Source organism: Vigna umbellata, chromosome 5, assembly GCF_029865625.1.
Source record: "Vigna umbellata cultivar VRB3 chromosome 5, Vumbellata_1.0, whole genome shotgun sequence".
NCBI classification, from domain to species: Eukaryota; Viridiplantae; Streptophyta; class Magnoliopsida; order Fabales; family Fabaceae; genus Vigna; species Vigna umbellata.
Window position 1 is genome coordinate 6801645 of NC_142169.1, and position 72089 is coordinate 6873733.

Genomic DNA, 72089 nt, shown 5'->3' on the forward strand with positions numbered 1-72089 from the left:
CTTTGGTTCAATAGTTAAATATTTTAAACACTATAAACATATCATTGCTAAGACTAAGCATAAATAATTAAACTATATATATTTTTAATAAACTAAAAATAACATAATATTATATATAAAGGTTTAAACTCTCAGGTGGTCCTCATATTTGTATGGAAATCTCAGTTGGATATTCATATTTGAAACTGTCTCAATTGGATCATAATATTTGTAAAAATGAGTCAATTTTACCCTATTCGTTAAGTTGTCCCAGACGGCGTTAACTTGAGCTTACGTGTTGAACAGATAATGTGCTGATGTGTATTATATGTTTATGTGGATTTTTTTATTTAAATAAATAGTGTTTGACGTGGCACAATGCTTATTATTTGCTTTAATTGAATTAGGGATTTCATATTGGAATTAGGGATTTCATTTGCTCAGTGTGAGACGAAGACGAAGAGGAACTGCAATCTTGGACAAGACGAAGAAAATTGAACCAATAGTTGACGATAGTTAAGGTTAGTTAGTTTTGTTTCGTGTTTGGTTTTCTGTTTGGACGTATAAATGGTTCATGGGTTTTTGGTTTTACGAACATGTGTGTCTTCGTTTTAGGGATGGGTTTTTGGTTGTTGTGTGACTATTTATAATGCTTTGTGGTCCCCATTATGCATGTTCAATTGTGTTTTGTGTAGACATTGTGGTCCCGATTTATCATTTTTTGTTTACAAAGTAGTGGTCCCCTGTTTGTGAGTGTTTCCTTAGTGGGGATGTTACTTTGTTTCCCTGTCCCCTGTCTGTGTCTGTGTGAGTGTTTGGTTAGTGAGTGAGTGTATTAATAATCATTTCCACCCCCCATAATGTATAGGAATTAAAAGCAACTTCTTGATCTAGATTATGAACGTATTAAAGTTGTGGTCCACCATACTGGACATTTTATTAGTGATGATAAGGATGGGAAGTTAAAATTTGATGGAGAGAGAATAGAATGGTCTTGTGATCCAGACCTGTGGAGCTATTTTGGCATAGTAGCTTCAGTGAAAGACTTAGGTCATATAGACGTAAAATAACTTTGGTACAGTAGAGAGGTCAGTCTGTGGACCCCAATAGGTTAGAATTATTAACTAATGATAGGGGTGCCATGCATATGTTGAACATTGCAAGGTTAAATGATGAAGTTCATCTCTTTATGGTTCATAATACCATGGAACCAGAAATAATAGAAATGATTGATTGGGTTGATGCTCATGTTCATGATGAAGGTGATGTTGCAACACAAGTGGAGGAGGGTCAGGTTGTTAGTGATGTGAAGTTGAAAGAGAAATGGTGGAGGGTCAGGTTGTTGGTGATGGTGAAGTTGAAAGAGAAATGGTAGAGGGTCAAGTTGTTGGTGATGGTGAAGTTGAAATAGAAATGATGGAGGGTCAGGTTGTTGGTGATGGTGAAGTTGAAAGAGAAAGGGTGGAGGGTCTGGGTGATGGTCAGATCCATACTGAAGTTTGAACAAAAATGGTGGAGGGTGAGGGTGAGGGTCATACTGAAGTTGGAACAGAAATGGGATATGGTGAGGGTGAGGACCAAGGTCATACTGAAGTTGGAACAAAAGTGGTGGATGGTCAGGGTGATGCCCATGATGTACAGGAGGTTGAGGTCCATGATGTAGAGGATGTTGAGGTCCATGATGTAGAGGAGGCTGAGGAACATGAGGTACATGATTTTGAGCTAGAGGATTTAGGAGAGGATGATGATGTAGACGAGAGTGAGGATGAGGATGTACATGAGGTTGAGGATATAGATGTAGATGATGATGAAGAAGTAGATGAGGATCTTGATGAGGATGTGAGTGAAGAAAGTCTAGTTGATGTTAGCATTCAGTGTGACATTGGGACTTCTAAAGGAAATGTGAGAGAAGAACCTTCCACTCCAGTAAGTGAGTGTTCACGAACAACTGATAATGATTCCATTGATGATGTCTATGGCTTGTATGACATTGAGTGACTGTCAGAGGAGTTGAATAGTGGACCAGATAGTGAGGACGATGATGATTCCATTAAGATAAGTTTTCCCACTTTTAGTATGCCTAAAAGTTTGAGGGATTATAAATGGGAAGTAGGAACCTATTTCGCTGAGAAAAAGGAATTCACAGACGCGATAAGGACTTATGCACTGAGTAATGGGAGAAATTTAAATTTTATTAATAATGACAAGAAGAGGGTTTCTGTAAAGTGTTTGGGTGGAAAAGTGAATTGCAAATGGTATGCGTATTGCTCCTGCAAGTGTGGTGTGAATGCATGGTAGCTAAGAAAAGTGATTGATGATCACAACTGTAGTAGAGATTTCAGTGTAAAGTTGATGACTTCAAAATGGTTGAGCGAAAGGATGGAAAAAACTATCAGAGAAAACCCTACTATGAAGGTGATGGATATTAGGAAGAAAGTGAGTAGGAAATGGAATGTAGGAATTTCTAGAAATATGACTTTTAGGGCAAGAGCCATTGCAAAGGATACTATTGAAAGGTCATTCAAGGAACAATTTAAAAGAATTTGTGATTATAGTCATGCGCTGCTGAGAACAAATACAGGTTCAATAGTAAAAATCAAAGTTGAAAATACTAATGGTGAAGTAATATTCAAGAGATTTTATGCATGCTTGAAGGAATACAAGGATAGCTTCATTTGGTGTAGACCCATCATTGGGTTACATGGATGCTTTTTAAGAGGCAAGTATGGAGGGGAGTTACTAACAGCAGTGGGAAGAGATGGAAACAAACAAATTTTGTCCATAACATATGTTGTTGTTGAGGTAGAAAACAAAGAGTCCTGGACTTGGTTTTTGGACCTTCTCATTCAGGACCTTGGTGGGGAAGTTGCTTATGCATCATGCACATTTATTTCAGACCAACAAAAGGTCAGTCAAAACAATCTTAATTACACAAATCATATGTTAAGTACAATATATTTTACATATTACTCAACTAACTTCAATATTTTAAAATCCCGGGGTCTTTTGCCAGCTATTTAAGATCTTCTACTTAGGGTAGAACAAAGATTTTGTCTTAGGCATTTGTATTCAAACTTCAGAAAAAAAATATCCTGGAAAAAACCTTAAACGTCTCATGTGGATGGTAGCAACAGCCACATATCCACAATAATAAGAGGCTTAAATGAGGAATATTAAAGAGATCGATGTAGAGGCTTTTAAATACTTGATTGTCATTCCACCTAGGTATGTATTTAGTCTTATAAATACTTTATATACTCACATTTGACATTTAAATAGTTGACAACTTATATTGACTGACATTTACTTCTCCTAGGTTTTGATCCAGATCTAGATTCACTCCTATATCACAATGTGACACTCTTGTGAACAACATGTGTGAGGGCTTCAATAATGTGCTAGTTCATACTAGGTCTAAGCCAATTATTAGTATGTTAAAAGACATTAAGGTTTACATTATGAAGAGATGGGCTACCAACAAGACAAAGATGACATCACATCAAGGTTTTATTTGCCCTAAGGTTCTGAATAGATATCAAAAGGAGTCATGGTTAACCAGATATTGGTTACCAAGGTAACTTTAATCAATAAATTAAAGTTTGTTTCCATTGATGACTACTTTGTTGCTAACTGTGTTGTCAATTTCTATTCATCACAGGTGGTCAAGAGAAAATTTTTTTGAAGTCAAACACATTTCACAATTTGGGGAGCAATTTGTTGTCAATGTTGACAAGATGGACTGCACATGTAGACACTAGTACAAAAATCGCGTACAACGTCAAAAATTTTGGGCTCTTAACGGCGAATTCGCGAACGATGTCATATCATGAGACGTTAAATTGACGTCGAATTTAAAAGATTTGACGTTAAATTAACGTCGAATTTTCTCAATATATGACGTTAACTTAACGTCGAATTTTGTCAATATTCAACGTTAATCAATTTTTTTTTGTTTTTTTTAATTAATTGTTATCCTTTTTTACAACTCTACGAAACCTAAAAAACAGAAAAACAACAAATTTCAGTTTTTTGGTATTTTATAAAGCATGAACTATGAACATGTAATGTATGAACAACAAACAATAATAATCAACAACAAACAAGTTCAATCAAACAACAACAACAAACAAGTTCAACCAAACAACAACAACAAACAAGTTCAACAAAAAACAACAAACAAGTTCAACACATAAGTTCTTCAAAACGAAAACAAAAACTAACCTTCAAAAGGTGGGTTCATCAGAATAAAGTTTTGTCACCAGTGACAGAAAAAGCAGAATGTGCCTATGAAGGACAAGAGCACGAAAATAATCAGTTAAAACAAACAAAAATCATACATAAAGTAGTTAATTAACATGCATTTGTATCAAATGAAAGAAAGACTACATGTGGTGCTCGTCAAACTCTGTTCGAGAAAAGTTTGAGAAGAGAAGAGGGTATCGCGCGCTAAGATAAAGTGAATGAATTTTCAATCTCCCGCTCAAATTTTATTGAATTCACTAACATTTTGACGTCAAATTTAAAGGGCATTCGACTTTTTATATCATTTTACGTCGAATTACAATTCTAAATGACGTTTAATAATTTCATTTATTTACAAAAATGCTACCGCTCATTTTTAACGTTCGCTATTCAGTGGTTGGACGTTGAACATGTGACGTTATATGTTATTTTTGTACTGGTGAGAAAATGGTCAATTACTAGAATTCCTTGCACTCATGCCATTACTGCAATGAAATTCTTGAATATAAATGCATAAGACTACATTGGCCACTAGTTTAGGAAGTCTACTTATGAAGAGACCTACAACACAATCATTTATCCTATCAATGGTCAACATGTCTGGAAAATTACATAATATCCAGATGTCTTACCGCCAAAGAAGAGGACAATGCCAAGAAGGCCCAAGAAAAAATGAAGACTAGAGGATTGGGAGTTGAAGAGGAATGATAGTGAATTAAGAAAAGGTGGGAACAGAACAAAATGTGACCTCTGCAAAGAACTTGGACACAACAAAAAATCTTGTCCACAAAGACCTCGACCATTACAGGTTCTTATTGCCCAATGTACTAACAAACAAATGTTCCTATTACTCAAGAATCTACTATGCTTCCTACTGCCCAATGTATTGAAGCAACAGAAGTCACAATACATCCACCAACACATGTTCGAATTACTCAGGAATTCAACTATGCTTGTATCTGATGAATGAACTCATCTTTAATTTATAGCAAATGTTAGCTCTTTCATTTTAAAGACACTCTTTTAAATATGATGTAAAGTTGAATGTTCAAGAAACAATGTTTTATCAGCCGTCTATAGTTGATGTATTTTGATAATGTAAGACAATGTTCTTATCAGCTTCCTTTTGGTTATAAGAGAATGTTTTATGTTCATTATTGACCATTGCTTATACTTTATGTATTTTGATAATGTAAGACAATGTTCTTATCAGCTTTCTTTTGTTTATAAGAGAATGTTTTATGTTCATTATTGATCATTGCTTATTGATCAGGTGATCATTCTTGTATCATGTTTATTCCCCATTGCTTTACAATGTTTGTTTTGCACTTGAATGAGCATTATAATTAAAGAAATTAAATCAGACAGTATTAACTAGTAATCACTCATGTAAGAGATGTTGACGCCTATATTATATGATTATGATTATTATACAACTGGGATGTCACAACTCACCTTTATAAATAAAACACATTAAAATTAGAAATACCAAACTACAATATGTAAACTTGTTCTAACAAATCAACCAAGTTTCATCAACATCACTATTACAATTACATTTGTCACAACCGGAATCGTGACGGGACGACTATCCAAAAAGAAACGGGTTTTTGAAAAGAGATTTTGGAGTCGCCACCATAGTTTATTATGGAAAACTACGGAAAAACCATAAAATAATAAGACACGGTCCACGAAAACCATATTCTGGGTTCGGGAGTCAGTTACGCGTAGGGAAGGTGTTAGCACCCTACAACGCCTGCCCTAAGGCAGTACCTTTAACTAAATGCACGAATATGATGTGGTTTTCAAAATGTTTCACTATCCCCTAAAATAAAATTCTAAATAAACAAAATATATTTTTTAGTTTTTTGGTCCCGACAAGGATTGACATTGCTCCTACGTATTCTCATTCAAAATGAGAAATCAGGGTTACGTAGTTCTTTTGAATCTGTTTGAGAAATTTGTTTGAGAAATTGATTATAGATAAATTTGGATTTTTTGGGGCAGTGAACCTGACAAAGACTAACATTGCTCCTCCGTATCTCCACTCTTGATGGAGAATCAAGGATCACGTAGTTCTGGCTAGAATATTGTTGGTTTGCTTGAAAGTTTTTAGTTTTTGAAGATTTTATATTTTTTTGGTATTTTTTGAGAAAAGAATGTGAAAATGTTTTTCTAGCACAAGGACGACGCGAGCGATCACACATGTGCTTAACCTTTATTATTTTTGGTATTTTTGTTTTATAAAAAGAGAAAAGGTGTTTAGCACAAGGACGATGCGAGCGATCAGACATGTGCTTAACCTTTAAAATATTTTTTTTTATAAAATAAACAGAAAAGGTTTTTTAGCACAAGAACGATGCGTGCGATCACACATGTGCTTAACCTTTAAAAAAATTCTTAATTTAAAATATTTATAATTTTAATATTTTATCTTTCTTCATTTTTTATTATTTTTTTTTTATTTTTATATAAAACGAAAACAAACAAGTCCAATAGATAAAATAAAATAACGGGATGAGGTTAACATACAAGGGGCTACATACAATAAAACATAGTAATCAAACAAATAATAAAAGCAAAGATCTATTAAGAATAGGAATGCAGAGATAAAAAAAACCAGAGCTGCGGAGTAAAATTGAGGCTCCTTTGATTTAAAGATGAAAATGAAGGTGCATCCCGAAATGTATGTCCAAGTCCAATTCTTCTTCTTCTTTTTTTATTTTTACTGGCAGAAAGGCTTAAGCCCAAATGAAAGGGGATGCGGATGGAGTTGCATATGGTGACAGAAAGAAAGAAGCATCCCACGCCAGGCCCAAGGTCCGTTTCTTTTTTTTTTTTGCTCAGAACACTTTATGGTTCTCACTTTCTCATTCAAGCACAAAACCAAGAGTCTCTCTTCCAAGCAGCCAAAGGAGGTCCCTCCACCCAGTCGCGCATACACGCCACTGTCTCAGCCAAAACCGGCCGCCGCCAGCTGCAACCAGACGCCGCCAAACCGGCCATCGCGCCAAAACGGCCACCGCGCCAAAACGACCACCGCGTGTCGCCGTCCCAGCTCTTTCACTGACCTTTGCTGAATGTTTCACTGATAATTTTTTTTACAAAACTCCAAACATAATGAAACTTTTTTTCTTAGAAACTAGATTTAGAGGGCTTTCATTTGATAACTCACACATAATTTTTGAACCTCTGTACTAGATGCAGTATAATTTCGAAATCAGGTTGGACTGTTTCGTTTCTGGCACTGACCTTGGTTTACTGTTTGGCTCATATATTTTTCTACAGAGCTCTAAATGCAATGAAACTTTTTGGGTTAGATTCTAGACTCAAAGGGCTTTCATTTGAATTCTCACACATAAATTTTGGACATCTGTAGATGAAGTGCAATTTCGAAATCAGGTTTGACTGTTTCGTTTCTGGCACTCACCTTGGTTTACTGTTTGGTTCATATATTTTTCCACAGAGCTCTAAATGCAATGAAACTTTTTGGGTTAGATTCGAGACTCAAAGGGCTTTCATTTGAATTCTCACACATAAATTTTGGACCTCTGGACTAACTGCAGCTCAATTTTGAAGAGATGAGTGGGTTTCCCCTTTGGCTTGGTGATTGAAAAATGGTAAGAATGGGCGATGAAGGTTGGGGTTCGAAGATGGATTTCAGTGTGTTGGAGGTTTTTGGTGAGAGACGAAAGATGGATGTCGTTGGAGATGAGGAATCAGGAGCAAAAGGGAAGTGTCACGAAGGGATGAAGATTGATGATGTTGGGTGTGAGGTGTAAGGATGAAGATGGGGTGCTGGAGATGAAAATGAAGAAGAAAGGAATGAATATGATGGATTATGTTTGTTGGGGTGATGATGATCAAGGGGTTGTTTTCGGTGTTGACAGAGAATGGAGAGGGATTGGGAGGAGATGGTGGAAGGATGTTGGTAGTAGCCGTGGGCGTGATTGAAGATGGTTGTGACAGTGGGTGAATATGGATGATGGGTTGGAGATAATGGAGTATGGTCAGAGGTGTTGAAGATAAAGGGAGGCTTGAAAGCTTAGTTGCCTGGCCTGTGAAAATCGGTAATGGAAGGAAACGGTGGCTGGAAGGGTGTGAGTTTTGTAGTGACGGGGGAGCCAGTGCCCCCCTGGCCGTGGTCAGCAGGTGTTCCAGATGAACGAGGAGTAAGATGAAGATATGAAGTTGGTCGTGAGGTGATATAAGGATGAAGATGATATTCGGTAACAAATGGACATGTACAAATATCCACAACACTAGGAATGTATTCAACAACAATCATATGCAACTTAGCAACAACGTAAGAGAGACATGTTCAAGGACAAATAACCAACTCAGTAAAACCTAGAGTGCAAGCGATTAGTTACCTTTTGAAGCTTGATTCGGTCTAGCCCCGTGTGTCAGATGGATCCTTTCTCCTTGTGGCTGACTCTCTTTTTTTCAGTAACGTGTATCTGAAGGACGGTTGGTGAGAAAAATGGAGAGTCTTATAGTATAGAAGGACCTTTACAGAGGTGCAAGATGGGCACTGCCGTTCGTGGATGACAACCAAAAAGTGAAGGTGAAGGCCCAAAAATGATTCTCCTCTTTCCAGCATATCCCCCGAATTCGGGATTCTCTTTGTTTTGCTTTGGACACATCCCATGAACCTTTTTTTTTCTTTCTTTTTTTTTTAAAAAAAACAATACATATACATATATAAACATTTAAGAAAATATTCCTGAACCCAAGAAACAAATAAAAAGGAAAATAAAAAAAAATGAAAACTTTGATAATTAAAACATAATAAATAAATAATAATAATAATAATAATAATAATAATAATAATAAAAATAATAAATAAAAATAACCGAAAAAGGAAAAGGAAATAACAACATAAACCTTCTCTTTTTTTTTCTTAATTCGACGTTGTTTATCTATCCGGACGAAATTGGGTATTGACAACATTAAAAACCGAAGACCATCCCCAATAACACCTTCAGCAAATTTTCCAACTTAACAACAGTTTTCTCTATAAAACCTATTTTCATCTTTCCAGCATATGTTTCTTCTATCGTCATGACATCATCATCCATTGTCATCACACCCACTTTTTCATTTCTTGCACTTCCACTCCTTTTTTTATACATTCAACTCATTTCCTTCTTCACTGCACCACTAAAAGAAGTTGCAGCCAAGGAAATCTTCATTCTCACCATGTTCAAGAACAAGACACACTCCCTCGTCAAAAACCCAAAAACTTAAACAAATATTTATGCTTATATTAAACTGACCACACTCCCTCGTCAAAAACCCAAAAAATTAAACAAATATTTATGCTTATATTAAACTGACCTTGAAGTTAGGGCAATCCCAAAATTTTTTGTCCTTGTTTTTAGGGGTTCTCGCAATGCGGAACACTACATTGAAACCACAAAAGCAAGGGGGTTTTACACCCAACCTCCTAACACTACCACTAATGTGTTCGAAGGTCGAACAAAAACATTTGCAGGACAATGATGAATAAGACATTTCCGCAGCTGCACAGTGCTTCCCCAAGACAAACACCACGATAAAACACTTTGGATGTTAGGGAATCCCTTTAAATGTTAGGGCTACCAACCATAACAATATTATTATTACACGTGGATTTGATGATTCTAAAACACATCACTCATTCAATTTAATGCACATTGTCACGCCATAAAAAAAATCACACGTAAGCTCAAGTTAACGCCGTCTAGGACAACTTAACGGATAGCATAAAATTGGCGCATTCTTACAAATATTATGACCCAATTGAGACAATTTCAAATATGAGGACCCAACTAAGATTTCCATACAAATATGAGGACTATCCGAGGGTTTAAACCTATACATAAACTATATTGTTTAAGACTTTAATTTTGAAAAACTAAACTTAACTAATAATCAAATCCTTGTAAGACTATCGGCGTAAGTCGGTTTTACAAGATTCTTTACTTTCTCATTCAAAATTTTCAAACAATTTTTTACGATAGATATTTTATTTTGGGTTTTAAATATTATTTTTTGCTTTTGTATTTAAGATAAATTATACAAATCATACAAAAATATTATTTTTATTTACTATAAAAATTAATTATTGACGAAATTTTATCGACAAATATATTTTTGTCAATAAATTTGTATTATCGACGAATTTTATCAACAGATTTAAAATTTTATTAATCGATAGTAATTATCGACAGACATAATATTTCATCAATAAATATTATCAACAATATTATTATAGTCATTATCGATAAATTTTTGACGTTTTTGATAGATTTCAATAAATGTTATCTATAAAAAAAATTAATATAATTTCAAGAATAAATCTAATTATTGGAAGTTTGTTTTATTTAAAAGTTTACTCTTAAACATTACTTTAGATTTAGGTTTAATGCTTACTTCGTCCTCATGTTAAGAGGTGAATTTCTGTTTAGTACCCGGTTTTAAAAATGAAAAGATTGGGTCCCTATGTTATGAAAAATATATGAATAAGGTCTACAAAGAAATAACAAGTTGAACAAATCATCAAAGAAAAAGTTGAACAAGAGAGAGAAAAAGCTAGACAACAGAAGAGAGAAGAGAAAAAGTATGTCCACATCAGCATGGACTTACCGCCGTTGCTGTCAACTTAACGGACAGGACCTTATTCATACACTTTTCATAACATAGGGCCCAATGTCTTCATTTTTAAAATCGGGTACTAAACAAAAATTCACCTCTTAAGATGAGGACGAAGTAAGCATTTAAGCCTTAAATTTATTTCAAACCTTATTAAATAAATAAAATTCAATAACTTTATAATATTTTCTATAAACAAATAATTAAAAATTAACATATAATTCTAATATATATTATTTATTTTTGTTTTTCCTTTATGTTTTTATTTTTTTCCTAATTTTCTTAATTTTCTTTTTTCTTTCTTCAATTGCGCTTAGCCCAGAACAAAAACATATTTAATTTAATGATAAATTATTCTTACAAAATATAATATATATTTAACCTTTATTTTTAAATTATATTTATCTCACAACCTTTTAATTTCTTTTATATAATAAATTATAAAGACAAATTAGATATATAATTTAGTTTAATCATAAAACTAATTTTATAAATAAATTGAAAGAATATATATATATATATATATATATATATATATATATATCACTTTTTTTTATCTATATAATACAAGATATTCAAAATATATATGGTGAAAAATAATTTCAGGTCAACTTTTATTTTTTCATAAAGTAAAAATAATAATTATAAGATTAAATAATAAATAATGGATAATTTGGGTAAACGAATAGTTACGTTTAAGAGATTCAATAATAAATAATAGATTATCAATTTATCTAGTTAAATGAACTGTAAAAGTTCAATATTTTTAAATTGAACTAGTAAATAATATAATTTAGTTTTTAATATAAATAGTGTTCCGGTTATGGGTTGAGTCACCAAACTCCTTTACAATTTATCTTTTCTCATTGTTCAATCTTGCTCTTTACGTTCCTGGTTCGCTATCCCGGTCGGTGTGTACCTGTTAAAGATATTTCGATCCCAAAGTCAGTAATTGAGCCGTCCGGTTATCCAATATAACAGTGGTAGTAATTAATGCACAATAAATGCGTCCACCTACCTGTTACCTTTCACTTACATTTATAGTTTTCTGGCGTGAGCCTATGATTAACGATGTTTTAATCTCGGCCAAATTATGATCTGGTAGGCTTAATTCGGGATTTGCCTTAATCTACTTAATCAATATTTGTGTGCGCTTATGAGACCGGTCGTCCATACCAGTCATATATCTTTGATGACCGAACGGTCATGTCGTGGGAAATGGAGATCGTCCGATCATACGGTACATCAGGCCCCCCGAGCCCTAGTCAACGAAGGTGACGTTAGGTTTAAGTGGTCGTCCGGATCGACTGGGAGTTGAGCTTCGCCACTGGCTTTTGCAAATGTTGTTTGGGCGGGAGAACAAGTGTCACGACGAGACGCGAATACTTTATCGAGTAGTGGGAGCGTCACTCGATCTGGGCCGTTGATCGTGGTTGATCTCAACGGCTGTGAAGATGCGACGATTTCGAAAATTTTCTCTATAAATAAGGACGCGATGGACCGTCATTTTCACTATTCTTCCTTCTTCCTTTTTAGTCGTTCGGTGCATTATTTTTCCCAAGTAACTTGATAATGTCTTCCACTAGTATTTCGTCATTTGAGGAGCTGGCGGGCCAGGGCGATGGGGGTGCGGCGATAGGGGTGCGGCGGTTGGTGACGCTCGGTCTTCCAGTTCGGTGCCGTCTTCTCTCGAGAAGTTTGAGAGGGGAGAAGATTCTGAATCAGAGACATCATCCTAGGGGGGGGGGGGGGGGCGAACGAGTCATAAATGGAATGTGTCTTTTTCTATTGAAGGGTGGTGTTCGCATAGATTAGGAAGTCACCGAGCTGCCTGAGGGTTGGCCGCGCATCAAAGGGTACAGATGGGCTTCCCACAACGTCGGTCTCTTTCGGTCTGACTAAAGCACTCGGGATGAGCTTCAATGGTAGGTCGACCGGTCACATATAGTGTGCGACCTGGAGGACGCCCGGTTGATCTGCTTGGGAGTGTGTAATCGGAATGAACGCGTTTTTCATGGAAAGAGGAACAACGGAGAAGACTTTTTCTTTGTGTACACCTACATGTTTAACCAGTTGTTCCTCCGAATACCGTTCACAGTTTTATAAGCGGTCGTTCTCCGTGAGTTGAACGTCACCCCTACTCAGCTTCACCCTAATTGTTTGGGCGGCCATTCAAGCCTTCGTAACCATCTACGCCGCAATGGGAATTACTCTGTCTGTGCCAGTTTTCCTTCATTACTTCAACGTCCGGCCGTTGGCAAAACAACGATAGGTGTCTCTTTCTTCCATTCCTAGTCGAACCCTGCTCAAGTCGTATAGTGAGTCGTTTACAAATTTCAAGAATTGATATTTTAAGGTGATAATAAACGAGGTCAGTCGGTCTGAATTTTGCGACGAAGCGGGTCTTCCTCTGTTCCTTTTTTATTGGACAAGGAACCCTCGGAAAATAAAGGCTTGGGCGGTCGGTCGAATGACCCTAGAAGATCTGGAAGCCGTTAGGATCATCAATGCCCTACCCTGCTGCTTTAACGCCTGCGGCTTCGTTGAGTGCTTTGGTCACGAGGATTTTGACCAAATAGCGTTTGGTATGGTGTCTTCCATGAATTCCTTATTGTCTTGTTGTTTAACTTAGCTTAATTTTTTTTCCTTTCAGGCTACATGTCTCTACCGGCGCCCCGCAAAACTAGCTTCACCTCCTCCCATGAACGTCAGGGGGAGGGCAGTTCCAAGGGTTGTGATCCGCGGACGGCTTCTTCCAGTCGCTCGTCCGCATCCCAGAAGGTCTGTCCAATGATTCCTATTACGGAGCAAGTGACGGTGGTTGTTCATCAAGATCCACCAGTAGTTGATCTAGAACCTTCTGTAGGGACTACTCCGATCGCCGTAGTTGTTCCCTCTGAGAAAAAGAGGAAAACGAAGGAAGGGGACAAATCTTCTTCTAAGAGGAGTCGCCGAGAGGGAAGTTCTCCGCACCTCCTCTCGCCCAGTGTGCTTGATCCTGGGTTCCATGTGAGTTCACGCATGGACTTCCATATGGGCTCCTCTCAACGGGCGGTCATTGAATCCATGTCCGAGGGAGAGCTAATCAATGCCGGATTGGAGCTGACGTCTCGGGGGGCGATGTTAACTTGGTGTGCTCGCGAGCTTGCCGCTCGTAAGAGATCCTACGATTGGCAGGCTGAGTTGGATGAGGAAAAGAAGACCTCCGATGGTCTTCGGGCTAGGGTGGAGGCTTTGGCCATTAACCATGTCGGATGTGCGGAGAAGCGGGCCGGTCTGCAAACGAAACTAGATGACGCCTATGCCGAGGTGACTCACCTTCATGATCAGTTGAAGGCCGCTCGAGCGAAGGTTGATCGATCAGTGGAAGAAGTTGGAAAGCTAAAAGCGGAGGTTAAGAGGTTGGGGCGCAGGGAAGAGGAACTGGCCGGCCAAAATGAACGTCTCACTTCCGAGCTGCTTAAGGTGAACGAGACGATCATGACGTTTAATTCGAATGTGGTGATCGAGCATGAGGAAGGTTTTAACAAAGCGATGCGTCAGGCGGCCTTCCTCTTGAATGTGAACCCCTTGGCTTATGGTTTCAACATCGAGCAAGACGTGTTCGATGGGAAGATGCTGCCCATCGATGAGGCCAACGACAAGGTAGGTGCGGGTGAACCCACGCAAGCTGACACTGCTTCTCCCGAAGCTCTGGTGGTGGAGGATCAGGTTGAAGGGGGATGAGTAGATGGCCTGCCGATCGGGGGGAAATATTTTGTTGTTTTATTAAATGTTTCGGTTATGGGGCTGAGTCACCAAACTCCTTCACAATTTGTCCTTTCTCACCGTCCGGCCTTACTCTTTACGTTCCTGGTTCGCTATCCCGGTATGTGTGTACTTGTTAAAGATACTCCGATGTCAAAGTCAGTAATTGAAGCGTTCGGTTATCCAATATAACAGTGACAGTAATTAATGAACAGTAAATGCGTCCACCTACCTGTTACCTTTCACTTACATTTATAGTTTTCTGGCATGGGCCTAGGATTAACAATGTTTTAATCTCGGTCCAATTCTGATCTTGTAGGCTTAATTCGTGATTTGCCTTAATCTCCTTAATCAATATTCGTGTGCACTTATGAGACCAGTCATCCATACCGCTCATATATCTTTGATGACCGAATGGTTGTGTCGTGAAAAATGGAAACCGTCCGGTCATACGGTACAAATAGTTTAGTTTTTAAAAGTTTAGATAATCTCAGGACAGTTATCTTAATTATGAACTTTAACCATTGCTGGTTTATGTTGCCTCGTCAAAACAAAAAATCCTCCATTAGGCTAAGATATCAAAATTGAACGAGAATGAGTTTAATATACAGAAGCAGAAATTAAACCTAAAGTAAAATTGAAAACTCAAATTGGGTGAAGGTAAATAAAGAGATCATCTCACGTTCAGAAAGGACCTTCGACGACGATAAGGACTTCGAGACAAGCAGAACTTTGCCATAAAATCCCTGTGATAGTCTTGAATATGTGATTGAAAAAGAAATATGATGGAAAAAGCTTTGCAGTAAAGCACAATCAAAGAGAAACATGAAAGAGCCTGTTTATCCACTCAACAAAAACAAAAGTTCAATTTTTTTTAAAATGAACTACAAAATGTTATAATTTACTTTTTAGTAAAAATACCTTAACTTTTATAACATAATAAAGTATAAATAATGTATAGTTTAGTGCAATTAGATCAATCACAATCTATATTTATTAAATTTAATTATTTATTGTTATTACTTTTATGTTGTTAACGAAGTGTTTATAATTTTATTTTTTAGTAAATTTTATTATTTTATTTCTGAAGTGTTAATAACTTCATTTTTATTATTTGTGATTATTATTTTTATTTTAGTAGTAAATTTTTTATAACCTTAGTTTTATTTATTTATTAAGTTTTGATAATTTTGTTTTTATTATTTATTTTTAATATTTTTATTTATTAATGAAATGTTTATCATTTCATTCTTATTTAGTAATTATATTTATAATTATTGTTATTATTTTATTTGTGAAGTGATGACAATCTATTTTTATTTAGTTATTGTTAATATTTTTATTTTAAAAGTAAAGTGTTTATAACCTCGTATTTATTTATTTATTATTATTATTTTATTAGCAAAATGATGATAAATTTATTTTTATTTATTGTTATTATTTTTATTTTTATTTTTATTTATTAGTCACTACAAAAAGTAATATATTTTTTGAGAGATTATTTTTGAGTGGTTTAGACGTAACCGCAGTTAAATATTTTTTATTATTTTATAAAATTGTCCGACGCCGATAATGGTCACTTATTTGGCTCATCCCTCTCTCCCCGCCTTCATCTTGCGTTCTTCAAACAAGGCATTGCGTCACATTCCCCGCACCACATTCTTCAAACAATTGTGCCTCCACACGTGCACTTTAGCTACACAACCTCTTCTCTCTTGTTAATATTGGCGTCGCTCTTCCTGTTCCCTATCGCTCACAGACCCACTTTTGTTCTTTGCAGTTTGAAAATCCCCATTTCTGATTGGTTTTTTCCAATTCGAAAACCCTAGTTTGATTTCTTCCAACTCTAATGGAGCTTCACTTCTCGAAGTTGATGGCGCCTTTGAATTCCCTACATATCCGACGAGAATGCCGACGAAGATCCCGAACTTAGAGTCACCGTCGATGACGAAGGACCGGAAGGGAAGAGGATGAAAGGACGTCATGCTTTCCAAGGGGAAACCCTTGATCTTGGAGAAGGTTAGGGTTTGGGTGCAAAGCATGGCCAGAGGCAGTCCTATTAAGGACGAATTGGAGAACAAGAAGTCGACGCCGTCTCCCTTGCCATCACCGGCGCGATCGACACTGTTTCCGTCACTGTCCACGTCCACTATAACTGCGCCGAAGAACGAAACTTCGACGTCCACGAAGAAGAAGGAGAGGAAAGGAGTGAAGAGTATTAGTATGACTGAGGTTCAATTTTAGGACGAAGGACTTGTGTGAGATATTGATGGATGAGAATAGATGGAAGCGTTTCACACAGAGTAATGTGAGGATTAGGATAAAGGTTGGTGGTGAGTTTAGCATTTTTTATGGATCGGTGACTGTTATTGATATGTTATTTCTGCTTGAAAAAAATATTTACTAAGTTTTATTTTCCATCTATTGTTTTCTAACTTTTATGGCAAAATTAACAGATGAAAACAAATTTGTCTGATGTATCTTAGCCAAGGAATGTTACTGAAGATTGCCAGTCTGATTTCTTTCCAATGCTTCGTTATGGGGATAGCTGCAAAAGAAGAGTGTCGGGGTTTTCTCATCAGCTTCTGTCGGGTGATTACTATTTGGATTCTCTGGATGCTCATAGCAATCCTAATTTAATTGAGGTAAAGAGTGAATTTCTCAGACTAATTGGAAGTTTGGTAAGCTTAAGTTGTTGGTCATCGTTTTCACAAAGTTCTTCCGGTTGTTTTTATTTATTATTTTAATTAGGGGGTTTATTCATGAACCACATAGAAAATAGGTAGATTATGTTAGGATCCAATTGCAAGACAAGACATGAGACAAAACAGGGAAGGTGGCTTGAGGGACATATGTGCTTGGTGTAAAGCTAATGGTGATCTGTATGTGGTGGCAGTCTGTCATGAAGCTTTGGTTCACCCAATTACTAGAGCTTGGTCAAACTCCTCGAGGTGCACCTAATCCTGACTTAGCCAAATGAAATGGTAGCTGAAGGTGGCCGAAGATAAAGAGCTCTTGATACCAACTTGAATTTGAATGTGAAGAAAAAAATCAGGGAGTTACTTGCTTAACTAATGCACTTTTTATATATATGAAAGAAAAGGAAAGAGTACATTCTAGGGAAAAGTTATATCCTATAGTACTCAACCCTAGATTAGGTATATACACCGAAAAGCAATATAATAATAATCATAATTTTAACAATTAGCTTTATGAAGGTCATGTTTTTGTATCTTTCCAAGTCAAAGTGTATGATTTCTTATTTACAGAGGAACTACGTTTAGCCTGTGTCTGGTAAACTTGTTTACAATGGTTTGCTTTATGATGGAAATTTGTTTGTAGTAATCCATTTTGTCCTTTGAGGAGCCTCCATCCTGCACCGAGAATCATATATAGTTTGGATTGGCTGTCAAAGCCAAGGTAATACATCATTTTAACTGAATCAAATGTTGTCTAAATTGTCAATGTAATGAACGCAGAATGATTCTGTTGGTACTTTTTCTAGTTGTATCATTATGTCCTTTGAAGATGGAACAATGAGAACCATTAGCTTGGCGAAGGCTGGAAATGACCTTCATTGTCACTAGAGAAGTATACAGTGGGAAAAAACAACCTGGGTTGCACGGTTCTTCATATGCATCTTTTGCCATTTGGAGTGTTCAAGTGTCACGTATAACAGGCGTGTTTTTCGGTATGCATTGACAATATGATTATGTAATCTTATTGCTAGAAATATTTTACTTTTGGCATTAAAATACTTGTGTACTATTGATCTTACTCTGTAAAGTAATCGTTAGTATTTCTGGGCAAACAGACTTTCTTGTAATGACAAATTTGTCCTCGTTTGTTTACTCAATATCATAACGGGGCACTAAATTACTTCATTATCATTACTGCAATTTTGTAAATTGAGGGATTTGCTTTTATTATGTTAAGCATGCTTGCTTATTGTGGTGCAGACGGTACTGCCTTTCGTTTTCAGGTAATTCTTATAATTTGTTGGAGATTGGAATCACCTACAGTGCCTTTTTTTTTTACTTGATAGATTCTTATAATCAATTGCTTTGATGACCAATAGTCAAGAGTTTTCAAACCCCACACTTTATTCTGAAGTTGAACTTCAATTTTCAACACAAGGAAGTTTTGGCTTACGCATTGTTATTTTTTTAGTGCAAGCAAAAAGGGCTTTAGGCATATGGACCTCCACATAGTAACCGCAGGATATAATAGAGTTGATTTTTCACACACAGCCCATAATTCATGTAAAATTTATTAGCTAATATTTCCCAAATGACTAATCAATTCAAAGGTTTGCATGCTGAGCCGTTATTTATGTAACTAATGACTCAATTTCTTTGTCGTATATATTAGGAACATTTTTATTTATTCCCATATCATATCTTTGTCATTAGATATTTACTTTATTGATTCATGTTCTGTTAATATAAATAAAGCACCTATGTTTTGTAAACAGCACACTCTTTCAACTTAATGTTTATCTTTTTCATAGAGTTTAACATTATATAATAAAGAAATCTATATGATATATGTATTATTAGGAACAATTTTATTTATTCATGTATCTTTTTGTTAGGATTGGATATAAAATTTGCTTTATAATTCCATTGTCTTTACAGTTTACCATGTTTTAATTATCACCGATAATAATTGTTAAATTTATTTGTATGATTCTTTTTGTTAAATATATTATTGACTAACAATTATGTTATATTGTAGGTATCAGATCAAGTGAGCATGCTAAACAATGGAAGTAACTAAGATCAAAATTATACATTGTTTCTTTTTTAGTAATGTAATGAACATCTCAGTTATATTTTTAGTATTTTAATTTAGTATTGAACATTTTTCTTTTTAATATATGAATAGTTAGTTGTATGAACGTATTAATATGTTGAACAATGTATTTTATTTTGTATATAATATTCAATGTTAGTTCATATTATTTCTTTGTATGGTTAATAAAATTAATTTTATCATAATCTCATTTTATTACAATAAAAATCTAAAAAAAAATATGTACATATTTTCGACGGTTTTCTCAAAACTCTCGAAAATATTGACAGTTTTCTTAAAACTCTGTTAATACCGACGGTTTTGTCAAAATTTCTAGCTAATTATTTGTGTTCATGTATTCAACTTTACTTTCTTATTAATAAAAATATTTTTATTTAAAAAAATACTTGAAATTTTAGAAAAGCGTGAATTCGATTTATACTTTGTAATAAATATTATTGAATAATAAAGTGATTTTGGTCGTTACAATATTGGATGAATAGTTAATTGTTAGAATTTTCAGCTGAATCCATTTCACTAGGAAATGTTATAATAATAAAACATAAAAATAAGTAACAAAGTTTTTGTTAAAATAAAGAACCTTGCAAACAAACAGTAGTGAGCTTGGCCAGACAAGCATGAAAGATAAAAAAACAAGAACTGCTACAGAGATAGAAAGAAACGTAGTAACGCTACTGAGGAACACTTTGAAGCATTTCCACGACTTGGCTCATGGTTGGCCTTATATCTTTGTCTTCCTCAACACAGTCCAAAGCCACTTTGACTAAAACCTCCATCTTAGATTCATCATAGTTTGTTTGGATTGCAGGATCAATGATATGCTCTAGCCAAGATATTCCACGCTTTTTTTCTCTCACCCATGCCACCACCCTTCCATTGTACGACTCTTCTCCATCAATGTTTTGAACACCCGTTGTTGGGCTCTTCCCAGTTATCATCTCCAATAGAACAATTCCATAGCTGTAAACATCAACCTTCGAGGTGATTGCTAAGTTCAGAACCCACTCAGGTGCCATGTACCCTCTTGTTCCTCTTATCATTGAAAAACTTGAATTGTTCACGTTGTTCCTGTTTTGTAGCTTCGACAGGCCAAAATCTGCTACCTTGGGTTGATAATTAGCGTCAAGAAGTATGTTCTGTGGCTTTATATCACAGTGCAAAATCCACTCCAAGCATTCTTCATGAAGATATGCCAGAACTCTTGCAGTTCCAAGGGCAATGTTATATCTCTTACTCCAATCAAGAGTGTTGGATGACAGATTTTGTGCCAAAGAACCATTCTCCATATATTCATACACCAACAATCTATGCTTTCCCTCAGCACAATATCCCCACATTTGAATCAAGTTCATGTGGTTAAGCCTTCCAATGATGCTCACTTCAGCAAGGAATTCTCCTTCTCCTTGTTCAGCTTCATTCAGTCTCTTAATTGCTGCATGTCTTTCATCTGATAAAATACCTTTGTACACAACCCCTCCCGCACCCCTTCCGATCTCTTCACTGAACCCCTTTGTCGCCTTTTTCAACTCTGAATAACTATATTTTCTGAATCTATCGGTCAGAGGATGGTAATCGTGTTCATCTGCATGAGACTTTCGGCGCGTCTTAACTATGAAAACCCACACGACAAAAACGCAAACCGATTCAATAGCACCAATTACAATGGCCACCCAAAGAAAAAACCTCACAATCTTTTTTACATGATATTTGTCATACACCCTGGGAATTTGAACAACACAAACATGCTCATTTGAACGAAACGATTCTTCCCTGAAAAGGCTATGATTTTTAGGCACTTTCAAGTATACTGTTCCTCTGAAACTCGGTGATCGGCGCCCGTTAAGCAATTGCATCTTGATGTAACAATTGTAATAGTTCTTGGCGTCATTGTATGAGTACTGAAACCCCTTACAGTTACAGTCTTCTAAGCACAGATTCTCACAGTGACTATAACTATTACCTTCAGAAAAGTTAGCATCATAACCATAAATCTCAACACCCAGCAACTCCAAGAAGGCAGACTCACTTCTGTTGCAAGACAAAACGAACACAGGTTCACAGCCATAAGACCAATCGCTATGGTTCTTGATTCTATGTCCCGGAAGACACGAGCACTTCCTTCCATGCTCATGATCATTACTGCACGCACTGTTAGGTCCACAAATCCCGTGGATATTGCAAGGGTCACCTCTCGCTTGCCACGAAACAAACCATCCATCATGCAGTGTATACACTCTAAGGTTACCATCAGAATCAAGTTTCAATCTTCTTTGCTTCATAGCGCCATAATCAGATGTAATAAAAGTAAAACTATCAGTTGAAATGAATCTTCCGAGTGAGTCCATTACTGCCGATCTACTGCTATTGTAAGTAGACCTTCCAGCGTCCCAACTCACCAACCATGGATATGGCCAGTAAACGCTGGAAACATCAGGGCCATCGAAGAGAAGACGAAGAACGTTGTCATCGTCGAAGAAGAGCTTGTAGAAACCGGAGGAATGGTTAGTGTCGCTTCTTGCAGACACGAGTTGCGTGCGTCTGGTGAGGGGTTGTCCCGGAAGAAGAGTATCGGTGGGAAAATCAAAGCTTTGCCACAGAACGGTTCCTTGGAGGTCACGCAACACGAGATTGCCATCGTCTCTGAGATGCAACAGTGGTGAAGCCAACGAAGCAGTGTTCGAAGACCACACCGTTCGTTGAGCAGCATCATCCAAGACAAGGTTACCGGCTCCTGAGAGAGAGAGTTTGGAACGTTTTCCGTTGACGGGGTTCTCCCGGTTCGCCATCCACACGATTGTGGGGTGGTTGTGGGAACCGGTTTGTGTGAAGCATACGGCGAAAGAGTAGGCGTTTTCACCGACGGCAACGAAGCCGGCGGAGAAAACGCCGTTTGGGGAGAGAATAACGTCGTCGGGTTTCTCTACCGAGAGGGATGAGTCCGTGGTGAGTGATGAAAATGCAGAATGTGAAGTGTGCAGAGAGAAGAATTGTAGGAAAAGAAAGAGTAAGATTGAGGAAGCCATGTTCAACCATGTAAACGATGTGTTTTGTGGAGTGTTGATGGATGCTCTATATAAAACTGGTTTCGTTGACGAACTGGTCTACGGAATTTGGAAACACTCCAGAAATTTCACACCATCAAACAAAAAAGATTCCACTTAGCAATTAAAAATAATAATATTTTAATTATATTTATTTTATCTTTTTAACTTTATATTTTAATATACATTATTATATATTTAAGTGGGTTATCTAGTGGGAGTATTTCTTAGGGGTGTAAAAATATCATTTTTCATTAAATTATTCTCCATTTGGAATCTAGGAAGAATTTCTGAAAGCACAGAGTGAACGGGGAAACTAATCCTAATTTATTCTTTATTGAAATAAGTTATTAATTTCCTCGTTCGTTTGTTTTCTAAGCCACGTAGATAGATGTCTTTAGCATTTAAAATTACTCATAAAGATTACATACATTTAAACAATATCGCACAAAAGAAATCAGCTATTGATCTTGATGCAACATTGAAAAAAAAGTTTTTTATACCTATTAAAAAGTTTTATATATACGAGCTATAGAAAGCACTAGATTTTATAGTAATCATAAAATCAATATAAAAATTATACTTCTTATAATGATTCCAAAAGTGATATAAAAAGTCAAATTTTTATATCGATTTTGAAATTGGTATAAAAAGTTTGCTAGAAAAGAAATAAATTTATATATAATACAAATTTTTTATACTGGTTAGAGCGTTAATTGGTATAAAAATTTGACTTTTTAATCCGGTTAAAACCAAAATCAATATAAAGAACGTAATTTTTATATTATTAGTGTTACAACAAATATAAAAGATCACTTTTTATACCTATTTTAACACTAATTAGTATAAAAAGTGTCGTTTTTTTTTTCAATACTAGGTCTATATGTGCTACTTACCACATACAAACCTTCATAAAATTAAATCCCCTGATAGTCTAGATATATATACAAGGAACAAAATAATCACAACTCTTCCTATTATTTACACATCAAATAATACTTAATCTCAATGTATAATGAATACATTTAATATTTACCTAATATCATATATAAACATTTAAAATAAATGCAATCCACTACTCACGAACATCCTTTAGGACCTCTTGTTTAATTGGAAACATGTTATCGAATATCTAGACAAAGAACAATTTAAGCCAACTTATAATGACAAATACTTAAATTTTAGATATAAAATGTTCACGTTACCAAATTTTATAAGTCAACAATGTTTGTGGATATAACTTTTTACATGTACCTAATCGCATGATATTCGCACTCAAAGCTACCAAGTTGACACGAGCCCCATAAGTTAAATCATAAAGTATCATAAACTATATAATTGTATTTCAATAGTCTGAAATATTAACTATTTATAATTGGCGCAAGAACTACAACTTCTTTCTAGAGACGATATGTGTTCCCTGCAATCTCGAATAAGCCAATCATTCTGTAAAAGTTAAATGTACATTGAAATGAGTGTCTAGTATAGAACTTAGTAAAATTAAATTATTTGTACACAACAAATAACTTATTAAATTAGTGTACTTTTAAATGTCAAAATCAATTAATATAAATATCTTAAACTGAATAATGTTAGTTTTGAATAATGACAAGATAATATTTATGCCACCCAAGAAAACAATAACTAATGACAATAATTCAATTGAAAAATATAAATTTTAGAATTTGTGAAAAACTTAAAACATAATTAAATTAAGAAAAAATGAATTTTGAACATGAGTACTGAACAAAAACTATTACCATTAGACTAAAGTGTGAATTGTTAAAAGTTCGTCATTGCTTTTTTTTGTCGTGGTCCTTGCATAATGAATATTAGTAGAGTTTTCAATGCCGTGTACGTTACAAAATGACTTGCGCACTATATTAAATTGGCCAACTTCAAGTCTTTTTCATCGAGTCGTTGGTGTTGAATTCATAATCCACAGATTTGGACCAATGAATATGGAATTTCCTATGGAGAAGAAAGTGGTTTGAACAGAAAGAAAAAGAAAAAGAAACATATGGTCACTACCATGATGCACAAGATACAAAAATGGAATAGTCCATGTAAAGAGATGAAGGACAAATGGTTTTCGAAGGGAGAAGATAATCACTTTTATATTGTGAAATCAACATATAATATTGCCCAAAATGGAGATATAAGGTAGGAAAGTGCATTGTTTGGCCTATTTTTGAAAATTAAAGCTTTGCCTAGCCCAATGTTTTGCACGGAGAGTGAGAATTAATAAAGTGACAATGTTGGGGTAGTTTTGAGCTTGTAAAAGCAGGGGAAACATTGCAATGTTCTTAGCTGGGATTTTATAGAATACAGTTAAAGGAGGTGTGGGTTTATTGTTAGGCTTCATTGTCATATCTATTATGCAATAAATATATAATTTTCTTTGTTGATAAAAATAATAATCAATAAAGTGGCAACAAAAAGGATGATGAAATGAGTAGCAAAAACTTGTGTGATGTGTAGAATTAATATAAAAACTTAGTCATTTATTTCTGCATAAGGTAGCTATACATATGGAAGATGTGGGACTATCATCTATACATCATAATATAGCAACTTTGCACTTCAGTTTGAACACCTATAGATATAAATAGAAAATGCAATAGAGTTTGATGAGAGGCAATTACATGCTGTATTTGGAATAAAAGAAACAATACTATTTTGATGTTGTCGGAAAATGTTCAATCTAACCTTATTTAAAGTATTGTCTTGGATATTGTATAAAAGTCTTAGTGTCAATTTCTTATACTCTAATTAGTGTTTGTGTTCAATAATGTACTTGCAATTTATGTGTGTTTAGTAAGTTTACTACAAAAAATTATTATTTAGTAGGTTTTATTTCGTGGAGATTATAAAAATCCTCCATAAATTAACATTATTTAAGATGGTTAAAAGGAGTGGTCGAAATGTTAATAACAGTGAGAGTTTTAATTGTTTTTTGAAAAGGTTTATGACTTCCACAAATTAAATACATTTTTCATCATTCTACCTTTTCTCCTATACTCAAATTTTCTCAAACCTACCTCCATGTCTTACATTTTCCACCTTTTCATAAAATTTTCGAAACCCACCTTCACAAAACACTTTCATTTTTTTTCCACCTTTCCCTAAAATGTCATCGCACAAGCTTTTCATTTTTTCCTAAAACAATGTAGTTCGTTCATGTCTCTAAAATGTTCTTGTCTATGGTGTCCTCAGGTCATCATCGTCTGTGGTCTCCGTCCTCAGTTCATTCGTGGTCCCTGTCATTTGTCGTCAAGTAGGATTCAACTGTGTCCCCGTTGCGGTCGCCAACATTCTGTATTTGTGATCGTCATTACATTGATGGTTGCATCCATAGTTATGGTCATCGTCATCGCTCATCATCACATCGCATCGTTTACTACCCCAACATTCTTCAGGGTCTTCAAGGTATTTCTTTATTTTGAGTTTTTTCCTGGAAAATTTTCTTTAGTTTGAGTATTCTCTAATAATTTTCTTTGATAATTTTCTCTATTTATGAGGTGTAGTGCTTGTGCAACGAATCACTAAGGGGCAGAATCATACAAAGAGTACCTATCATCCCTTACACTTTTTTACAATTCTTGTGCATTAGAATAAAAGCTAAAAATTAACTTACTTGAAACTAATGTATTATTTGTGTCATTACATGACAATGTTTACTTCAACAACCCTAAGTTTTCAAGGTAAGTAGATTTGAATTAATTGGGAATCAAGTACTTACAACCCCTTGTGGATGAGTAATGTGAGCTATGGAGTGATTGTGTGGGGACATTTGATTCTTTATTGAATGAAACTTTTAGAATGTGAGCAGATCTTATGTGGACAATTAGTAACTTTCTTGACCTAGGTATTTTATTTGGTTGGAACACACATATAGGTTTAGATTGCCCTACTTGTAACTTTGATATAGAACCTTGTCGTCTTCCTCATAGTAACAAGTGGTGTTTTATGGGGCATCATGGCTTTTTATGTAAAAATCATATATTTAGATTGAATCGTGTTCGCTTTGATGGAAGCATTGAAGAACGAAATCCACCACTAAAATTGTCAGGATTTGACATTTTTAGGCAAGTGGAAAATATTAATGTTATATTTGGGAGAGAAATAATTTTGGATGGTAGATTAAAACGATATAGACAAGAAGTTAAAAAATGAAAAAAATGAAGCATTTTCTTTGAACTTCCATATTGGGAGTCTAATGTGTTATGCCACAATTTAGACTTTATGCATATTGAAAAAAATGTATTTGACAATATCATATCTACTTTGCTGAATGAAAAGCCTAAATCCAAAGACAATCTTAATGCTAGGAAAGATTTAAAGGAAATGGGCATAAGACAAAATCTTTGGCCAGGTGATAATTGAAGATATCACCTTACTTTGTTTTCACTAACTCGTGATAACAAAAAGTTGTTTTTCAAAAATTTGAAAAATGTTTTAGTATGACATGGTTACTCAAGTAACATTTCTAGATGTTTTGATGAGGTGCAACATAAAATATCAGAACTAAAAAGTCACGATTGTCATATTATTATGGAGCAATTACTTCCGTTGGGAATATGTAATTTGTTATCAAACCATGTCACTACAACCTTGGTGGAGTTTTGCTCATTCTTGAAAGTCCTTTGTAGTAAAAGCTTAAATCTACAAGAACTTAAAATTCTTCAAGATCACATTGTGGTTACACTTTGCCACTTAGACATGTTAGTCCCACCATCATTCTTCATAGTTATGGTTCATTTAATTGTCCATCTAGTAGAGGAAGCAAAACTTAGAGGTCTAATTCATTATTGATATATGTATCCTATAGAGAGGTAATGTTGAGTACTTTTAGTTTAAGGTATCATATTATATATATCCAAGTTGTTTAATATAATTATTTCTGACTATTATAGGGAATTAAGTCATTTAAAGACCTTTGTACGAAACAAGGCACAACCAAAAGGTTACATAGCCGATGGATACTTAGCTGAAGATTTTGTTATTACCTTCTAAATACATTAAAGATATAAAGACAAGGTTCAATAGACCACAGCGTGTTTGCGATAACCGAAATTATAATGATTCTTTTGTCATTTATATTCCCACAAGGTAGGCAGTCGATAAGAGGTTCCACAATGTTTACTTTAACTTAGATACAAAAGTTACAAGTCCATAGATATATGAAATGCCCTAAATTCTAGGATGTCACGAGTTATTCAAAAGCCGATAAATTTCAAAAAATTCATTATAGCGCGGAAACGTATTTTCAAAACCTTAACATTTAAACGTGCATAACTTATTCAAAACATAATAGTTCTAAAATATTTGTCCAATAAAAATAATGAAGGAAAATAAACTAACTCCAATTACATTGTCTTAAAGTTAAACCTCAATAACTTTAAATAAAAACCCCAAGTTTATCCCCCATCATTTCTCAAGTCTATCATGCTTCAACACCACCTACAAGTCATCCGTTCAAGTATAACACACTATACGATCATCGCCAATAATATCATTCGCAACACACAAACACAAACACGTATGAGGTGAGATACCGATAAAATAATCAAAATAACAAGATATAAACACACTGACTATATCAACCATAAACAACCACCCCATACACAATAGTAAGAACAACAGGATTCCTAATCTCCTAACATAAACAATTTTTCATAATGAATTACTCGATCCTCGATCCATTATCTCTAACCCTTAATGTCATCACTAACATCTCACACATAGACCTTTGGTCTATCCACTTATTAACACCTATGCTAACTACTTACTATAACCATTATAGTAACACCATTATCAACATAGCATAACTTGGAACATCTCCAATATCATGATCATCATCATAGTTACACCACCATCATGATTATCCCAATCATAACAACACCATCACTAACACAAAAATAACTTTTAACGTCTGTTATTTTAGGCTTTTGACATATGTTAAATGTTTGAGGTCATAGCGGGAGACAATAAATTGACGTTTGTTGTCTTTGAACAGAAGTTAATTGACGTTTATTGCCTTATAATAGACGTTAAGTAACGTCTATTGTAAGAATAACAAACATCAATTTATGGGCATTTTAAACAAAAATCGTTAATATTTTTTTCCACTGAAACCATGAAAAACCAATATACAACACAAGAATACACCACAAAAATTTCCAGAATTTTAGAAGTAGTTAAGGATGTACACAAGTGCCACTATGAGGGTGAGGAGAAAAACATGCACAATAACGGTGTGAAAATCGCCGTTGCAGTTGTCCTAGAATGCGCCCAAGAACTACACCAAAAGCTAATGAAAACAAATTTTAATCGGTGCAAATAAAAGATAATGGTTCCAAACGTAATATAATCGGTGCAAAATGATTTTAAATGGTGCAAAGTCGAAGAAAACTTACCTAGACGTTAATGCAGGGTATTTGACGTCGGCCCCCTTCCCAACCGACGTCTAAGTGGTAAAAAAAAGTAATATTGGCGCCCAAAATGAGATATTTTAGGACATTTTTGACGTCCGTGGAGAGGGGAGTCAATGTCTAATTGCAATTAGACTTCGGGGGGTCTGTAGCCGACGTTTAAAGGTAATAAAATAGTGACTTTTCAGTCCTGTGTGCAGACCATTTGACGTCTGACCCTAAGGGAGCCGACGTCTGTAGCTTATTTGACATCGATGATTCATTTAACTGGCTTCTATAATGACGCTTTATTTACGAAACTGCCACCGGTAAGTTTTTACGTTGGAGTTCCTTTCGTTAGACATTAAACGCGTGACATTAAATACTATTTCTGCACTAGTGCATGAGCATCACTAAACCATGAACTCCATCATGTCAAAACTCAGTCACATTCATGTACCTTACCTCACCCGCCTATAACTGGTTTTATAGACCCATCTGTAGCTTCTCTTACAGATACACTCGAGTCATCCTTCTTCTAACTTTGGACCTGTTCCCCTATCACACAAGGTAGAACATCTATCCCCCTTACCAAAGAAGATTCAACACTCGATTACCATTCTCTTTTCTACAACTATTTTTCAAAGAGAACACCATTCTCTTTTCAACAACCAATGCTAAAGAGAGTCACTCCCTTTTCAACAACCAATGCCAAAGGTAATATCCCTCCCTTTAGAACAATCAATGCCAAAGGGAGCACCTATCTGCAGATAGAACCAGGATTTACTAGGTACAAAAAGCAGACTAATCTCCCATGCCTCCTGCTCATTAACCACACACGCTCTTGTGCATTTCATCTTCCACTCATGCTCCAATCTCAACCACAAGTCAAACCTGACCTTAAACACAACCACTAATCTCAATCTCTGATTATCATCACATTCCACAGCTCGTCAAGCTTGGTTCACATTCATTATTCATCAAAACACAATGTTTCTAGTAAAATACTCCAAGATAATCAATTATCATAAGTGATAATCAATTATTCCTGAAACATACACATGTACACAAATTACCATGTGATAAATGATTATCACTTAAGATAATTGATTATCTTAGTGATTCCACACAACAAATCGCCAGAATTCATATGCATAAAGGGACAATCAATTATCATCTTAGATAATCGATTATTCTCGCGAATAATCACGTTCCTAGAGCAAAACCTAAGGTCTAACCCCCATGTATCAATCCCAAATCATGTGAAAACATGCTTCAGACATCATACATGCATTCAAGCATCACATACCCTTGTAACATACTCAAACACATACATCATAACACTTGAATAATCCAAACTCAATCATTATACATGTTATACCCCAACAAACCCATATATACTTCATATGATTATCACAACACCTTTACAACATATATTTGTATGGGAAACACTTAAGCATCATACCTTTGTTCCCTCTTAGCATTAAACCCTCTGTTGGAATAACCCAACAAACCATATCCCTATGCCTACACAACCCTTACCCAACAATAATCACACGTAATCATAACCATAATCATATATACACATACATCAAAACAGAGACTACCAATCAATATAATCAATAAAACATATAAGATATAACAACAAGCAACAATGGTAAGCTTTCCCATACATTGAGCAATACTAGGACTTTATCTACAACCCAAAAACATCACAAATCTTCCTTTGCATTAAGTTTATGTTGTTTTCTCTCTTCTTCTCCTCAAAACATCAATTTCCTTTCTTCCTATGTTTTCTCTCTTTGATTTATATTTTCTAGGGTTTCTAAAACACACAATACACCCCTCTCTCTATATCTTAATATTTATAAATAAACTCAACTCTATCTCTAATATCTCCTCACTTATAATAATATATTTTAAAAACCAATCTATCTAAATCTTTAATTCTCTTCTATCTTATGTTCCCTTCTCTAGCCTTTTATTTTATTTAATTCAAACTCTTTTACATTTTACACCCCCTTTATTTAATTTGTACACCAATTAAATAAAGGTAAAAGATCATTTTGCCCCTAAGCAAAAATACAAATAAAACAAAGGTTTCCTTTAACTCCCTTTCTCCCTAGAATTGAACTCACACCCATCCAAACCATCAATTATTAACAAGTTAACACATCACTTTGATAGTATCACTCACACATCAATTACTTAATTATCAAGATATTAATCATGTGTTACACTTTAGTACAATGATTTTATAATGGAATACTACCTATATATGGCTATTATGATGCTTTAAATCATATTTGGAAATAGTATGGTAAGAATCTATTTACTTATATATGGCAATTGTGATACTTAAGATCATATTTGGCAATTGTGATACTTAAGATCATATTTGACAATTGTGATACTTAAGATCATATTTGGAAATAGTAGGATAAGAATGTACTAGTGGGAAAATTTTTATAAAGATAACATCTTTTTCACTACAAGAAAAAATTGAATTATACACAGTCAAAATTCGTATATAAAACCCAAAATTCGTATATAACACTTGGTTACATACGGTTTACATACGGGCAAAAATTCGTATATAAAACTGTCATAGATAAGTTATATACGGATTTATTCGTATATAAGTTATATACGGATTATATACGAATATATCCGTATGAAACTTTATGGCTTTATAAAAAAACAATTAGATGACCTCACTCATCCAATACATATAACTTTAATAAGTTGAAAGTTCATCTCTGACCAAAGAACAAGCACCCAAGGAAAATGCAATCAAGTTTGTCCATATGACCACAAAACCCAAGAAACTCAACAATAATTTCACGCATAAAGTTCACATACTAATAAATTCAAATATCTAAGTACTCAAACATATTAATAACTAAAGTGTGGATGTTTCTAATACTAATACTTACAATAAGAATGAAGAAAAATAAAGGATTCTTTATCTTGTACTTGATCATTGTCATGCAACTCTTAGTTTGAATCAAATTGACCTCCTATGTTGAATGGTGTTAGGAGTTCTCCTGGTTGCTTGTAGAAAAACTTTCCATCCTCCATGACAACTTCATATGCTTGAGGGATGGTGGACAAAGGTTAGGAACCATATCAGGAGCGACCCCATTTTCATCAAACCCTTAGCCTTTTTTTGTTTGATACCTACTCACAAGTAAACTTTATCACCAAAAAATCATATTACTAATAAGATATGAAAAATAATTGTCCTAAACACTCAGATATACAATAAAAAAATACATTCTCGGAGAGCGAAAGTGGGTGTTTAATTGTATTTAATTATTTCTTTATGATGAAATTGATAGCAAAATCATAGTTTAAAATATTTGAATGAGAATTTCTAAAATTATTAAACAAAATGTTAATTATTTAAAAATTGTTTAAAGTTTGATTTTACATAATTTTATATTTTATTTATAGTTCTAAAATAAAAGTTATCTTCACAAAATTAATCTCTTAAATTATATTTTAATATTACTCATTTAAATTTCCTTTTAAAAATAAATTTATTTACAAGAGTATTTAAAATACATTTTTCAAGACAATGATGCCATTACCTTATCATCTTCAGGCTTGCCGACAATGCTAAGATCTGCATAATACATTTTTGCAGAAAAACACTGGGGTGAGCCAAATAAACTGACAAGCTTTCAAGCCTAGTATCCACAGTAAACCAACCACGTAGGAATGCTAACCTAAAGCAACATTTGCAAAAATTAAAAGCTAGCTTGCACAAATAAAGTACAGAGAACCATGTCATCTTGCCAAAAAAAGAAAATATAATTATTAAACAAAAATTCATGACGTGAATCATACTGAAACGTATGTAATTCTTTTTATTGTAAAACTGTATAGTAGAGTGTATATATATAACAGTGAAGTTTTTATTCTATTACAACCAAACAGCAACAATGCAATAGTAATAGAATAATGGAATGGGTCGGTGATGGCTGATCTGGAAGCGTAATGATCCACCCTGATGCAGAGAATTATTTCAGAGTGAGCAGGAAATAGCAGAGGGAATGTTCAGAGAGTTTAGAAGATGAGAGAAAGATTCATACCAGACACATGTGTCCTCCGTCAAACGAAATCCTCCAAATACTGATTTCTCTTCCTGTGACGTGTGCTTCTCCTAACGGTTTTGTTGCATGCATTTTCTGCCATCTCTTGCCCCGTGTTTATTTTATTTGTGCATTCCCCTTTCTGCCCCTATTCTTTTAAGCATGTTACATTACCCTCTTCATCAAAAACAACCTTGTCCTCAAGGTTGAACAAGGGATAAGATTCTTTCACCTCCTCCACATCTTCCCAACTAGCTTCTTTAGGCTCTAAAATGTCCCATTGCAGTAATATCTGTGACACCTTCTGCTGGTTTCTTGTTATCACCCTACACTTTAATACTTTCCAAGGTTGCACAGTGGGGCCAAACTCAGAGGTAGTTAATGGCAGAGGAAGATATGGTTGTGGTGTACTACCTTGGAACTTCTTAAGTAAGGAAATATGGAACACTGGGTGAATTTTTGCTGTGTCCGGCAACTGGAGTTTGTAAGCAACTGACCCTATCTTTTCAATCACCTCAAAGGGTCAAAAAAACTTTAATCCCAATTTATGATTTTTACGAAAGGCCAGAGATTGTTGCTTGTATGGTTGCAGTTTGACTAAAGCAAGATCTCCTACTTGTAGGTGAAAGTCTCTCCTCTTTTTATCTGCTTGTTGTTTCATATAATGTTGAGACTTCAATAAATTAGCCTTTAACTGTGAAATGATTTTATCTCTAGCTATCAAAGCTTCTCGGACTGACAGGGGATCCTTCTGATTTTGGTCATATTGTGCAAGTTGCGGAGGAAATCGTCCAAACACTGCTTGAAAGGGAGTCATTCCTAAGCTGTGATGAAAAGACGTATTATACCAATATTGGGCCCAAGGCAGCATATTCATCCAAGACTTAGGATTCTCATACACATAGCACCTCAAATACATTTCTAATGTCTTATTAAGATTCTCCGTTTGACCATCGGATTGAGGATGATACGCGGATCCCATGGCTAAAGTTGTTCCTTGAGATTTAAACAAGTGTTGCCAAAAGGAGCTAATAAAAACTCTATCCCTATCAGATACAATGGATTTGGGAATTCCATGGATCTTTACCACTTGAGCAATAAATGCTTCGGCAACAGATTTGCTGGAAAAATCTGATTTTAAGGGAATGAAATAAGCAAACTTGGACAATCTATCAATCACCACCATGATTGTTGTATACCCCGTAACAACTGGAAGGTGGGTGATAAAATCCATTGCAATGTCCTCCCAAACTTGTTGAGGAATAGGCAACGGTTGCAGTAGCCCTTTAGGTAAAGCGTGATCCACCTTTTCTTGTTGACAAACCACACATTCATTGACAAATTTGCGAATGTCCTGTTGCATATTAGGCCAATGGAATTGATTTCCAATTCTTCTAGCTGTCTTGGTGATACCTGCATGCCCACCAATCTTAGAATTATGAAACTCTTGCAGGATTTGGTTAATAAGCGTGGAATTATTAGGCACCAAGATACGACCCCTCCAAAAAAGAATACCATCCTTGGCAGAATATTCGGAATTGGGACCTTGACCTTGAATACATTGGTTATACAAGTTAGACAATTTCGAATATGTTTTTGTAAGCTCCACCAACTGTTGAAGCCATACACAATGTGGCTCGGACCAGGCCATGAAAAAACTTCTTGATAAAGCATCTGCAGGAATATTGTCCTTCCCAGCTTTATATTGTATCTCAAAGTCATATCCTAAGAACTTTGGCAACCACTGTTGTTGCTCAGGTGTTTGGAGAGTTTGTTCCAACAATTGCTTCAAACTTTGTTGATCAGTTTTAATGACAAAATGGTGGCCCAGGAGATAATGTCGGAATTTAGCCAAGGCTTCGGTAACTGCATACAGCTCTCTTACATATGCAGATTGTTTTTGCATTCTATGTGACATTTTCTTGGAGAAATAAGCAATTGGATGCTGGTTCTGACTTAGGACAACACCTACTGCCATTCCCGAAGCATCCGTTTCTAACACAAAAGGTTCTTTAAAATTAGGAATAGCCAATACAAGAGCAGATGTCATTGCCATCTTCAATTGTTCAAAAGCTGCAGTAGCTTTTTCAGTCCAGTGAAACCCATCCTTCTTTAGGAGCTCGGTTAAGGGTGCAGCTATAGTCGCATATTGTTTCACAAATCTTCTATAATATCCTGTGAGGCCAAGGAAACCTCTCAATTGTTTTAAATTTGAAGGTTGCGGCCAGGTACGAACTGCAACGAGTTTGCTATCATCCATAGCTACTCCAGAACCAGACAAGGTATGCCCAAGATAGTCAATTTGTGTCACTCCAAAACTGCACTTAGAAAACCTTGCAAAGAGTTTATGCCTTTGCAAGATGCTAAGGACAACTTCCAAATGGTATAAATGATCCTTCCAATTGCAACTATACACCAATATATCATCAAAAAAAACCAACACAAATCTCCTTAACAACCCTTGAAATATATCATTCATCAAACTCTGAAAGGAAGCTGGCGCATTAGTCAATCCAAATGGCATAACTAACCATTCATAATGGCCATGATGGGTTCTAAAAGTTGTCTTGTGTCGGTCCTCTGGCCTCAATAATATCTGAAGATATCCAGATCTAAGATCAAACTTAGAGAAGTAGCAAGCACCAAAAAGTTCATCTATCAGTTCGTCTACTGTTGGAATGGGAAAACTGTCTTTGACCGTTATAGCATTAAGAGCCCTATAGTCTGTACAAACTCTCCATGAGCCATCCTTCTTCTTGACCAAAATAATAGGAGAAGAAAAAGGACTTTTACTATGCTGGATAATACCATCCTTAAGCATTCCTTCTACCAACTTTTCAATCTCTTCTTTTTGACTGTGAGGATACCTATAAGGCTTAACCTTCACCGGATTAGAGCCTTCCAACAAGGGTATAGCATGATCATGTGATCTGGGAGGAGGTAATGTATGAGGAGTATCAAAAATTAAACCATAAGTCTGCAACAAAAGAGCTAACTCAGGTTCCATATTTGTCTGTGCTGCGATTAAGGTACTAAAGTTGCGATTTTCGTCCAATAACTGCAGATTGTAAATTTCTGCTATAGCATCAGTCTGCACCATTCTTCTGATGTGATTTAATTGGGCTTGAGCTGGCACCAATTCCTTGTCTCCTTGTAATGTAATAAACATGCCCTCATGAAGTAATTTCAATTGCAAAGCATCATAATCTGCAATATGAGGACCAATTGTTTTTAACCAACTAGCTCCAAGAATTAAATCTGCACCCGAGATTGGTAGTAAGAAAACAGGCAAAATAAAGGAATGACCCTGTGCCTGCACCTTAAGTTGGTCAATTTTTCCTTCAGCTGTCATGTAATTCCCATTCCCCACCATCACTTTAAACAAGGAAGTCGGTTCTACTGGAAGTTTTAGAAATTTTGCAATCCTTGGATGCAAAAAGTTATCCGAACTACCACCATCAATTAAGACTTGCACAGGAAGTTGATTAACGTGAGCTAAAAACCGAATAGTGCCCACACTGATTCCCCCTTTCAAAGCATTTAGTGATAGATGATGCTCCTCCACTGAAAGATTTGGAATATCCACTTTTTCTGGATCCTTTACAGTATCTTGCCCATGCCCAGTCACATCCTCCTCTTCTAATTGCAAGAAAAGATGTTGTCTATTGCTACATTTGTGATTAAAAGTGAATTTTTCATCACAAAAATAACAAAGGCCTTTATCTCTTCTCAATTGCATTTCCGCCGGGCTAATTCTCTTCACATTGCTATTTTTTAGTTGAGGAATACTCGGAGTGGGTAACAGAGGTGGAAGGGTTGTTTTCAGAGGACTTCTCTGATTCTGAGAATTTTGTTGCAGAGGTTGAAATAGAGGTTTCATGGCAGATGTGGAAACCATAGGTTTAAGGAAAGATGGTTTGGTTGTAGGGTTGTATTTATCTTCATATAGCTTTGCCAAAGCCACCGCTCTCAACAATGAAATTGGGGATAGGGCCATCACATCTCGCTTGATATCAACATTTAACCCACTCAAAAAACAATTTAACAGCACCTCATCACTTAAACCTGCTGATCTATTTGCCAGAGACATAAATTGCAAATAATATTCAGATACCGAACCTATTTGTTGCAGTTTGAACAGTTCCGCCATTGGACAATCGAAGGGCGAAGGTCCAAATTGCGACTCAAGAGCACGGGTTAAATCTACCCACGTATTCACAGCAGCTAACCTTTGTAACATCTGAAACCATGGCACCACTTCACCCTCAAAATGCATAGCCGCTATCTCCACCCTAGGCAAATCCAGAGTATTATGATAGTTGAAAAATTTCTCCGCCTTGAAAATCCAACTAAGCACGGATGACGTTCCATCAAAGTGAGGAAACTCCAGAGAAATATTCCTCATAGGAAGCGCAACATTCAACGGGCCTGGTGAAGCGTTCGTCGTCGACTCTTCATGCTGTTGATGGTTTGATTTTTCCAGCAAGGTTTAATTGCTTCCTTTGTCCCCAGTTTGGTTGAATTGTGTCAAATTCATCCTCATTTTTAAAAAAGTTTCATTGTCGTCCTCACGTGGTATAAAAGTGTCAATTGAATCCAAACATAGAAAAAATTTGTGTCAAAGTAGTCATTTTTCCTATATATCTGTGTCTTCCTTTCATATGTCACTTCTCTGGAGCTATGAAAAGCCTTAAATTGGATAAGGTAAAATGAATATCTGTACTTGATTGTATGAAAGGAAGACACAGAGATATAGGAAAAATGACTACTTTGACACAAATTTTTTCTATGTTTGGATTCAATTGACACTTTTACACCACGTGAGGACGACAATGAAACTTTTACACCACGTGAGGACGACAATGAAACTTTTTTAAAAATGAGGATGAATTTGACACAATTCAACCAAACTGAGGACAAAGGAAGCAATTAAACCTTCCAGCAACAAGCGTTCCAATGTTGCTTGTATTTGATCAAATCGATGCTGATTTTCCGCCTCTTTTTGTGCATTGTATTCGCGTTGTTGACGATCTCGCAGCTCAAATCGGTCCAACAACCTTTGAATCTCACTACCTTGGGTTTTTAATTCAGCTTGAAGATCCTTCAACCGTGTAACTTCAGCCATGAAGAGCAATGAAAGCACCAATGAAACGTATGTAATTCTTTTTATTGTAAAACTGTATAGCAGAGTGTATATATATAACAATGAAGTTTCTATTCTATTACAACCAAACAACAACAATGCAATAGTAATAGAATAATGGAATGGGTCGGTGATGGCTGATCTGGAAGCGTAATGATCCACCCTGATGCAGAGAATTATTTCAGAGTGAGCAGGAAATAGCAGAGGGAATGTTCAGAGAGTTTAGAAGATGAGAGAAAGATTCATACCAGACACATGTGTCCTCCGTCAAACGAAATCCTCCAAATACTGATTTCTCTTCCTGTGACGTGTGCTTCTCCTAACGGTTTTGCTGCATGCATTTTCTGCCATCTCTTGCCCCATGTTTATTTTATTTGTGCATTCCCCTTTCTGCCCCTGTTCTTTTAAGCATGTTACACATACCATCTCAAATAACTCTTTCTTTTTCTTCTCAAATGAATCCTAGATAGTTGATAAGTGAAGAAAGAGCGTATGAATCTTGAATCCATGTGGAGAAGAGATAGTGAAAGGAGTGAACACTTCAAAACATCATCCACTTGATTAATTCCACCGTGGCAGCAAAAATTCCAGCGTGGCAGCCACTTTACTTCTGTTTACAGCCTTTTGTGTGACTGTGCAAATTATAAATATAGCCTAGGTTAACAAGAGAGGTAAATATGACTAGAAAAAGGGAGACTCAAGTTTTAAAAGAATTCAATCAATTAAGCACACGTCAATCATCATACTAATGCAACACCCAAAATTATAAATTGTTTTACTTTAGCATTTACAGACTCAAGTTCCTTAGTAAAATTTAAACTATTAAGAGTGTGTTTGAAACTCAGTGGAGCTTATCGAAATACCAATCAATCAAGTCCCATTCTCTCTATATTTGCTGCTCTGGAAAGTGGTGTTTTCTAGTTACAAGGCTGCAAATGTGTTTCCTAACAAGGTAAAGATATATCACGGTGCCTTTGACATCCTGCCTCAGCAATGACATCAGAGCCTTATGCACATCATCAGGCTCCACAAATTCTTCTACAAGAATGAAATAGGAGAAAACATGCTACAATCAATCATGGCTATGTTCTCAACCGTAAAACCTACAAAGTGCCCAACTTACCAGAGCCAAGAATTTGCACAAGTATATCAACCATCTTTCCTATATTCTCAAGTGTATCCTTACAGAAAAGAGGCAGTCCCCTAATTGCTTGTACATGAACCTGTGAAGCAACAGAAAAACACCAAACAATGGAAAGAAACCTCATCACATACATAGTTCACTAGTAGAAATCCAGAGACAAAACAGAACCACCAAGATACAATAAAGCAGAAGACTTCTTTTCTCCATTACCAATGTTTGGTTTAAATCTAATAAAAACCTCCCTTGGTTTTCTTCCATTTTGAACAAGACGCCCTTCATATAAATTATTTATATACTCTGATTTTCTTGTGCGTTTATCATCTCCATTGATGAACTAAAAACAGAACAATAACCCCAGATGATCTCTTCCACCGCCGTTGCAAAATGTTTATCATATTTTCATCTTACACTTCTAAATGTTCTCTAAAACACAGATCAAACAACATCATCCATATCAGAAATGCCATGCGAATTACCCGTGGGTCTCTCACCATCCTCCATCTCACAACTTTATATTTGCACACAACAATCCTACACTCCACGTAAACACAAATTATACAATTACATTATCTCGTGACTCATTCAACTCATAAAACAAAGTAATGTGAAATGACTACGGAGAAAAAGGACGAAAATCCTTACCCTAAGCAAAAATTGTGTGTAGCGAAAACGATTCTTAGTCATGGCGAAACAAATACCGCTCAAGAAGTAAAAGTAGTGTACCTTAATTAGCGAGGAATTCCCGGAACCTGATCCGCCACTAAGGGAAAATGAAGGGTTTCAGCGGGCAATGAAAATTGCAGATGAGAAATGAAATGAAAAAGAGCGTGTTCCTATTTTATATATGAAATTAAAAATGGAATTGAAATGAATGGAGTAGAACCAGAAAAGCTAAACCTAGCTTCTTCTCGAGCTCGTGAATATCCTCACCTCATCACTCTCACAGAGTCTTCATCTTCGTGATTCACATCATTGAATCACATCTTGCGACTTGATTCGTCTTCGTTACAACCTTCTCCACCGAATCTACTGATTAAATCCTCATTTTGGCACCGTTTCACCGTTTCACCGATTCAGCCGTTGAATCTTCCTTTTCCACCGAACAATCTTCCTACGTTCCACTCTGCTTCGAATCCTTCCTGCTCCTAGAGTATTATCACGAACCTAGGGTTTTCCAGACGCATTCCTCCTCTTTCGAGTTCTCTTGCTAAGGTCCTTCATCGAATCTGTCGTCGTCTCGCTGTTCACCGTTGTTCTTACATTATGTTGTGTTTACTCGTGGAGGAAGCTTCAAGGAGTCCAAACAATGTTTTCACTTAAGGTTCCAGATGATGGAGGGGAAATGCTCCAGAATAACGGCTCGATGAGAAGATGAGAACGACGAGAAGAGGCAATGAAGAATGGCTCGATGACAGTGGTTTATGATCGAGAGGGAAAGAGATGAGAGGGAAAGTTGAGAGGGAAAGCTAAGAGGGAAAGCTAAAAATGCCTCGAGAACTTTCCAATTAGTTCTCTACTATTTTCACTTAAGGTTAAATTTTTTAACTTTTTCTCTGTCCGTATATAATATCTGTATGTAACAGTTCCATTATATACAGGTTCGTATGTAATAATTTGTCTGTAAATAGCCTTTTTCTTGTATTCTTCTTCTTTTCTTTTTTGTTATGAAATCTATATTTTTGTGTGATAGTTTTTTGGCAAATTATGTTGTTGTAACCAATTATTCAACAAAAGCGGTAGACCTGGTTTTTGGCTTGAGCTCTCCTCCATTGATATACCTATAAGGATTTTTTTGAATAAATTTTTTTTCTTTCTTTTAGAATAATGAAGACAAGTAACATCTCGAAACATTGATTTTTCTATATTTAAAAAGTATACAATAGCCTATAAAAAATAGTTGAGTTATTATTTTATGTAATGTTTGTTCGAGGACAATGATCTAGTATTTAGTTAAAGAGACATTACACATGATGACAAGTTTTTTTTTAACTTATTTTTATACATTTATTTGTATATAAGTTAGGTAACCCTATTTCTTCTTTTAATATATTTGTTATTTTATCAAAAAAAATACTTCTACATCTAACTTTAATTTATTTATAAGTAAACTTATTAAAGAAATTTTAATTTATATTCTAAATTTAACATATAACTTATTGAATCTCATTTGATTTTTATCAATCACAAAATAACTAATTGAAAATCTATTAAGGACGAATCAAGTTGAACTAAAGACACAAATCGTTCCAAGCCAAAAGCAATTTACACAAATCAATTTGAATTAAAGAATTAAGTTAAGTTAATTTGAGTCGAAGGTCAACATCTTTATTAAAGTCAATAATCAAAACTGATGAGAACCTAAGATTGGAATGAATATTATATATATATATATATATATATATATATATATATATATATATATATTTATTTATTTTAAGTGAGACTCACTTTAACTAAATATTATCTTCTTTAAAAAGGAAACTAATAAAAAAGTTTTCATAAGTCAAATTGAGACTCTATTTCTAATATAATATATTATTTTATTTGATGATAGTAAACTATATATATATATATATATATATATATATATATATATATATATATATAAATTTTGAAAATTTATTTAAGGTTGTTTTATTTGTAAATGAGCATTAACTAGTTGGAACTATATTTAAGAAATTAAAAATTAGTATTTTATTTATACGTATAAGACCCAGAAAAATAATGTTAATATAAATTTAAAGATAAAATTTTTATTATTTTATCCATTCGGTCTAAATTATCTTAGTATCTTAGACTAAATGTTTACAAATTCGTCAGACATGTTGAGACAAAAATATTTTAATGCCAGACCCACTCTGGATAATCCTAATTGAATACAATTCCCTTCTTCTGACTTACTTTCAAATATATATAGATATTGCTTTGTATTTATTTTAATAAATTTAATATTATATTAAAGTACTCATTAAGTCCGATTGCGCTAATTATTTTTTTCTTCTGCTGCATCTCTTTGATTAACTGATGTGGATCTAGCTCCTCCTCAGTCTAAAAAACATAGATAATCTAACGTAATACATTTTATTTGTTTTCATTATTTTATTTATATGCTAAAGAAAACGAGAAAGGATATTTTAATACAAATAAATTTTTTACATTTATAAAGCACTACTTTTAGTTTTTTTTTTCTTTTATAAATACAAAAATATACTTTTTCTGTGACTATTTTATTTTTATAATATATATTAAATAAATATAAACGTGTGTTATGAAAACTTATATGTCCTTCCGTTTTAGTCTAATACATATTTTCCGTTGACTCCAATATAACGTTTTACTAGCAGCTTCCCAATATGTAATTGGTCTTATTATTTCAACATTTAACACTACAAACAAAACGGGCTTTTCCATTCTACTACTACTACATAAGAGGGTGCACTTTTTATATAGCTGGCTTTTGTCATTGTTCATTAAGAATGAAAATGCTACAATAGAATAGATGATACCAGCGTTCAAAAGTTTATATAGGAGCCATGGATCATACAACAACACCAAGTAACTCTTGCAGTGTTGTAGAAGCAGCGTTGGAGTTCTGAGCGATGAGATCCTTTTGTGCTTGGAGATTTAGGTGTATATATATAGTTATATACATAGTAGAGTGAAATGATGTGAATATAATTGCAGTGGATTTACAAAGAAGGAGGAGTTTGACGGTGCGGTGCTTTGTTCCTAGAATTGTTGCCCCATTCGATGGCTTCGGCAACTGCTCTTTGGCGTTCCATGGCAGCGAGATCTTGATCAAGAAGATTGGAAGAAGCATTGGTGGGTTGTTGTGGGTCGTGTGATGGGGAGGGCATGTCAACAGGAGATGCTCCTGGTTGGTCTTCTTCACCCTTTGGGATTGTCCCAAGAAAACTAAGGGCAGTCACAACATCACTGATCAAAGGTCTCACTGATGGCTCCTCATTCAAACACATGGCTGCTATTGCCACTGCTTGATTCAAGGATCTCACCGGAAACTTTCCTTCAAGAACTGGGTCTGCCAATTCTGAGTACCTGTTTGGCTCCTTGAATATTGGTTCTGCCTGCTTCGTTCAGGAACAATTAGGGCAAAATCTAACAAATCAAAATCATTTTTTTATATAAAGTGAATTAGGGAAAACTGACCCAATTAACGAGATTTTGCTCATGTGGTTTTCTTGTGTTATCAATGGCTCTCCTTCCGGTGATCAATTCAAGCATAACAACTCCAAAGCTGTATACATCTGATTGTACAGTTAGTTTACCAGTTCTTTGATACTCAGGAGCACAGTATCCATAAGTACCCATTACTCTTGAAGATACATGAGATTTGTCTCCCGTAGGACCCAACTTTGCAAGTCCAAAATCAGACAGTTTTGCATTGAATTCTCTGTCCAATAAGATGTTTGATGATTTCAAGTCACGGTAGATCACTGGAGGATTCGCTTTGTCATGCAAATATTCTAGACCTTTTGCAGCATCCAAAGCTATTTTCATTCTATGGAACCATTCTAGAGGCTTTTGTCGTGGTTCAAGATCTGCTACAAAATTCAGCAAAATATGTTGGGAACCTTTATCAATTGTTCACATGAGCAGAAGGAATAAGCAGAATCTTACCAAGAAGATGGTCTTCAAGGGATCCCAATGGCATGTACTCATAGACCAATAATCTTTGATCTCCATCAGCACAATATCCAATTAGATTCACTAGATTTTTATGGTGCAAAAGACTCAACATTAAAACTTCAACAAGAAATTCTCTGTTCCCTTGTAATCCATTCCTGTCAAGTTGCTTTACAGCTACTTCCTGTGTATATTTAATTAATTACAAATATCAGAGGCATGTTCTTCAAAAGATCATCAATATCACCAGAGAAAAAGAACTGAGTACTGAGTAATATAGCTGCAAAATAAAGTGCCATTGTCCTACCTGGTTGGTTTTTTCAAGTTTTCCTTTGTAAACCCTCCCAAAACCACCTTCTCCTATTAGGCATTCTTGCCTGAAGTTCTTTGTGATATTAGCCAATTCCCTGAAGGTGAAAGTTTGAGCAGCAATGTTGTTGTTCTCTTTATCTTTTTTTACCTCCTTCTCTATTTTAGGTTCTGTTTGATGGTTTGTCTTTGCCTTGTAATTGTGATTCTCTGTAACTAAACAAGTTTGCATTAAAAATCATGAGACAAACTTTTGAGTTAAATATATTCTTAATTTTTATACCCGAAATTAAAATTTATTTTTGTCTCAAATTTTAATACATTTTAATTCTTAATTTTAAAAAATAATAGATATAATCTTTTTATTTAATAACATTAATTTTTTTAAACTTATTAAATAATATTCCAAACTTATATATATCATAACTGCTCAAAAAGAATTCAAGCGGTTATGAGATCTATATATATATATATATATATATATATATATATATATATATATATATATATATATTTGTTTTTAAATTTTGGACTCTCTTAAAATTTGAGATAAAAAAAATCAATTTTACATCAAAGGTTAAAGACTACAAACATATTTATTTCTATATTTTTTATTACAAAATAAATATTAATGAAAAGAATACAAAATATATATTAATGACAAAAGTATATAATAAAAGTTGATGATTGATATTTCTTGTTCAAATGATTTCACCTGGTAGTGACTGAGCTGATTCGTTGGGAGAATGAGAAGTAGGCTGTGGCATCCTCTTTCCATTGTTAGAAGGTTTGGCTGCTTTACTTGATGAAAAACATGAAAAGCAACTCATTTCTCTACAAATACTAAACAGAAAAAAATTGATTTTTTCAAGGAGAAAAAAAAAGAAGGACCTTTAGATAGATTCAATTTAAAATCCTGGAGACTCCAAATTTTCAATCCATCAACAGAAGCTTCCTTTTCTATTTACGTCCCCAAAACCGCAAAGAAAAACATATTTTACAAAGTGAAAATGGTTTTAAACTTTTAAGGAGACTTTAATATCTTTGTCTTAAGAGCTTTGAAATCAGAAGAAGAGGAGCTCCAAAAACTCTAATTTGGAATGTTTAATGAAAGAAAACAAAGAAGAAGGAAAAAGATTTCTAATGAGGTTCGAGAACGGAAGGACAAAGTATGAAACACAACCCAAATGAAGAACCAAACCCCATCAAAACCCAAATGCCATGCATCTAATGGGGCTTAACAAACCAAGAAACAAAGAGACACCGTGGAGAGTTTTGGCCACTATAGGAACAAATTTGGATGATGAATTTTTTTTTATCTTCCCACATAATGTGGCGACTAAAATGGACATAAGTTGTAACATTCTCTCGATTTGTATGAGAGAGAAAGCCGAACATAACTAATTCCAACGTGTGGAGTTATGTTCAATGTGTCGTTACACAACACACTTATGTTCCATTATAGAATGAGACAAACACAAAAATAGAGGCCTTTGGATCTATATTTTGACATAGTATTATGGGAAAAGATGAAATTATCTTTTCTTGAATGATCTTAACAAAGTTCAAGGAAAACGTTAAGTAAAGGACAATATCAACTTCAAAAATCTTAGAAATTCTAACTAGAGTTTTGGATATATATATATATATATATATATATATATATATATATATATATATATATAACTTAGATATATCAAAATCACATAAATACTAAATCTAAGAAACCAAATTGAAGTATCAATTAGACTACAAGCTTATATCACACGCGTAAATCCATAATGAATGTTAATGGGTGATACATGCATATTTTAATTATCTCCTTCTTGATAGGCAGGTATAGATATCATATGATACTCAATCCGTGTTATTTGAGTAATTTAGAAAAACTAAGTGATAAAATATAAAGTTATTAGTGAGAGAAATGCTAATTATTTAAGAACTATTTATAATTTGTTAATATATTGTATATAATTTACTTAAATGAGATTCAGGTTATTTTTTTGTATTGTATAAGATTGGAATTATTCTATCCTACAACTATAAAAACAATAAGAGGTCAAGTTAGCTAGCATTATCTTGATCTACATAGGATAATACTATCCTATGTCAAATAATTAAGATATGGTATTTATTATAGTATTTGAACATTCCTAAAACGAGAATGTATTCCTAAAGGTTTATATACATGTTACCTAAATCATATCAATGACTTGAACATTATGGTGTCTATAGCTACCCCGACTCCATTAGTTGAATCATGAGCCACACAAGAGCATCTTAGACATTAGAATATACGCACACATGATTCTACAAAACAATTTGGTTCCATACAAGAACATTTGACACTTATCGTGGTGTCGATGTATACTTAGAAGATCTAATGATATCTACGAGAAACATGACCAATCAAGATAAACAAGTGGTGACTAGAAAATATAACAACATAGATTCAAACACTACATTATTCTTGGAGTTGTAATAACAACTGGTTAAGGTTAAGAGGAAGAATGAGGAGGAGAAACAACTTAGAGAGATGAAAATTTTATGATTCAAAGACAACTTGAGGAGACATATCAAAATAATGACAATTGGAGGAGTCAATTGAAGAAGAAGAAAACACTAGAAGGAAAACATCACGAATGAATATGACTAATCAAACCCCTACAAGGCTGGGAGTCTGATGTTGTCACCCTTTTGTGCATGGGATAACGAACTATTAAACATATCGGCTCTAGTTCGTCAGTCTTGACCTTCAGCCGAGGCCGACAAGTCTCGACCTTCAACCGAGGCCGACAAGTCTCGACCTTCAATCGAGGCCTACAAGTATCGACCTTGAATCTGGGTTTAACTGTCTCGACTTTTGACAAGGCCAACTTATATAGACCTTCGACCTAAGTTGGCACATGTCGGCTTTTGAACTAGGCTGACACATCTCAATCTACGATCGAATTGTTTAGTCTTGATTTATGACTTGGACTGGCCTATCCTAAGCTTTGACTCGAGACAGTCTGATGGAAAATCCCTTAGCCATGGTCAAGCACTTTCAAGAGAGTTAAAGTCATCCTTGAAGATGGTGTCAACTCTACCTTGTGGACCACCTTTGGAGCAATCATGAAGCATGGATTGAAGAGTAGTGTTGGAATTTAGGCCACTATATTAGGCCATGTAGTGTAGGTTTGTTTAAGGCTTGTATTAAGGCCTAAGTAGCATAGGATTTTCCTTAAAAGTTAGACATCCAAACCAAGTGGAAAGTGTGTGCCATGTGTCATGCTTTCATTGGAGAGGATTTACTTTTTAAAAGGTAGCCACATGGCACCTTAGGAGTAGAGAGTTTTTACTTTTAGTAGTGGCCACATGGCACTCTAGGAATGGAGAGGATTGTGTTTTGTGAGTGACCACATGTCCTCCCATCATTGGAGAGGATTTGTGGACACGTCCACTCCTTAGAAGGCTTCATTTTTTTCCAGTAAGAGCAAAGGTGGGAGATCATGCTTTTAGGGTTAGAAGGAGACACCCTTGGCCTATAAATAGATGTGTCTCCACCCTTGTATTTCATCTTTGATGTTGAGTAATGTTATGCTGCCCATTTTTGGCCATACTACTCATCTTAGATCAAGACTAGAGCAACCCATGAGGCCCCTCTAGTCACCTTCCTCCTTGAGTTGACCTAACCTCTCTTGGAGCCACCAAACACTACACCACCACAACCATATCTCCTAGAGGCTTTGATCTTCTACACCATTCATACATTATCTCATCATCCTTGGACCATTTACCACAACATTTCCGCAACATTCATCCAAGGAACACCCCTCCATGCACATCTCCTAGCTTTGACCCAATCTAGCCAAGGAGGTTTCCATCACAGTCTATAGGTCAACACATGTTGATGTTCAACCTAAGTCGACCAATCTCGACCTTTTCTCCAAGTCAATACATTTTGATATTTTATCAAAGTTACCCCATCTCAACCTTTTACTTAGGCCAACATGTCCCAATCCTTTTCCTACACCGACATGTACCAACCTTTAGTCTGATTACACATTTCCTCAAGCCGACACGTCTTGACTTCTAACCCAAGCCCATATCGACCTACACCTTGTGTCAACCTTACCGTGACCTAGGTCTATCTAGGTTGGTCCGCTTTCATCTTTAACTCGGGTTGACTTGTCTCGACCATTAGCCTGAGCTAACACCTCTTGACCTTCAATCTAGGTTTGCCAATCTCATTCTTCGATGTAACTGACTCATCTTAATCTTCAGTCTAGAGCAATTCGTCGTAACCTTTGACCTGGGTCAACCCATCTCGACCTTTGGTCTAGCCCAATCGATTTCGACCTTCGACTCGGACCCGCCTATTTGGACCTTTGGCATAGACCCATCCATTTGGATCTTTCGCTTAGGTCGATTCGTCTCAACCTTTTGCCAAGGCTGGTCTATCACAACCTTTTGCTGGAGCTGGTCCATCTAGACCTTCGGCTCATACCATCCAATTTTGACGTTTAGCGTGGGTCAACTTGTATTGGCATTTGGCCGAGGCCGATTTGTCTCAATCTTCACTTCAATTCGTCTTTTCTTGACCTTTATTATTGGCTAATAGGTCTTGAATTTTGCCTTAAGTAAACTTGTCACAACCTTAGGCTCAAGGTGACCCACCTCTACCTTTGGTCAAGATAGTCCATCTCGACCTTTGGTCCAGATTAGTCCATCTTGATTTTCAACCCAAGTCAATTAACTTCTACCTTCAACTCGAGTTATTCTAGCTGACTTGGTTTGAGTTTTGTCTTTCTAAGGCACCGATCAAACTTTAACCGTAGCCGACTCGATTCGATCTTGTTTCAGGAAGACTCGACAAAATGTTCGATCCAAGTAGACTTAACTTGACCTTTAACCCATATTGAAGTTACTGTTTTTAGTTAATTAAACTCACATTTGGCCCTAACCATATCCCACTTTAAAAGGGTTCTGTGGGGGGCTCAAAACGTTTTTTGGTCCACTCATTTTGTGGCCCTGTAAAAGGAAGCGTATTCAAAATTTGGTTACTCACCTGTTAACCATGAGTCAAATTAACACCTTTATTTATAGCCCATTTTTCTTATTTGTATGTATTTTAACTAGTATAAAAATATTCGCTAAAATAATTTGTAAACTTTTTCTAAATTTGATGGACAATTCAACATTTAATAAACTTTTCATTACAAGTTTCCCAAAGCGTTTTATTAGCTCTACTTCACTACTCTTTTCTATATCTCTTCTAACAAGAGGAGTAAATACAAAATGTTTCAATTAAAAATGAAGCACAAGTCAATAGACCACCCCTCTTAAAATTAGAAAAAAAATAATTAACTATCAAATAAAGAGAATGAATACAATCTTTGAATTGTGTCATATTCACATATATGGATATCGTAGAAAACAAAAAGTATGTTCCATCAGGTGACAATAATGAACCCGTACCAAGAATTCTATGGAAAAACAAGAAATGAATATCAACTCAATTCCATGGCTTGAAAGCGCTATAATGTGCAATATTAAAGTGCATAGGTTCAAGTGAGCAAAAGAAATGTGAGACAAACTTAGTTTGCTTACTCAACAATAAGAGTCTTCAATAAAGAAACAATAGTGCAGTCAAGAGAAATGACAACGGTTATTTTCGCCCATAGACAGCAGTTCTTGAACTGAGGCATATACAGGCGAAGCAAAAAGTCTACGCCTTTTTTCCTCGGTTGTGAACCGAGGCAAAAAAGAGTAGGATTTTTCCTCAGTTCAAAAGTAACCAAAGAATAAGGGTTTTTGCTTTTTTTAATTTTCTTTTTCAAATGACTTTTTGCCTCGATTCCTTTTTGAAACGAGGCAGTATCTCGCAAAAGTTACCATAGGAAGAGCCACTACAGCTGTGTTTCTTGAGTTTACAGCTTTTATTATCAATCTACCATGGTAGTAAATATTAATTAGGTACTTTAATTCAGCTACTTAAATAGTATATAGATATGACTTTGAAGTTTAATCTAACCTTGAAGGGGTCATTTATGAGAAGGACAATAAAGGAGGGCGGGGTATCAAAACAATTAAAGGGACAATAAAGAAACATGAGTTTAAGCAAGAAAACTACTTTCTGACAAAAGTGTAAAAAGACAATCACTATACAAGACTATAAGCCCAACCAAGTTGACATGCATCAATCATTTACACCACACCAAAATATCATTAATGAAATAAAGCAAACAAAATATTTGTTCAGTATCCTATTCATTACATCTCTAACAATTTCCTTCTCATAAACCTAAACTAAATTATAATCGTTTTATACTTAAAACAATGCCCTTGTTTATAATATGTCATTACAATATAAAGGCATGAAATTTCTTTCTAACTCATTACAGCAAGCAAAAATGAGACATGATATTACCATGTCCTTAATTCTTTACATATTAGGCTGGTCACGTTTTCTTGACTGGTATCAGAACGGTTAGGATCTATAATTGATTACTCCCTTGTTACCTTTAGGACTTCTTCAATGTTAGGAACAATTGACCTCGACCAAGAAAATAAGGGTGTTGAGCTTCTTGTGACCTCGCCATTTGCTAGTGGGGAAGAAGAGTTGTGTTTAGTGCATAGTGATTCTAAAGTCTAAACCAACATGGCAGGATCTTCTCTTCACATGATTTTTAGCAGCAAATTAAGCATATGATGTGTCTCGCAGCCTTGGACACTGCTCAGTTAGCAAGAACAGGGGCGTGGTTTTCTGTTATGCTAGGGCTTATTAATTCCAATAAGCTGAGGAAAACAAATATTAAAGAGCAGAGGTAGGAATCCGTGATAGTTGAACTTGGCATAACCAAAGACAAAAAAGAAACAGAGAGAAGGTATACCAACACGAGTCAATTCTTCATCAAGCATCTTGTACTCGTGCATGACCTAATTGGTGCGACGACCATATGGGGCTCGACCGATGTAGTACACGAGGGTCTTCTTCATCCCCACGGTGCGGTCGCCATGGGCCACAAGGTGGTTCTTTCCAGTGGTCTTCCAGTAGCCCTTCTCGGTGGCGTGGTTGGTCTTGGACCCATTTCCATACTTGCGGTCCATCACGCTGAAGAAGTACCATTCCAAGTCCTTTCAGTACCTATTACTAAAACAAAACCTTATTGTTAACAATTCGATACCACAAAAAACAAAAATAAGTTAAGAAACACTTTGAATCCTTAGAACTAAACCCTATTGCTAACAACTCGATACCACCAAAAAAGGCAAAATGCTCACAGGGAAGGTCCTAGGGTCGAACTTGTAGACATCAACCACTGTGATATGGTCGTACCAAGACAGGTTTTCGGTGATCTTGCGCTTCAGGTTCAGGTAGAACACCACCAGCTCTTCGTCGGTGAGGGTGGAATCGAAAGTCGGGACCCATAGGTGCCATGGATTGGATTCAAGAGAGATGAATCTCTGAGATAGGAAAAGAGTGAAAGATAATTGGGGATTAGGGCTTTCATTTATGATTGGTGAAGAGCGAGAATTGGGATTATGAATATGAATAAGAGAAATTTTGGGCTTTGGTATTAAATAGCATGAGTAAGAAAGAGAAGTAGAAGAAGGTTCTAAGTGGTTGGTAAGTGATGAGTCGTTATTTCTTGAATTATATTTAGTTTATTGCACTTAAATAGACCAGGGAATTGTGTTTAATTGTTTGTTATTTCCCCGTTTTCCGAATTGTGCTTAATTTGGTCGGAAATTTGTAATTGCGCTAATTTGGGTTTTCTGAGCTGATTAAGTGTATTTTTGAAGTGCAGGAAAATTTTGGAAATACATTTTGGGACATTGATAACAGTTGAAAAACTGTTATTTTTATGATTAAAATTGACACTAAAAGCAACCTTTACACTTAGAAACTAGCTTGAAATCATGCTTTTCTTTATATTTTTGGAAATAAGAGAGCTGGACAGGTTTATGCTTGATTTCAGTGTTTTTGTGCAGGTTTTAAGGTGAATTTGGTGAAAGAAGTGAAGAAGGAGAGAGTTGAAATCAGAAAAGATAACAAAAAATGCAAAAAGGAGAAGCCGAAGTCACCGCTCAGCGGCAGTTTACCGCTGAGCGGCACTCTGGAAGTCACGTGAGGTCCGTTGAGGGGCAAAATGGCCGCTGAGGGGAGAAAACAAGTCACGCACTCACCGCTGAGCGGTATTTTACCGCTGAGCGGCACTTTAATGGGCTTGGACTTGACTTTTTGTAATTTACGAATGATATATAAGCTTTAGGGTTTCCTAGGGTTAGGCATCTTTGGCTGGAACGAAGCAAACACTATCTCTTCCACGCCTTTGAAGGAGGATCTTGGATGCTGAGGCTTCCTCTTCACCTTTTTAGGGTTTATTCTTTCATTCTTTCATTGTAATTCATCTAGGTTCACCATGAATATGGTGAACTAAACTCTGTATGTTTGTTGGGGAATCAATGTAATCTTTTGAAGCTCTCATATATGGAATCTGTTTTTACATCTTTTAATTAAGACTTATGCTTTCTTTTCATCATTAGTTAGGGTTTTTCCTCTTTGCTTAATGCTTGCATTGTTTAACTCATTCGATGCATGATTATTGGTTTTGTCGATACGGGCACGTACGGGGAAGTCTAGATCCGGGGAATTTCTCCCAATTTTATATTGGTTGTCATTAAGCTCCTGCACTTATGAACTGATCATTAGGAATGCTAGGAATTGTATGAACTCGTGATTAGGGAGAAGCCTTCTGGAAAGGTACATTAGAGAGTGGCATTAACAATGATGATTTGACTGTTGAATTCCTAAAAATATATGAGAGTGGATAAGATGAAATTGAACCCCAACAACATATTCATACATAAATTTCATTGAAAGTGTTTATCTTTTGATTTTTTCCATTGATCAAAACTTCATGCATACATGTTTATTTTCTGTCTTGCATATTAAACTCCAAATATTTCGTCTTTTAAGTCTTAACTAATCAGTAACCAACACAACTAAACTAGGCCGTGAGTCCTTTGGGAAGAACGATACTTGGTCTTACCAAGTTTATTACTTGAACGATTCGGTCATACTTGCCGATTGAAAACAAGTTTGTGACATCATAATTTGGTGTTCATAAATTTGTCCATCAAGTTTTTGGCGCCGCTGCTGGGGACTCGTGGTTTAACTGGTTAATTTGTGTGATTATTGATTATCTTTGACTTATTTTTTTATTTTATTTTTAAATTTCGAATTTATTTTATTTTATTTTATTTTTCTGTTTTCTGTCTTTATTTTCTGAATCTTATATCTTCTCTTATATCTTTTTGTGCTAACCAAATCTTTTCTAGGGTTTTGTGTTCTTGTGTATGCAGGAGGCAATTCGAACTAGGAGCAAGAAAACAACAGAACCTCTGCTTGAAGGATTAGAAGACAGTAGACGGAGGAGAAGAATCAGAACATCTAGAGAACTTTTCCCTCCTCCGGAAACTCTGTTGCAACCATCACCACAAGGTTCTGACAATAGCACATAAAATATGGAGAATAATAATATCAGAAGAACTCTTGCTGATCACACCAATATAGCTGGACCTCAACACTTTAACAGCATAGCTAGACCTAGAAATGGTGTGCACACGGGAATCAGCTTTCTCTTTTCATTCTTTTTAGAGATTAGGTGGGAGAACTCTCGGTTTGAGAGAAGAGCAGAGTAAGGGTGTTAGGTGTCTCGGCTGGAATGGTGTGCAAGGGAATGGAGATGAGAAACACGGTCACGTATGATCTGGAGCAGCACCTTTAAATGCTTTTAGCAAAGTTTATTTTATTTTAATGGGAGAAGGGAAGTAGCAGCACGTAGGTGTCACGGGTGGAAGAAGGAGATTGTTTTATTGATTTAAGAATGAAGGAGTAGAGTAGGTGAAATAGTGGTGTGCACGTGGACTGTTTTGCTAGAATGAAAGAAGAAGATTAATCTTTGCTGGAATGAAGCATACGGTGATTGATGATGGGACGTGTGAAGCTTTGGAGAAAAAAAGAAAGTAGCCGATTCCAGGAGTGTATGGTGTGCACGCTGATTCAAGGATTAGGATAAAGTATAAGATGATGGGACATTTGGCAGCAATTGTTGGAGAATGAAGAGGTGATTAGATAGGGTAGGTGTATTGTGTATGGTGGTTGATTTTGAGAGAAGAAATTTTATTCAATTTCCTTGGAGAAGCACGTTGATGAATGGCAGCTGGAAGAACTAGCCATGTGATGATGTGACATTGATTTTGCATTAGAATAGAGTGTTTAATTTAGTTTCATGCGGAGAAGGAATTGGAAGCAAAGAGGTTAAGTGTTGGAAGCTTGGAGTGCCACGGCTGCTGGAAGAAAAGGGATTTGTTTTTTTTATTATTTATGCAATGAGAAGTTGATTTGGTGGGAGTAGGTAGTGTGCACGGGTACTGGGAAGTAGCAAGCAGCAATGTGTCACGTTCGTGAGGCAGCAGCAGCACGTTGAGAAGAGTCTCGTCACGGTTTGGGTAGATGGAATAAGCAAGGAGAAACTTTAATTGAATGAGGAAGAGCGCACGGGTAAGTGTTGGAGGATTGATGTGCCACGGCTGGAAGCATAGAGGAGAAAACTGATTTATTTAGCTGCTGCCACGTCCAAGAGAGATGCTCCAAGGGTCTTCTTTTAAATTAATTTAAATGCTTTGATTCTATTCTCAAGTTTTTTTGTTACAATTTTCATATTGCATACACTTAGGTTTGAATGCTTGCTTGCTAATTTTTAAGTGATTTTTGCTTGATTACCATATTCTCTTTTCAATGTTAATCATCACAAAGTTAATTTTCACTTCTTTAATTTAAAAGTAATGTTAGCTTTAGTGACCAACCGCTTTAATTTTGTAATTGAGACCGTTTTTACATTTCTGTTTGCATTCGTGTCTTATTTAAGTTCAGTTGCATTCACAAAATCTTCAAACCCCCCCCCCACTACGTGTTTGACCTATTGATTGAACCAATTTGGTCCTTGAGAGACGACCTAGGAGTCACTTCCTAGAACTATACTGCATTCTTTTATGCACAACTTTTGTTGGGAGGTGCGACCCGCTCATCAGTAAGTAAAAAAACTTACCACTTGAAGAGAGAAACGGTGGCAGCGAGAATAGCAGGTGGCGGCGACGTCGGCGAACGACAGAGACAATGACGACGCTGGACGATGGCACTCGACGACGGCGCTAGAGGCAGTGAAGGGAAGACACTCAGCCGCGAAAGGGAGAAGTGGAGCAGTGGATTCGCGAGGAAGAAGAAAATTGTTTTCTCCTAAATGAAACCCTGTTTGCGTTTGTGAAAGTAATTAAACGATATTAACTCGGTTAATTATACAATCGAGGCAATAACACCCTACCACATCGGTTAAGTGTACAACCGATGCCTATTCCTTTCAATAGAGCTTTTATGCTTCGATTTTTAGTGAACCGAGGCATATAACTTCGTCATATTTACAGAAATGGCACCACGTTTTTATATGCTTCGGTTTCATAGAGCTACAAAAAAGAAGGGCATTACCGAAGACTATAATCCTTCGGTAACAACTAGAAGCCGTCGATAATGACTATTTACCGACAGCTTAGCGACGGCCAAGAGATCGTCGGTAAATATCTTGTCGCTAACATTTACCGAAGGGTAGAAGCCTTCGGTAATTACCTAAGGGAAGAAGCCTTCGATAATTACCGAACGTGGATAATTATTGAAGGGCATAAGCCTTCGGTAAGTTCTAGGCAAATCTCAGGGACAATTGTATTTCTTATCAAACCAAACAAACCTGTATAAATTGTTCACAACACAAACAGACCTGCATAATATTTTCCAACCACATACAGACCTGCATAATGTGCATCTCAATCATGCAATCATTTATAAGAAAAACAATATAAATCTGAATCATTCAATCATCCATAGAACATGTATTTATAAATGAAACATAAAACAATCTAACATAATGTTCTAACATCCAAATCATCCAATTGATCTAACATCCATATGATCTAACATCCAAATGTTATAACATCCAAATGTTTCTATAATAACTAATAAAAAAAGAAAACTAATAATCTACATAGTTATCATCAAAATGATATTCATCATCTTGCTCCTCTGTAAATGGCTGGAATGGTGTGGGTTAGACTGATGTCAGCTGGACTGATGAGGGTTGGACTGATGTGGGCTGCTGAGAGACGACGGGTGACAGGAAGGGTCGTGGTTGGGTCTGAGGGATAATGAACTGATCCTGTGAAGTTTCAGGTAACACTCTCATGATCAGGGCCTTAAAGTTTCTAAACTCTGCTCTCAAATCAGTGATTTCCTGGTCACGTTGCTTCAGTGCCTGTGTGAGGCGGACAACGGCCTCGTCAGCAGTAGTGGTGGAAGAAGAAGGTTGGTGCTTCAGAGTACCTCCTCTCGATTTTGTATAGTTTACAGCAAGTTGTCCTACACCGTTCACTCGTCCCTTTTTCTTCCCACCAACGATGTTGACCCAGAACTGTGTCCTACGGATGTCGTCTTCTGCATTACTCACATCATCCGGTGTATGAGCTGACCCATGTTCAGATCTAACCTGTGAAAGTCTTGTAGAAAATTCTTCTTGTTCAAACATTAAAAGCAATGTTAGGGAATGATAGAATAACATAAATGAAAAATTACTAATAGTAATAGTGTTATTTGCTTACATGAGTCTTCCGAGATCTTTCATCAACGAATTCATTAGTGCCCTTCCGAACATGAGTATGTGAAAAGACCTCATCAACATGGACCGCCCGTCTTAGAGCTTGTGCTTGTAACATAATTTAGAGTTAGAAGTGTACATATGAAATAGAAAATACATAAGTTATATATGCAAGAAATAGAAAAGTAATGAAAGTTTACCATACGAATGACATGCTCATGAATCGTGATCGACCCACCCTTTTCAGAAGCTTTGTTCCTCTAGGCTTTGGCACACTTAATTGTGAAACTCTACTGAATTCCAATGAGTCATTAAAGAGTTCCAAATGTGCTCGTCCAACCAGTAAGGGCTCTCTCCTACATTGCGGGCATCCCTAAACATCTCTGATTGCCGATGAAATGCTTTCATGTGGAAATTTATTTGCATCTTTGTTTCATGTTTAGGTTTTCACTACACCTTCATCTGTAACATTAAACAAAACAAACATTGATTAATGAACATACTAAAATAAAAATGACAATTAGTTTAATGGATTGTTCACCTAAAAACGCTGCCAGAATGGCTTTTTGTCCTCATCAGGTATTTCTCCCCAAGTAGGTCATGGACTTAAAAACTGTTGCTTAATTGATCGTGTGATGGCCTAGGAAGCAACCCTAGATGGAATAAACCTGCATAATAAAAGTCATTTGAATTAAGGCAATCTTTAAACATCAAAATGGTTAAAAAATGGATTAAAATCTTGTTGTTTACCATACGGCTCAATCCATGGTCGATCATGGAGGGGCCGGTCAACACCTTCATCATCACCAACTGAATTTGGATCAGCAGATGGTGTGACAGTCTCAAAAGGCGGTATACAAGACGAGGAAGGTATAGAAGTAGGATCAGGGGAGGAGTGGGGGTAATAAGCACAGGGGGAAGAGTGGGGGTTATAATAACAAGAAGAGGAAGAGGGTCTGCTGCAGGGGTAGGAGAAGGGTGTACTGTAGGGGTAGGAGAAGGGTGTACTGCAGGGGTAGGAGAAGGGTGTAGGAGTAGGGTCTACTGAAGGGGTAGGAGGAGGGTGTATTACAACGGTAGAAGGAGGCCCAACAGATGATGGACTGGGGGTAGCAGTGGTAGGTAGTGTAGCAGGCACCCTTAGTACATACTTTGGTGTCTGCCGCTGCCTCTTTTTAGGCCTTGCTACCCCCTTTCCTTTATCAGGACCTTCTGAACCTTGTCTTGTCATTACTGCATTGAAATGGTTACAGATAAAGTGAAACAATAGAAATGAATAAGGAAGGATCAATACAAATTAAAGTGAATGTAAAATAATTGCATACAACTTTTAAGATGGTATTTTACATAACTCTATTGAAATGATAGTTCAATTTGCTACAATATATGTCCAACATTCAGTCATCATCATCATGATCTTCATCTTCCTCTTCTTCTTCTTCTTCATCATCTTCATCATCATCATTTTCTTCTTCGTCTTCATGATCATCATCATCATCATCATCATCATCATCTTCTTCTTCTTCTTCTTCTTCTTCTTCTTCTTCTTCATCATCATCATCATCACCTTGTATTGTTGCTTCTATGTGCCTCGTCTTTTGACATGGTGTAATTTGCTTTTGGTTTAAAGAATCGGTCGTTACCTTGCACCTTCAACTCTAAGACTTTTCATCCACAATACAAAGGTAAATCTTTTCTTGCTTTGTCATTATCTTTTGTCTTACCAATAACATTCATAGCTGTGTTGAAGACATTGTCAAAGAAATTTTTTTCTATGTGCATGACATCGAGGTTATGTCTTAACAAGTTATCTTTCCAATAGGGAAGATCCAAAAATATGCTTCTTTTTGTCCAATTATATCATTCTTCAAACCCTTCTATCATATTCTGACCACATTCAGTGACTTTTGGCAAGTTATTCACTCTTCTCCAAACGTGTGATCCAGTCAACATCGGCGGGGGCATATCCGTTTCAACTTACCCTTTGCGAAATGCCTTTTTGTTTCTTCTAAAGGGGTGATCAATGGGCAAGAACCGTCAATGACAGTCAAACCAACTACATTTTCGACCATAACTCAATTGGAATGACTTTATATGTTCCATGCAATGTGGATAAGCTAATCGACCATGCGTGCTCCAACTAGACAACATGTCATACGATGGAAACTCATTAATAGTCCACATCAAAGCTGCCCTCATAAGGAAATTTTGCTTCCTTGAAACATCATACGTCCAAACACCATTCCATAGCTTCTTCAAATAATCAATTAAAGGCTCAAAATAAACATCAATCGCTGATTTGGGATTAGATGGACCTGGTATTATACACGCTAAAAACATGAAATGCTTTGTCATACACATCTCAGGTGGTAGATTGTATTGGGTAACTATCACCGGCCAGCAGGAATATGGTGATGTAGACGCCTGAATGTACGGCGTAAACACATTAGAGCATAGACCAAGTCTGACGTTACCCGGTTCACTAGCAAATGATGGATGTTTACTATTGAAGTGCTTCCAAGCTTCACCATCAGAAGGATGACGCAAAAATTCTTCAATTTTGTTACCATCATGCCATGTCATGTGTTCTGATGTTTGTATTGAAGTAAACACTTTTTGTAATCTTGGAATTATAGACAAGTAGAACATGGACTTTAAGGGAATTGGATTTTTTTCCCTTCGTCCAGCATGCATCGTATGATATCGAGGTGAGCCACAAAACTTGCATTCAACCAACAATGCATCATTTTTTCCATTGTCATTGTCATAGAATAACATACATCCATTAACACAACAATCAATTTTTTTGGCTTCCAATCCCAGCTTTGACACACATCTTTTGGCTTGATAATAATTCTTCGGCATAGAATTGTTTGGTGGTGTCAAATCTAACATCAATTTTGTATAGAAGTCCACTGCCATATTGGGAATGTTCCAATTAGATTTACCAGCCATGAGTCTAATGCACACTGACAATTTTGACTCAGATGAACCTTCAAATACAGGTAGATTTGCCTCTGTCAGTAAATTGTAAAACCTTTGAGTGGTTTCATTTGGAGACTCTTCATCATGACTATCGTTTGCTTCTTGTTCAGCATGTCGACGAAGAGCATTGTCGACCATCTCTTGCATATAGGCAAATTGATCTATCTTAGATGTATGTACAATAGTATTCGAACCTGATGCAAGCCGCTTTTCAGCTGTAGTGGAGGTTGAAGGAATTTGTTCACCATGAAATGTCCAAATCGTGTAATTAGCCATGAACCCTCTTTGGTATAGGTGAACTATGACGACTTCATCTTTCAAAATCCTTGGACATTCGCACTTGATGTAGGGGCATCGAATCCCTCCATCAAGAGCATAATATTGATATTGCTGAGCCGTCTCGACAAACTCTTCAACTCCAATGACAAAAGCTTCCTTCAAACCTCTCCTTCCGCTATAACAACGGTCGTACATCCACCCACAGTGGTTGGGAAAATGGGCCATGTTCTGTGATAAGCCAAACAAAGAAAAACTTAGCTAAAACAGCAACACTCCATGTGACATAAGTGTCGCAACCGGAATCGCGACGGGACGACGATCCAAAAAGAAACGGGTTTTGAAAAGAGATTTTGGAGTCGCCACCATAGTTTATTCTGGAAAACTACGGAAAAAACCATAAAATAATAAGACACGGTCCATGAAAACCAGATTCTGGGTTCGGGAGTCGGTTACGCGTAGGGAAGGTATTAGCACCCTACAGCGCCTGCCCGAAGGCAGTACCTTTAACTAAATGCGCGAATGTGATGTGGTTTTCAAAATATTTAACTATCCCCTAAAATAAAATTCTAAATAAACAAAATATATTTTTTAGTTTTTTGGGGCCCGACAAGGATTGACCTTGCTCCTACGTATTCTCATTCAAAATGAGAAATCAGGGTTACGTAGTTCTTTCTGAAAAAGTTTGAGAGATTTGTTTGAGAAATTGATTGAAAGATTTGTTTGAGAAGATGATTGAAAGATTTGTTTGAGAAAATGATTACGGATAAATTTGGATTTTTGGGAAAGTGAACCTGACAAGGGCTAGCCTTGCTCCTACGTATCTCCACTTTCGATGGAGAATCAAGGGTTACGTAGTTCTGGATGAAAGATTACTTGTAGCTGGGAATATTTTAGTATTTTTAATAAAGGAAAAAGGTTTTCTAGCACAAGGCCTACGCGAGCGGTCGCACGTGTGCTTAAACCTTTTCAAATATTTTTATTTGATTTTTAACTTTTGTAAAAGAAAAGGAAAAGGTTTTTTAGCACAAGGCCTACGCGAGCGGTCGCACGTGTGCTTAAAACCTTTTCAAAATATTTTTATTTGATTTTTAACTTTTGTAAAAGAAAGGGAAAAGATTTTCAGCACAAGGCCTACGCGAGCGGTCGCACGTGTGCTTAAACCTTTTCAAAATATTTTTATTTGATGTTTAACTTTTGTAGAAGAAAAGGAAAAGATTTTCAGCACAAGGCCTACGCGAGCGGTCGCACGTGTGCTTAAAACCTTTTCAAAATATTTTTATTTGATTTTTAACTTTTGTAAAAGAAAGGGAAAAGATTTTCAGCACAAGGCCTACGCGAGCGGTCGCACGTGTGCTTAAACCTTTTCAAAATATTTTTATTTGATTTTTAACTTTTGTAGAAGAAAAGGAAAAGATTTTCAGCACAAGGCCTACGCGAGCGGTCGCACGTGTGCTTAAACCTTTTCAAAATATTTTTATTTATTTTTTTTTGGAGAACGAAACAAACAAGTCTAACCGATATAAATAAAACAAAAGCGTGTGGACTATCAAAAAGGGGTTACATGCAATAAAAAACTAACTAATAAAAAGAAAACAAAAGCATAAAAATAAAGCAAGAGAAAAGCCCAACATGAATAGGGGTGCAGAAATAAAAACCAGAGGTATGGAGTGAAATTGAGGCTCTTTGGGCCCAAACCCTTTTCTCCAACTTTGTATCTGTCAGGGGTGTAAGGGTGAAACTGGAGGTACATCCCAAAATAGTGTGCACAGGCCCAATTCTTCTTTTATTTTTGTTTGCAGAAACAGAATGGGCTGAAGCCCAAAACGGAACAGGGGTGCAAGTGGGCAGTGGAGGTGCGCTACATAATTCTTGGCCTAGGCCCAATTGAAAGAAAATGCGAAGGGGTGCGAACAGGAATGCAGCGCGTCCGGAAGAAAGTTCAGCCCACCAGCTAGGTCCAAAACTCCTTCTAACCTAGAAACCTGTAGGGGTTCAACCAAATTCAACTCATTCCACCATTCACAATCAGCACATCAGAGACCTAGGGTCTCTTTCTCTGATCGAACTAGCCTAGGGCTGGGATTGCCTCCCTTGAACACTTGCGCCACTACTTCTTCGAACCAGACCCCCGCGCCACCACCTTCTACCAGTCTCGGCATCGGCGGCGACCCCAAGCGCTACCGGAATTACTGCCGGCCGCGGCGTCACTGCCTTATCTTCCTCTTCTCCGTTCGAAAACAGCAACCCAAGGAGGGGTTTGCTTCTTCTACACGTGCGCCGTCACCTCCGCCATGACCGGCCGCCGCCAGTGCGCTGATGGCTGCCTTAGATCCTGCCAGTTGTCGCGTCAAGCTCTCGCTCCTCTACCTCCCTCCTTCGAATGGGGTTCACACTTTCCCAGGTTCACCGCCACGAATCGTGACTCCTCGCCAGTGCTGCCGCTCACTGCCGCGACACCGCCACACCACAACGCCGTGACCGGGAATGCCTCTGCCTTTGCGTGGAAGTGGCCCTTGGGATTTTTGCTGGGTGATATTGGGGTGGTTACGGGTGTATGAATGATGATGGTGTTAGAACACGTGATAGAGGTAGAGGTTTTTGGTCAGAGGTGAATGATGGATGCTGTGGGAGGTGAGGAATTGGGAGTGAATTGGAACAAGATGTTGAACTCTAGTCGTGTTCATGAATGGGTCATGGTTTGATAATGGTAATGGAAGTTCTGTGTGTGAACCGTGTGTTTTTATGTTTTGGGTGTTGAGATGGGTTGGAGTGATAGTGATAGGAATGTGATAGAGGTTAGGAAGTGAGTGAGTTCTTCTCTGTTTTTCAGGTGTTGAAGAAGATGGAAGGGTAAATCCCAGATGAACGGATGATGAGGAGGGCGTTTCTTTGTACGAGCGAATAGAGGAATTGAGAGTTGTGGCGTGTGACCAATGATGGATGATGGGTGTTGGAGATGAGGAACTTGGAGTTAAAAGGAATTGTGGTTGGGATGGTTACGGGTGAGGGGAGTCAAGGAGTTTGAGGTTAGGCCGTGGTATAAGGTGTTGGAGATGAAAATGAAAGATGAAGGGGATGAAGATGGTGATCTTGGCTGTCCGCCCCTATGGATGAATAATAATGGGTGTATATGAGTCAATGAAGGATCGTCCGAGGTGAATGATGGATGCCGTTGGAGGTAATGGATTTGGGAGTGAAAAGGGAAAAGTGGTTGGGGTGGTTACAGGCGTCTGTGGAGCAGAGGGGTGGTGGAGAACCAAAAGGGCCGTGCCTGTGTCCGTGTGCGTGAGGGAGTAACCGTTTTTTTCCTTTTTTCTTTTTTTTTTTCTTTTTTGCTTTTTTTTTAAAATACTTATATGAAAAATCAAATGAAATAAAATAAAAAAAAACGAAATAAAATAATAATAAAAAATAGAATTAAAATCATAAAAACATAAAATAAAATAAGGCAAAATCAAAAGAGACTCATTATTTAGTCAACCCGGACGAAATTGGGTGTTGACAGCTGCCCCTCTTTACTTAGATATTACTGGATAATATGAAAAGTTGATATTTTCGTATTATCGGAGTAAAAGCTAAGTAAAGAAAGAAACACTAATTTCGTCCGGATTTCCAAAAGAGAAAGATGGAAGAATAAACAACTTATCCAAGCAAATACGATAATGGAATTCAAAGAAAAATGTCTTGATGCAACACAGAGAGTTCGACCATTGCCTCGCAGAGGGCCAAACTTCACAAAATAGAAATTTAAAAAAAACCGACCATTGCCAAGCGGAGGGCCGATAACAGAAAACTAAAACCTGGATTTGACCATTGCCTCGCAGAGGGCCAAACTCACAGAACAGAAATTTAAAACCGACCGTTGCCATGCAGAGGGCCGATAACAGAAAACTAAAACCTGGATTTGACCATTGCCTCGCAGAGGGCCAAACTCACAGAACAGAAATTTAAATCCGACCATTGCCATGCAGAGGGCCGATAACAGAAAACTAAAACCTGGATTTGACCATTGCCTCGCAGAGGGCCAAACTCACAGAACAGAAATTTAAATCCGACCATTGCCATGCAGAGGGCCGATAACAGAAAACTAAAACCTGGATTTGACCATTGCCTCGCAGAGGGCCAAACTCACAGAACAGAAATTTAAATCCGACCATTGCCATGCAGAGGGCCGATACCAGAAAACTAAAACCTGGATTTGACCATTGCCTCGCAGAGGGCCAAACTCACAGAACAGAAATTTAAATCCGACCATTTCCTTGCAGAGGGCCGATAACAGAAAACTAAAACCTGGATTTGACCATTGCCTCGCAGAGGGCCAAACTCACAGAACAGAAATTTAAAACCGACCATTGCCATGCAGAGGGCCGATAACAGAAAACTAAAACCTGGATTTGACCATTGCCTCGCAGAGGGCCAAACTCACAGAACAGAAATTTAAAACCGACCATTGCCAAGCAGAGGGCCGTTACAAAAAGAAAAAACATGAGTTTAGGGTGCCAGGCGAAACTGGGCTTATGGGCCAGTATGGGGACCGGGCTGTGTGGGCCAATGTGAAAATTGGGCTTTTGGGCCAGTGTGGAAACTGGGCTTTTGAGGGCCAGTGTAGAAACTGGGCTTTGAGGGCCAGTGTGAAAACTGGGCTTTGGGGCCAGTGTGGAAACTGGGCTTTTGGGGCCAGTGTGGAAACTGGGCTTTTGGGGCCAGTGTGGAAACTGGGCTTTTGGGGCCAGTGTGGAAACTGGACTTGGGGGCCAATATGAAAATTGGGCTTTTGGGCCAGTGTGGAAACTGGGCTTGGGGACCAATGTGAAAATTGGGCTTTTGGGCTAGTGTGGAAACTAGGCTTGGGGCCAATATGAAAATTGGGCTTTTGGGCTAGTGTGGAAACTAGGCTTGGGGGCCAATATGAAAATTGGGCTTTTGGGCTAGTGTGGAAACTAGGCTTAGGAGCCAATGTGAAAATTTGGCTTTTGGGCTAGTGTGGAAACTAGGCTTGGGGGCCAGTGTGAAAACTGGGCTTTAGGATTTGGAAATTCTTGAAACTTGTAGTTTTGTGAAATGTTTTTTTTTTTTATAATTTTTGACAAAATTTTGATTTTTGAAAAGGTATCAGTGACCATTTCCAAAGAGAAGGTCCTAATATGAGGATAGGAGAAACAAAGTATAAAGACCATGGTAGAATGTTGAAACACTAACTTAAAGGCGGTGAATAGGGTATAAGAATGTGAATGTCAAAACCCCAAAATGAGAGAAAAAACATGATCACCATGAAACAACATGACCTGACGAAAAAACCATAACGTTATTCTTTTTGTATTTTCGAAGAAGGATTCGACAACCATTCATATGAATGAAGAGGGTTTCGATTTGAAAGATTTTCTTTTGATGGATGAATGCACACATATGGAAAACATTTGCTTTATTTTGTGTTTTGTCTCTCTTTTTTGCTTGAGTCATTCATCTTACTTGCAATCATCATCAAACTGATCTTTATTTTCAATGTTTTGTGAATTTGAGGAATGTCATACATTCGAGGTCTAATGTTTGATATGATTTCATGTTGACTTTTTCTTTCGAGACATCGACGCACACCTGCTTGAATTTACTGGCAAGTGAAGAATGAGAGCTATTTAGAATGGTTTGGAGAAGTCTGGGACAGCCACATAAGCACATCATTCCTTATACATTGCTTAAAGGAAACGAGACACCCAAAAGCTGCCCCAGTTTGGTGTTTGGGGAAATGAGCATGGGGTATGGATCTTTGAAAATTCGGGTCAAAAATTCAAGTAAGATCCGCAAAGCTGCCCCAGTCTGGGATTATGTGTCAATGAGTTGCAAGGCGAAGAATTCGTGTGAGATTCACAAATCTGCCTCAGTTTTTCGGGTATGGGTTCTTACTTGGAAGAGTAGTGGGCATGAAAAGGATAAGCTAAAAGGATGACCCCAATTGGTCTGATTTTCTTTGGCATGCTTTTGCTTAGTTGGCAAAGAGATCCCTTCTTCCTGAGACATTACTTTTTTTTTTTTTTTTTTTTTTTTTTTTTTTTTTTTTTCAAAGTTTTTGTTTTTGTTTTTTTTTTTTGGACTCATTGTAAGTCATTTTGTTTTATCGCAAAATTAAGCTTTATGAAAATTTGAGCAAACATTATTCAATCTGCGTGGACTTTATTAGGCTTGTAATGTGGCTAGGGCTAGAAGGTATCGAAAGAAAGGGTTAAAGGCCCAAATGAATGCTTGTCGGTTATTTTTTTTTGAAACAAGGGTTATCATCTGACATTGTGTCAACTTTTTGACCTTTTTGAGCACTTTGCTTTTTTTTTTTTTCTTGAACTTCGATTTTTTCATTTTTTTTTTTATCATCACTTTGTGATTTTTTGTTCTTTTTGTTTTTTCTTTGTTCACTCTTCTTGATAAAATTTCTTCGTTTGATCATTGAGTGCTCTTCATTTGCATCATGAGTTGACTCATATTGATGATAACCCTCGCTTGGGAATAATTTTGAAAGAGAATTTATTTTTGGCTCAAACTGGGTGACAATGGATATATTTTGTTGTTTTGTTTTTTTTTTTTTTGGTAAAGAAAAGATGGCCACACATCATTTCAAATTCTGATTGCTTTCTTTTCAAAAGATTAATTCTACGACTAGATGACCTCAACATGAGTGATTTGTCCCTTTCCCTTCCTTTCTAGACTGCCCTTTCGGGTTTTCAATCTAGTGGACTTATTCTCTTTTTGAAAGTTCCTCTATTTGTCTCAATGGATTCGGGGATCACCCAACTAGCGCAAGCAAGGAAAATTTTGGCCAGGCCAATCTGCCCCAGTGTAAAGGCTTACATCATTACTAAAGGCAGTGACAGTGTTTGTTGGGGAACATCCTTTATTTTGGAACAGTGAAGGGTGAAGGTTTTCAAGCAAAATACGCACAAACGTCTCGGGAGAAAGCGTCAAATTGTTATTTTTTGATTAAACACTTGACCTTCGAAAAACTTGACATCCCAATTTTCCTTTTGATTATTCATCATTTTTTCTTTTGCTCTTTTCTATTTTCGAAAAACAAAAGTTTGACAATTTGCAAGAAAGATAAGTGACTCAAGATTGACTTTATTTCATTTTTTTTTCAATTTTGTTTTCTTTTTTTTTTCACGATACCCTTTCAGGACTCGATTTCCAGCACTACTTGGAGAAACCCTGTAGTGAGTGTTTGCATTGCAAGTCATGGATGACAGTGCGATATCAAAACGCATACTTCCCTGGTAGCAAGACACTTCACAACATCAAATTTACAATGACTTATGCTTTCTTAGGTGGTCTTAAAGCCCACTTCATTTCTTCATGGCATTTGTAGAGGCATTCACAAGCCTTGCCTTAGTGTCTAGTTGACTTTCTTCATACTTTAATCATCTTGAATGAATCAAAGTTTGCCTTTGCGCTTGAACCACCAGCACTTTTGGTGGAATGACCGATAGCCCCTTCATGATAATCACCTTTTGTATATGATGCATCACGAGTCTTGTGGAAATGAGGCTTTACAGGCTTCATGTAACAAGTAAAGACCAAGCTTTTTATGCAGAAGACTTGGAAGAAATGTTGCATAAGTCAGAAGGTTAGGAGTGAAACTCATAAGCCCTTTGTCTTGATCAGCATGTTTGCCTAACAGTTTGGTGGGAAATTGAGTTTGGGTCTAGTCTCCAATCTTCCTCAAAACGGTTTCAAAGGGTAGGCCAACGGTATTTGAGCAGTGGGATGTGATTGAGCTCTTTCTTCTCTCCTTATCCCAGGCTTAGACCAAACTTGTTCACATTTGTTGTCATAGTAGAACCTTGTGCGATCTTTTCAGTCTTCACACCAATTTCAATTCTTTCTTGAATTATCACCAAGTTTGAGAAGTTTAGGGAAACACTGCTCATCATGGTCTCACAGAAGGGTGATTGCAGAGTATTTAGGAATGTGTCAACCATCTCGTTATCACTCATAAGAGACTTTCCTTGAGCAACAATCTCTTTCCACCTTTGGGCGTATCCTTTGCATAATTCATACTTCTTCTTCACCATGCTTCGTGGTTGTAATCAATGAGATGTCCCGTCCATGTGGTATTTGTACTACCTCAAGAGAGCATCCACCAAATCTCCCCAAGACCGGATGCACGAAGATTCAAGATGAGTGCCCCAGTTTGGTGTCATGCCAGCTAATCTACCTTAGAAAAACGAATTGACCATTTTTCATCATAGGAACGCACAACCATTTTCTTTCTGTACATCATGAGATGGCTCTTGGACAAGTGGTGCCTCCGGGTAATTTAAAAATTTGGGAGGTATCAACATATCATTTGAGACTAAGCATAACCCTGCAACATTTGCAAACTTAGAGCTTCCTCCCCCTTCCATGACTCTTATCCTTTTTCCAGTATTTCAAATTTAAGCTTGTCAGCATCAACATCCACTGGTGCAACAACAATGAGGGAAAGATTTCAACTCGGGTTGCTTCGTCATTATCTTGCTCACAAGGCGTGGCTGAATCATCTCCTAGGGGACCATGAAAGTGGTTGCCCCAAGCTTGTTTCTTCCTTCAACTACGGTATTTTCTGCCTTTTAAGTGTGAACATGCCTCAATTCCTCTCCCAAGGGTGAAGTGTAATGTAGGGGAAGACCATATGAGGAGAAAATTTAGGCCTCTCGAACTCTGTATTGTAGTCGTGGTGCACACGAATCTCCAGGGCTTTGTAAGGCATTCAGAGCCTCTAAGATTTAGCTCATTTATCCCTTCAGTTGTTGGATATCGACTTTCATCCCTTCTTGAACCTCTCCTTGGTTCTCCAAGATTTATTAACTGGTTCGAGTCCTTTAGGGTATCTTGGATGTTTAGGTATATTATTTTTTTTAGATGAAACAATTTAAGAAAATGAAAATGAAAATGAAAAGAAAAAGAAGAGACAATGTAGTTTAAATACTCTAGTCGGAAATTATAAAGCTGTGAAAATTTTGCCTTGGTATAATTTGGAAATTAACACGAAACAAAGTCAATAAGGTGGCTCATCATTCAGAAGTTCCCAAGACGTGAGACATAGGACGTATTGGTCAACCATCTCAGGCTTTAGCCATAACATTCTTCATTTCTCTGATAAGTTCCCTGGAGCAATTGAGGAATGTTTCAATCCCCTTAAGCGGGTTGATGATTGACATTACAGACTCAGCATCAGCTAAGAACTTAGGGACGTTTTCAATGGCTTCATCGGCAAGGGAAGTTAGCTGTGAGAGACTTCTCTTCCACTTCTTTACAGATGTCTCCTCTTTAACTTGATGCTACATTTTTCCAACTTCTCAACCGCTGATCCCATCCGCTGCTTAGCACACGAAGTTTTTTTTCGGTAAGGAGGGATCGACTTGAATGGTAACTTGATTGTCCTAACCCTCTCTACGATTCATTGGCCAAGGGAATCTTTATTAAAAGTCCATTATCTCATGTCTCGTCTCAATCCCAGTGAAATGGTGTTTTAGCTACACATATACAACATAGAAGAGAGAAATGATGGATTGGGTGGTGGAAATTGGATTTTTTCCACCATGGAAGCCCCTTGGAGCAGCTGCAGCAGCGTCCCTGGTCTCCTCCCCGTTCTAGATCCCCCTTTCCAACTGCCTCTGGATTCTGATATAAAGAAGGGTACAAGAATTGAGTCACGGGTCATCTCTGGACGAGCGTCCAAATTCTGGACAAGCGGCCCAATTCTGGACGAGCGTCCAATTTTCTGGACGAGCGATACAATTCTGGACGAGCGTCCAATTTTCTGGACGAGCGACCCAATTCTGGACGAGCGTCCTTGGACGAGCGTTGGACGAGCGCTGGACGAGCATTCTCTTGGTGACGAGCGTCCACTTGCTGGACTAACGTGCTTCTGCTGGACCAACGTGGACGAGCGTCCCAATGGACGAACGTCTCAATTCTGAACGAGCGACTGGATTCTGGACGAGCGACCCAATTCTGGACGAGCGTCCTTGGACGAGCGTTGGACGAGCGCTGGACGAGCATTCTCTTGGTGACGAGCGTCCACTTGCTGGACTAACGTGCTTCTGCTGGACCAACGTGGACGAGCGTCCCAATGGACGAACGTCTCAATTCTGAACGAGCGACTGGATTCTGGACGAGCGACCCAATTCTGGACGAGCGTCCTTGGACGAGCGTTGGACGAGCGCTGGACGAGCATTCTCTTGGTGACGAGCGTCCACTTGCTGGACTAACGTGCTTCTGCTGGACCAACGTGGACGAGCGTCCCAATGGACGAACGTCTCAATTCTGAACGAGCGACTGGATTCTGGACGAGCGTCCACTTGTACGAGCGTTTTGGACGAGCGGCCTGCAACGAGCGTCCTCTTCACCGACTGGACGAGCGTTCCTGGACGAGTGTCCCATTTCTGGACGAACGTGCAGACGAATGTGGACGAACGTCCTCTTCTGGACGAGCGCTGTGTTCGGCGAGCGTCCATGTGCGAGCGTTGGATGTCTGGACGAGCGTCCACTATCTGATCGAACGTTTTCTGCTACACGAGCGTCCACTTTCATTGTCAACGAGCGTCCGTTCGCCATGAAACGAGCGTGCGCTCGCTAAGTGACGAGCGTCCTGCACGAGCTGCCTTTCTGAACAAGCGTTAACATGTCTGGACGAGCGTCTAGGACGAGCGTCCACTTGTGCGAGAGGTCTGGTCGAGCGGCCATTCTTGCGACGAGCGTCCTGTGCTTCTTCTGCCGTTCGTTCTCTATCAACGAGCGTCCGCGATACTTGTGTGCGCTCGCTATGTGACGAGCATCCATTTCTACCTCGACGATCGTCCTCTCTAAGAGTCCTGGACGAACATCCTCTTCTCACGTCATCTGGACGAACGTCTCCTTCAAAACGAGCGTCCTCTTCTGCTTCAGGACGAGCGTTGTCTTTTGAGAGCTGGACGAACGTTCACTTGGCGTCACCCTTGCGCCAAGCGTTTCTGCATGTGTGACGAGCGTTTCTGCGTGCCTTGTTGATTCATCTCTATAATTTTGTTGGAGACTCTTCCAAGCTCATTTTTAGCTCCTGCAAATGATATATAATTTGCGATCTATGCTGCCAAGGGACACACCATTTAAATTGTTCTTTGTTTAAACTTGTACAAAGTTGCGCCCATTCATTTGCCCCTTTCACATTTGGTTTATACTGCCATAGCTCAAACATGGGACAGGTGGCCTTTAAGGCGTCCTCAGTCACACGGGAGATGAACACAACATAACACTTTCCCTCCCTTCAACTCATAACAATGATTAAGGGTCCCATGAACTTCAGCCAAGATGGTAGCGACTGGATTCTCACAGCGCTCTTCGTATCCCACGAATGCATTCATAGCGGCATAGTCGACGAGGTTCTTGACATTTAGGAGAAAGCGTGACACCATAGAGGAGAAGAGCTAATACATTCGTAAACATTTCCCAATTTTCCTCTTAAGCCAAATGATGTAGGTATTCCTATAAGTATCTTTGAGGAAGGCCCCTCACTTTGCCCTTGATTGAACTCGCTTTCCAACTTCATTAGGTGTATTTTCCTGATCCTCGCTCACTGCAAGACAAGGATATACTGCTCAAAGTAGTTGTATGGAGTTTTTTCCAAATTTAAGACTTGCTCGAATTCTTCCACTGATGGCACTAGTTGGAAATCTTGGAAAGTGAAGCACCTTAGCGGCGGATCATAGTACTGGGCTAAAGTAGTAATTTCTGATGTTTGGACCTCCACCTCTAACAAACTCAACAAATTCTTATACCCCTTCTTGAATGCATCCTTCAAGGTTATCTTTTTCTCACCAGATCCCTTGATCCACCAGTAATACCGTCCTTTGCTTTGATGTATATCAAAATGTCTGAACTCGAATACCCCCGACTCAAAATCCCATGTTAATTTCCAATTTAT

At 36.9% G+C, this 72089-nt stretch overlaps 2 protein-coding genes and 1 long non-coding RNA gene across 7 annotated transcripts; 1 reads left to right on the plus strand and 2 right to left on the minus strand.

The window, feature by feature from the left end:
- The first annotated feature begins 16179 nt into the window (after positions 1–16179).
- Positions 16180–19500, plus strand: LOC124836460 (uncharacterized). 4 transcript variants are annotated; one of them, XR_015786485.1, is made up of 4 exons: positions 16180–16930; positions 17061–18024; positions 18110–18295; positions 19342–19500. It is a non-coding gene; the product is annotated as an uncharacterized LOC124836460 (long non-coding RNA). The 4 variants fall into 4 exon arrangements; XR_015786486.1 differs by lacking the exon at positions 19342–19500 and having other exon boundaries at positions 17061–17249; positions 17356–18024; positions 18110–18491; XR_007028648.2 differs by lacking the exon at positions 19342–19500 and having other exon boundaries at positions 16180–16937; positions 18110–18491.
- Positions 19501–19967: 467 nt separating this feature from the next.
- LOC124836459 (putative receptor protein kinase ZmPK1) lies at positions 19968–22444 on the minus strand. The gene has a single exon (XM_088114859.1). It carries the CDS (start codon positions 22440–22442, stop codon positions 20091–20093), a length of 2352 nt encoding a protein of 783 aa, XP_087970985.1. The 5' UTR covers positions 22443–22444; the 3' UTR covers positions 19968–20090.
- Positions 22445–42723: 20279 nt separating this feature from the next.
- Positions 42724–45040, minus strand: LOC124836461 (putative serine/threonine-protein kinase PBL26). 2 transcript variants are annotated; one of them, XM_047311623.2, is made up of 5 exons: positions 44926–45040; positions 44209–44420; positions 43896–44085; positions 43425–43816; positions 42724–43342 (listed from the first exon to the last, which is right to left on the minus strand). In XM_047311623.2, the coding sequence occupies exons 1-5, from the start codon at positions 45038–45040 to the stop codon at positions 42947–42949; spliced, it is 1305 nt and encodes a 434-aa protein (XP_047167579.1). In that variant the 3' UTR covers positions 42724–42946. The 2 variants fall into 2 exon arrangements, with proteins under 2 accessions (XP_047167579.1, XP_087971700.1); XM_088115574.1 differs by having other exon boundaries at positions 44209–44426.
- Between the last annotated feature and the right edge of the window lie 27049 nt (positions 45041–72089).

Excerpts from the sequence above, each read along its gene's own strand:
- LOC124836459 (XM_088114859.1), bottom strand. The coding sequence starts at position 22,442 with ATGGCTTCCTCAATCTTACTCTTTCTTTTCCTACAATTCTTCTCTCTG.
- LOC124836461 (XM_088115574.1), bottom strand. The coding sequence starts at position 45,040 with ATGAGTTGCTTTTCATGTTTTTCATCAAGTAAAGCAGCCAAACCTTCT. Across the intron at positions 43,817-43,895 it reads CCTTGAAGACCATCTTCTTG|ATCTTGAACCACGACAAAAG; the intron begins GTAAGATTCTGC and ends ATTTTGTAGCAG. Across the intron at positions 43,343-43,424 it reads AGCAAAATCTCGTTAATTGG|GCAGAACCAATATTCAAGGA; the intron begins GTCAGTTTTCCC and ends TGAACGAAGCAG.